The sequence below is a fragment of the Gossypium arboreum genome, chromosome 7 (genome assembly GCF_025698485.1).
Source record: "Gossypium arboreum isolate Shixiya-1 chromosome 7, ASM2569848v2, whole genome shotgun sequence".
In the NCBI taxonomy this organism is placed as follows: Eukaryota; Viridiplantae; Streptophyta; class Magnoliopsida; order Malvales; family Malvaceae; genus Gossypium; species Gossypium arboreum.
The window spans coordinates 4,092,806-4,164,894 of NC_069076.1; the positions used below are offsets into that span (position 1 = coordinate 4,092,806).

Here is a 72,089-nt window from a genome sequence, read left to right on the forward strand (position 1 = left end):
AAAGCAAGGCCAGCAGGCCCCAATCTTTGGTGACCGCTCTCAGATCCTTCAGGTGATTTTTGATACTCTATAAAATTCCAATGAAGGAGAAAAAATCATTGAAGTAAAGCGCTAATTTCTAGAAGGTAAATATATACAAGAAGAAATCATACGTATCATGTCTGATAAGCTTAAAAGTAAATAACTTAGTAAATATGTACCAAGTTTCTTTCAATTCCTTCTTTTGCATCAGGTACATTACTCAACCCTTTATTCTTGTAAATGGCCAGAGTTTTTTTTCTTTTGTTTGTAACTATCGAAAGAGAAGCTAATAAAAGAAATTAAAAGATAAAGAAACCAAAGGACACTGAAGTTGGGCATGCTTTTTGGTCACCTATTGCCTTGAATGAAAGATGTGCCTAGGCACAAAAGATAAGCAACTAAGGTGCTCTGCATGATTTGCACTGTACCTTATCACTTTGAGATCACCCAACTAAGTGGTATCAATCATGCTCTTGCATGACTTAAATATTCAAAACTTAAAAAATAGGAATATTAATTGAATGAGTACATACCATTACTACCAAAGGCACAGTGGATCTCCAAGATTAAGTAATGGACAATATCAACAAGTTTCTCCATGACCTGCAACCAAAAATTATAGTCTGAACAAGTAGCAACATCACATTTTGCTCGACAGTTAACATTTCAGTAAACTAACTCATTAGGCAATTGTGTTTTTGTTGACAGCTCATCAATTCCAGATTTCTAGGAGTTTGTTTAGGGATATGATTTTATTTTTATTTTACTTGATTACTTAGGATCATTTCCTGATTTCCTGCTACCTGATTTAGCAATTTGTCATATTCTAAGCATTAAAATAGGATAGTTTCTTTTATACGAGTGGCCTAGAATTCCTCAATAAGTGAATTTCTTTCTGTTCTCTTTTACAGAAATTCTTTCTATCCTCTGTTTTCAGTGTTCTGCTTTTCCAATAGGAAGAAGTATTAGTTATAAGAGAGGATATATGGAAAAAGTACCATCAAAGAAAATAAAGGTCAAATTGAAAAAGTAAACTGCATCTACCTCTTCCAAACTTCTGGACCAAAGTGACTTTTTCTTTAAATTTCTTACTTGCTTTCTCTGGCTTTTCAGATCAGCCTTCAAGATAGCAAGGCTGTCACCTGCATATCACAGAAAAATTATACAAGCTGAATACTTAGTAGTTAGCAGAGAAACAGTTCCAATCCTATACAAGCTTCTCCCGAGTTCTACACAACTTCTCCCAAGCTGAATATTATTGTTACTACAAAAAATTCCAAATCCAAATTTTAATATATTCCTACAAACAAGTTAGAGGTTAACTACTTCATCTCTCTTTCTCAACTTCTCTTCATCTTTATTATATCAGTTCTCACTTTTGAGAAGTCCCAACAACAAAGGAAGCTAGTTTTCAGGGAAAAAAGAAAGAGCAAAGAAAACCATGATTTTGCAACATCAGTAAGGGAACTCCTTTATTTTGAAAGTCCTATCTAAAAGAATAAAACATCATTCTCTTATCTTGTTCTCAGTTAACGAGTGACTATCTTCTTAATTGCCTCTCCTCATCATTTTAAGCTAGTTTTAAGATATGAGAAGGCCCAACAACAAAGGAAGCTAGCTTTGAGTGGAATAAAAGAAAGAGCGAAGGAAACCATGGTTGACCCACCTTCTACTTGTATTGACATGTAGCTTTTTCAATCATGTCCAAGATTGTGCCGCATCAATAAGGAAACTCCTTTGTTTTTGAAAAGTACTATCTAGAAGACTAAAATATCATCCTCTTAGCTTGTTCTTAATTTATGAATGACTATCTTTTAATTGCCTTTTCTTCTATGACCACAAACTCATTTCAACATATTTATTCCAGCAGCATTCATCTCATGGCATACCACCTTCCATGATCATTTTACAAAAATCTCCAACATGGAAGCTCTTATCAATACTATCCCTGTAACACATCTTATTTTATCCATATTTTCTAATCCTTTGAATAACTCAATTCTGAGGCCTTCCTTGCAAATAATTGAACCAAAATAGAAAGCACAATACTTCTTGATCTTCAATTGCTTAGGTTACAACTAAAGCAACATCTCAAATCAAGTGCAACTTAAAGAAATTATATATATGCAACCGAAGGAGATGTAGAAGTCACCTTTCTGAGTGCCAGCAGAATTATCTTCCTCTTGACGCTTACGCAAGTAATCTTGCTCAAATTTGTCCAGAATCTGTAATTCCTGGTATAGTTCCTGCAACACAAAAAGCAGTTCTTTTCAACCTCCTTATCGTTTTCAATCTACTATACTGAAGTCCCAAAAGATAATACATTGCAAAGATCACCAAACGAAAAGCAACTATGATATGTTGGCTCCTAATACATCAAGGTTTACAGCTAAACATGTGATGCAGATCATAATTAAGGAAATAAAAGATTGAATACAACAGGGGCACCTAAAATAAGGACATTATCTAATGTAGGGTTTATTAGTATATTATAGGGATCATCATCAAATCTCTTAAATTTTCAAACTGCTAGTGAGCTAGGAAATGGATCATTTTACTTGTTTGAGTCTTGTATTTTTGGCAAATTCCAAATTTGCTGTAACAGAATCATTTGAAGATGTTTCAATGCCTGTGATATTAGGTTTTAGATTTATTTCTTGCAGTTGTTTGATAGTCAATTTTGAAGTTCCCAACCTAGACACTCAAGTCCTTACAAGAATATGATGGTTTGAAGTCTTTGAATATAAAAGAAAACCAAGAGAACTCAATAGAAATACAAATTTTTGCACAATATATTAGTACTCGGTGAGATGTGAAGCATAAAACTTACAGCGGTATATTGAACTGAAATCATCAATTGCTCCACCAGTAGTTCTGCTTCTTCCTTCAGTTGTTTCTGAGGAGAAAGTTCTCTGCTGATTCTGGAAAATGAAAATAATGCATCACTTAAACGAAGCACATTAGCACATTGGAAACAATATTCACTGAACTACCATATAACATGCATTACTTCTCAAAATAACGTTCCAAGCTATGCCATTGACGATCCTTTGAACGGTTTCCAAAACGAACTACTTCTCCTGAAAAAATTTTCAATTCTTCCCTGCAAATATTGAGGTAAACAGATTCTTAAGAAAAAATTTGAGCATGAGTTGGTAGGTTTTTAAGAAGACCATGCAGCTAAATACTAAAAGGAGAGCCACCAAAAGGCAAAACACGATTAGTTGAAAGTAGTGTCATGGGTAGTTGATACCATATTTACCTTTTGTCAACTGCGACAATTCTTAAGAGTTCATCCATATCTTTAGATATTAAATTTTGAACACCATTAGTGGCAAGTACTACTTCTTTTAAATGCCTTACGTTTCTTCTAGAAAGGGATTGCATGAGATTTGAACCCTTCACAATCGTGTTTGCTACCTCAAAGGCTAATATTGTGAGTTCATTGCCTTTAGTTGCCACTCCAGAAGCAAACCCAGCGTTAGGATTTAAACTTGTCATGCTACTTCCTAGAGTATCCAATACCTCCACTGCTTTTCCAAGTCCAACTGAACCAGCTTTGCCTAAACGTGAACCCACCTCTGAAACCTGCAATGTTAAGAGTAGGATCGTTGATAAAGTCGCTAATGAAAATACCACCTAAGGAAGTAACATTCAAGTCTTGTGACTGGTGTAGTTTAAAACGAAAGCAAAAGGAGGAAGTGTTAAAAAAAAGGGGGGGCTGAATTTGAAGATTACCTTAGCAACAGCAGCCTGGGTGGACCTAACTGATCTAGATTTCTGAGACATGCCCCTTGTAAAACGGGGAATTCCATCGTAGAAATCATCGGTGGGTTCTTCGATTCTCTTCTCCATGATTTCCGTCACTTGAGGTGGATTCATCAAGCTATTTTCAGGAACAGCCTTGGTCTGATAATTATTGTTGAAATCACCACCCCCATAGGCATTTCCAACTCCATCATCTCTGATACCGCTCCTCGAACAAATCCCGCCCATTCTTCAGCTTCTCCTGATTATAATTATTCAACTCCAACATTCAAAATGTAAAACTATAAATTACAAAAAAAAAAAATGAAAATTTTATCTTACCAGCATATGCCCAACCGAAGAAGTAAATGGAGAAGTTGTGAAAGCGTAGAATTTCAAAGAAAGAGGTACTGAAAGTCCACCCAATTGCCATCCCCCGCCGAGTAAGAACGTACTTTTTTTTATAATTTTAAAATTATAAATAAAAAAAAAAGTTGTAGTATTTGTCCAATCAATGTCTGTCGAGTGACGCAAGTTGGACTTGAGAAACATGGAGAACGTAAATTGGGCGAATTGGTCAAAATCTCAAACTGTTCTACGCTGACTCTTCCTTACTTACGCTATGTTATTTTCTTTGGTATAATCATTAATTTTATTCTCAACATTTACATTTTTTTCAATTTGGTTCTTATATTTTTAAGTTAAATTTAGTCCTATTTTTTTTAAATAATCGAATTTATTTTTAACAAAAATATTGACTAAATTTTTTTTTTAACATGGTAGCCCACATGACAATCTGACTACACGTCATGGTTCGTTTTTTATATTTTTTAAATTATTTATTGACGTGACTAATGTTTTTGAAATTTTATTGGTGGTCAAATCAATCAGACTACTGATTTTCAGTCCAACTGACTCAATAGGTCTGGGTGATTCAAAGAAAACAAATTATTAAAAATTTAAAAAGCGTGAAAAAATTATAATAGATATAAACTAGATCAATTGATTCAGACGCCGATTTAATTGGTTTTTCTAGCTTAGTTCAATCGATTTGTACCAGCTTGTGGGTCAACCAATTTTTAACCTCTCAATAAACTAATACCCTAGTCAGTTTTTGATTCGTTCAGTTGATTCAGTCCAGTTTAAACAACACTGAATATGATAAATAATATCATGATAGAATGAAATACACATAAACTGATACACGGACTGCCACGCTAATCTCGTTAAAAATTTAATATTTTAGTCAAAATTAACGATTAAATTTAATTTAAAAAAACTAAAGATGAAATTGATAAAAATATAAATATTGAATACTATATTTGTCATTATATTTTTGTTTGTTTTATGATGGCTGGCTCGGAGACTTATTCAACTCCCAAATTATTCATTCAATTTGATTAGTTAGATTCGTTTGGGTTGAGTTTAAATTATTATTTATTAAAATTAAAATTTTATTTATATTTTAATTTAATTATAATAAATATATATTAATAAAAATTTATTTTAATATTAATTTAATAATGAATTCAAACTTTTGAGTCATTTCGGATAATTGTTTTTATTTTATTTTCAACAATTATATAAAAATAAAATCATGATTATTAAATATTTTAAAATTTCAATTACGAATATATTATTAGTGCAGTGATCGATTAGAGACCAGATATTATTTTTTAAGTCCATTTATCAAGTTAAATAAATGAATATGAATTTTTATATATTTAATTAATAGAAAATCGTTTATATAAACATATGATATATTTATATTTTCATGAGATACCGATTTTGACTTTTAACTGGAAACCTATTATAGGATTATATTATTTTACTAAACATTTTAAAAATAGTTATATTTTTATAAAAAATAATTTTAGATACAAAACTTACGTCTTTACACAGTGGCGTATCTAGGAGGTTGGCGAGAGCCTCGGCCCTCGTAAAATGAAAAATTATTCATTTAGGCTCTTTAGAAATTTTAAAATTTAAATTGGTAAAGGTAAAATTACACTTTGACCCACTTAAAATTATAAAATTAAATTTAATCTTTTAAAATTATAAAGATATAAACTATTAAAAGTTAAAAATTAATTTCAGCTCCTAAAATTTTTCTAGCTTCGCCCTTCTTTACAATGCAATTATTTGATTATTAATTATAATTTACTAGATTTTTCTAGATAATAATATATTATTAACCGTAACAAGTTCACTTATTTTCATTTAAAGCTTATTCAATAAATAATTTAAATTTTTATAATTAATAATAATATTTTTAGGTGTTTATTATATTTATTTATAATATAATTATTAATATTTATATTTATTATCTTATATCTAAAAGAATAATAAATATGTTTATTTATGGTTTACTTGTTTATTATTTATGAATGGATGAACATGTTCATAAACATATTCGTTTAATGTTTATAAATAAGTTCATTTAGTTTTAATAAGTGGCAAAAGTTAGAATTTTTTTTTCTAAATTGAATTACAAATTTTGAGAAATTATAATGTAATTTTACCTTCATATTAACTTGAAATTTATATTTTTTGGAAGCCAAACCATAAATTTACCCTTTTTTGAGAGGCAAGGACCATACTTTCTATAGTGCTGCCCCTAAATTAAATGAACAAACAAAATCACGTCTAATTTTAAATAAACAAATATAAGTACAATAAGACCTGATCATTAGTCGAGTCACTCATTTAGATTCAAAGGCTCACCTAAAAAGTGAGAGAGTTTGGATAAAAATATAGGCCTGAAAAAATGAGTTTGAACAAAAAATAAAGCTCATTTTCTAAACGGGTCGAGTCTCAAGTAGGATTTTTTGACTTGGGCATGACCGGACTTGAATCAATCTAAATTTTCTTTCTTTTTTTTTTTATTTTGTTGCCATTTCGCTATTATTTTGCTATTACTTTGTTATTATTGTTTGGATATTGTATAACTCTTGTTTTATTGTTATTTTTGTTACTATTTTAGAGGCATTTATTTGCTAAGTTACAATTATCTTAGTGTTATTTAAGTATAAATATTTTTTAATGTATTTTCAATTTGTTGAGAAACATTTATTTTAATATTTTAATGTATTTGATGTATTATATATTTTTAATTTTGTTTTAATATAAAAAATAATTTTAGAAAAAGTTAATAAGGGCACACCGGATCAGATTCAGATTTAGCATTTTTTATCTAAGTTGATTGAGCTTGGACAGAATTTTAAGCCTATTTCTTTTGCTCAGGCCAAAAGTTGTGCATCAACCCAAACCCGACCCGGTCCATGATCATGCCTGAGCATAATCTTAAGTTCTCAACAAACATGAACAGAATACGAGCAAGCTTAAAAAAAGGCATAATGACTTATTTTACCCTCCAATTATATAAAAAAAAAAAAACCATTCTAGCCCTCTATTTATTTTTTCACCCCTTTTAGCCATTGAACTTGCGTTATCTATCAAATCACCTTAAGATAGATAAAAAATTAATATTTATTAACTACATTAATCACGCGTATACTACATTAATAATTAATCAATTTTTTAAAAAAATTAAAAAATATTCATATTGGACCCAAGGCAATCTTCAAGTCAGCTTGTGGGTCTCTCAAACAAACTGATGGGCCCAGCAGCTAGAGTTTCACTTTTTCTTTTTCTGTTTTTAACTGTTTTCTTGTCTTCAAGTATAGACTGCTTTACAACTACGGTTTATTATTACTTTTAAATTTTACGTTTAATTATTTATTATATGTTATTTTTATATATATATGATAAAATTTTTAGTATTAATAAAATTAATTCGTATATTCGCGCGATGCACGAGCTTGATTATATGTATTGATTAGAAAATATGCTATGTTTATTTGTTATAAAATAGCAAGGTTTCAAAATCTTGTGATTAAGAAAATAAAACAAAATAGTATAATTATTTTACTTTTAAAATCCTAATAGTTTGTATTATAATAAATAAAATTTTAATAGAATTGCATTTATGTAAAATAAATTTTCAACATATAGGGCATAAAATTTAATTATCAATAAAATTTCAATACAATATTATATTTATATTTAAATATGAATTTAAAATTTAAGGTTTTTATATTTAAATTCATATTAAAAATAAATTATTAATAAAATATGTTTTGCATTTACATTTTAAAATTTTTAACACTTATATATAAAACCATAAATCTATATATGTTTGTCGCATAAGATATTAAACGAAATCTATTAACAATAATAATGGAGAAAGAAAAAAGAGTTACAAGGAAGAAGCCCTATTAAATAGAGAATTTTTCTTTCGACCATATTTCAATTGTTAATATGATATATAAGGACCGCTACTACAAGCAGTACTACACCTTTGATTGTGAAATATCAATTGTTTATTGAATCTGTTATTGATACACGGTATCAACAGAAGTCAAGATCAGAGGTCAAGATCAGAGATGGATGGTGTTTTGGTCCAGACCAATAGAGAAGTTGCCCCCTCTTTAGTATGTTTGTAGCCCTTTATTATATTGAGTCGGACCCCGAGTCAGATTTCAAGTCGAGTTGTTTTTATTATAACCATATAACACCTGTGAATTGTGTGAAAGTAGGATACTCCAAATTCAAGAGTCCAAGAATGTTATTGGTGAAAAAAATGTGAATGAAAGTTCTCACTGAATTGAATTGGGTTTATAAATCTAAGATGGTGAATATTTTAATGCAATTTGAAATTAAAACTTTATTTATTGTTTAAAACAATTAATAAAAAATTCTTAATTAACTATTTTTTAATAAATATGTGTAGAAAATTTTAATAAATATGAATAATTGGTTTTTTATTTGATTTCAACATTTATTATTAAAATCTTAAGCAAAAACTATTTCTGTATATAATTGATTACTAAGACGTGGAATTTTTTAAAATTTTTTGAAAGGCATGGAAAGTTATTAATAAATTTTATGAAATAAATATTATTAAATAAAACAATGTATACAAAATGACCATTATATAATTAATTAAAATATTATTGAATTAAATAACTCATGATTGTTGACAAATTATTATGATGCAAATGAGCAATCACATAATTAAATTAAAAAAAAATTATGCTCAAAATAAATTGTTCTGACAAATTTATTATGAGTTCAGATTTTTTTTGACACCTAGAACTACTCATTAACCTTTTCAATTCATAAATAAAAGGATAATACACTTCAGCGCATTCGAACTCATGTCATTCTTCAATGGTAATAATACCTATACAAATTGAGTTAAAACTCAATCACTCAAAATAAAATTACATATAATAAATATTTTTAATATTAAAATAATTGAAACAAAGATAATGTAAAACTTTGAAAATAAATATTCAATTGTTAAAAAAGTAATTCATTCATCTCTTTCTTCCGCTTAAGTTTTTTTCTCGATGAGCCAAATTGATGAACTTGTCATGACATGTCTTCGAGATATTTTTGGGTACCTCCTTTTATATATATCTATATATCCACATATATACACTGTACAAATATGGAAGCATACATGGTACAAATTTTAATGTAAATTAAAGGGATTAAAAAGTGCTTTCTCACTCTAGTAAGTCTCACTGTAGAGGAAGAAGATGCTCTAGCTAAGAGTAATAAGTGTATTAAAAGCCCCTTTCCTAAAATTATAGGCATAAATTATGGTTTAAACGTTAAAGTGTAGTGGAAAAGATTGAATATAAATATCGTCGGTCATTGTTCGAATCAAATGTCAAAATCTAGATGTTGTAGCGCTATTAGCGAGCGCGTTAAACAACCGACTAGGATGTCGAATTTAGCTATACAAAAACACGAAAATTGCTAAAGTCTTCTAAGCAATTCAGTAAACCTCACTAGATGGAATTGTTTTTTTTTTAATTTTTGGTGCTTAGGGGCATTATGCAAGTAGGTATTTATAATGGTGGTTCCTCTTAAAAAACCACCAATCACATGCCCACTATCACACAAACAACATGGAAGTGGAAGGCAACAAAAATGGGAAACATGGAATAACCCCACGAACCAATAACTGCAACTTAGCAGTTCCAACATTCTCCCACTTAGTTCGTATTGCCCATAAACACTTAAATTTGAAACATAATGCATGAATCATGGTGATATTTTCTCTTAGAATTTGAATAGTATCTTCCATGTATCACAATATGTTATGTCTCAATGCTTTAGCCCAAATTTCTTAATGAAAAAACCTAATGTTTTTTCCAAGTTCAAACTTTAGTGATATTTCTCGAAATAATCAAATTAATGTTCGCACAAAATATGAGAAACATCAAACTTAACAAAGTCCTTTTATAATCTCTGGTAAGTCTCACTACAAAGGAAGAATATGCTCTAGCTAAGAGTAATAAGTGTATTAAAAAGCCCTCTCCTAAAACTACTCTCTCTTATAAAGATTCCCTTCATTCTCAACAACCTCTTAATGATATTTTTAATCAAGAGATGGCCATTGATGATGAAGAATTTTATGAGGATCTACTTCTAAAGGACTCCCTTGATGACTCTCAATAATCAAATTCTGAGAACATAAAATCACTTTCTCTAAGGATGAAAAAATCAGAATAAGAAATAAATGATCAAGACCTCTTATCATTAAATTCTTTGGCAAATTAATGGGATATCATTTTGTCTCAAGCTGCCTAAACTCTTTATGGCAACCGACAGGTAAAATTGTTTTTACTGATTTAGGCTTGGATTACTTCATTGTCTCCTTAAGTGAGAAAAGTGATTATGAACATGTAGTAAGAACGGACCATGGCTTATCGAAGGTCATTTCCTCATAGTTTCTAAATGGAAACCAAATCTTCGAGCTTCTACTACTACAAATTCCTATGTTGTTGTGTGGCTACATCTCCTAGATCTTCCTGTTGAATATTTTTGTCTTCGATATTCTTAGGAAAATCGACAGAGGTATTGGCCCTCTTTTGCACATTGATAATCATATGATCGTAGGTAAAAGAGGGTATTACGCTTATTTATGTATTCAACTTAATCTCAACAAGCCCCTTCCTTGTTTTGTGACTGTTAAGGGATACAAACAATCTATTGTGTGTAAAGGTCTCAATTCTCTTTGTTTTACTTGCGGAAGGATTGATCAATTTTCCAACAAATGTGCTATTAAACTAACTCCAGATCCAGTTTCTTGCTCGATTCCTAAAAATTCTTCTCAGATTAATTCACATATTACAAGCTCCACTACTTTAGACAACTATAGTTAATGGCTTCTTGTGCAAAGGAAAAAAAATCTTAGCCTAAGGCTAGTGTGCCAAAACCATAAGAAAAGTCATCATTGGAGAATAATAGTCAACTTTCTAAGGGCAAAGAGAAATTGGTTTATAAGTTAAAGGACTTACCGGGTCGAACATAAAAAAGGATATCACTGAATTTGTATCGAGGTGCCTAACTTGTCAGCAAGTAAAGGTAGAACATCAAGTGCCTTGGGATTGTTGCAACCTATAACAACTCTTGAATGGAAATGTGAGTGTATCACTATGGACTTTGTGGTTGGATTATTGCTCACCTCAAAGAAGAAAGATTCAATTCAGGTAATTGTAGATAGATTGACCAAGTTGACTACTCCTTAGAGAGGCTTGTTAATCTTTATTTTAAAAAATAATGAGACTTTATGGTACCCATTTCCATTATTTCTAACAGATACCCGAGGTCCACATTTAGATTTTAAGAAATGTTGCATAAAGTTTTAGGCATTAGAGTGAATTTCAACACCGCTTTCCACTAGTAAATTGATGGGAAATCTAAGCAAGTGAACTAGATTTTATAGGATATGTTGAGGAGGTATGTGATCAAGTTCGAAGGTAGTTGGGAGAAGTTTCTACCTCTAGTCGAGTTTTCTTATAAAAATAGCTATCAATCGAGCATCAAGAAGGCGTCTTTTGAGGCTTTATATGGTAGGAAGTGTAGGACTCTTCTATGTTAGATAGAGTTGAGTAAGAACAAACTGGTTGAACTTGATTTAATCAAATGATTGAGGAAAAAGTGAAGGTTGTCAAGGATTGTTTGAAGCTTGCTTATGATAGACGAAAGTCTTATGTTGATCTAAAAAGAAAAGAGATTGAGTACAATGCGAGGTCTTTTTAAAGTTGTCCCTTTGTAAAAATAATTATTCAATTTGAGAGGAAAGGAAAATTTAGTCCAAAATTCATTGAACCATATGAGGGTACTTTCCCTTTTTAACACTTTAACCATGGTTTCAAGTTTTCAACACATATTTTTCACTTTAACTATTTATTCCCTTAATTAATCACAACTCATTATTATATTATTGAAGGAAAAGTTCGAAAATCCAAGGGTATTTATGTTGGATCTGGTACTCTAAGTGTAGTATTTTCGTCTAAGTACAGTTGTAATTTTTCGAATAGATTGGTTAATAAAATTATTTATGAATTACATTAATACTTTGTTTATTGTCCTCATATGGTTTTTGCATGTAAAGCAAAAGGAAAGCAAATGTTGTTCACTAGTTGTCTAATGTTTAACTAATACTAAGCAGTATTATGTGGTAGGATCGTAATACAGAAAGACAACTTATATTAGTAAACAAACCTAAACATGTCCTTAGTCTAATCGAAAAGGAGCAAACCAATTGAAAGACTAATATGTCGTCTATCAAGTCCAATTGGGTAGACACTTTGTTTTGGGCATCAGAGTAGATGATTCCTAGAAGATAGAGACATAGATGTGACTGACTAGACTGGCAGTATATCAGACTGGACTAACAATACGTAAAACTAGACCCAAGAAGAATAGATCTTGGATTTGTTTATGGATTTATTCACTTGTGATGCTCAAAGTACGACATACCTAAATCCTGAATGGATGGCGGTCTATATATGCGTGACTCATACACTTTGATATAAGTAAAAGCCTGAGTTCGAATAGATAAGGAACCAAAAGCTGGTGCGTTGGGTGTACAACTTCTGTAGTATGTAGCGTCATTCACAATAGTGGAATTCATAGTCTAAGACATGGGTAAATGATATCCTCTCATTGGTATTACATGGTTGATGAAAAGTAAACGTGGCCATGAATCTTTCGTCTTTGTGATGAATGATTTGATTACTATTTGATAGTAATTGACTTTTCATGAAAGAAGATGTAATGGTTACCATGATATAAAATAAGATTATATTAGGAGAACAAATATTATCCCACAAAGATTAAGGATATCCTATGAGGGTAACACACTTATGACAAAAGCATTGGACGAGTACTAATCGAGTTGCTTTCGTAATAGTATGTCGTTAGGGAGAGCTCAATCACAATACTATAGTGAAATGACTTCATGACTAAATGAGTTTATAATTAATAGGCGAAAAGCTAGAACTTAATTATAAATCATTTGAGCCTCAATTACATATGTCCAATTAGTCCCTTCGCTAACTTATTGAACCAGAAATGAATTGTGTGTTTGAATAAAAAAGAACAGAATGAATAGAAATGAAGAAATGTAAAACATTTAGAAATGGTTGAGGTTTTCCAAAATGGAGAAATAGAATCATTTGGAAATGAATGTGGTTTTCTCAAAATGGAAATGGAAATGAGAAATTATTCATTTGCAAATAAACATGAATTTCTAAAATATGATTGGAAGAATGAGTTTATATTTTTGAGCTATTTTAAAGCCCAAAAATGAAAATAAACCATTTGATCATAGTGAACAAGTTGAACTGTTAAATATTAAATATATTTTTCTAAAAATTTATTAGGGATAAAATCTTCATAATTTTATCAAAGGTAAAATTGGGATGAGAAAATTGTTTAATATAAATATTGAAGTTTATTTTATGGAAATAGAAAAACAAATATTGGGTTGGATCAAATTATAAAGTATTGAGTTAAAAACCAGGAAAGTATTGGTAATTGGACCCAATATAGAATATGCCCTAAAGTCCTTTATGTTAATAGGGTGGATGACTAACCCTAGTTAATGTTAATTAGGGCTACCGCCACCTATATTCCTAATTAGATAATGAGTTCATTTTTCTAGTTGAAATAAGCTTCTAGAATTCAATAAGGGTTTTACCTTCTTTTCCTATAAATAGATGATACTAATGAAGCTATAAACACAACTTTAAGATATTGTTATTCTTCTGAAAAATAGAGAGAATTTATTCTTAACTATTAAATCTATTTTTTTGGAATAACAATTCTACTGGTTTCTATTTAAGAAAACAATTTTTGTTTTCACCTCAAAAGAAAAGAAAACTATTTCTAGTTCTGTGTTTTCATTCAATTGGTTTGAGCCTACACTCAAAGCAGTTCATGGTACAAAAATGTCGGAGAAGATTGTTTGGTTGAAAGTCACGAATGAAAGAGCTCCAGCTATCCAAAACACAAGTTGATTTCGGTCTAAGGTTTATTGCTATAAATATCACAAACCAAGTCATTTTTAAAATTTTAATTTTTCGCTATGTAATAAAACAGTTTTCAAACCGGGTTATTTCCAACAATTTACTTTTTAGATGACCTAAGGCTCAAAATAGTACTTCTCTAATCTTTTTCAACACTTGAATCTCCTTAGTCCTTTTCTTGGAATCCTTTTCTCCACCAAATCATCTTTACTTAACAAACACACACAATATACATATATATATATATCAATACACATACTCAAGCAACTTTCTCATATAAAAAACCTCAAATAACTAAGGTGAAGATGATGAAAACATGAATTCTTACTTTGATTGAAGTTTTCTCTTACTAGATAAGCTTTCTCTCACTACCCATTTTAAACCCTAGGTTAAATGGGAAAGATGACGATGGAAACAAGTTCGAATGTGGATTTCCAAGTTGATTTTAGTGAAAATCAAGGTGAACAGGTGAAATTTTGGCTTGAATTTGGATAGAGAAAGAAACAAAATAACAAAAGAGAGATTTTACCCTCTTTTCCCATAATGTTTGACTAAGTAGAGGGAAGAGATGAGAAAAATCTGTTATTTCCCCCCTTTTTAGTTCCCTTAAAATCTTGGTCAAAGTCAATGGTCAAAGTCTATCTAAAAATGTGGTCCACATTTAATCTTTGATTTTTTATTCTCATTCAATTGTCATAATTGATCCCAAGTATTTAATAACTCTACATTAATATATCCACAACATAATTTCATGTAAAATTATCAAAATACCCATTTTATAGAAAAATTACTCTTTAGCCCCTTAATCACTTAGTATAATTATTAATGTTTCATGCAAAAATTGCTTTTATGTCTTTTTTGGCAAAATGGAAAATTTACAATTTAGTCATTATACTTTTCACTTTTATTCGATTCGGTACAATCATGACTTCCTTCATAAAAATAATATTCCATATCATCTTCATACCAAATATTCATTATTAACCCACCTTTTCTTATCTGGAAAATTTTCATGTAACACCCCGGAATTTGGGATAGAAGTATTAATGTAACGCCCCCACGCCCGAGACCGTCGCCGGAGTCAAGCACGAGGCATTACTAAACTTATTTGAGCACTTAAACAAAATCGGACAAGCTGTCCAACTACGTCATAGTTACTTAAAAATTCATATCTCGAGTTCCGAAACTCAAAATCTAATTCCGTAAATTTTTCCTTAAACTAGACTCATATATCTATCTACTAAATTTTTTCTAGAATTTTTGGTCAGGCCAATTAGTACAGTTTATTAGTTAAAATCTCCCCTGTTTCAGGGTTCGATTGATCTGACCTCTGTGTATTACAAATCATATATCTCCCTGTACAGAGTTTCAATAACTATTCCGTTTATTTCTCCTGAAACTAGACTCAATAAGGATTCTAAGAATATAAAATACACCACCTAATTATTTTGTTATAATTTATGGTGAATTTTTAAAGTCAGAACAGGGGATCCATAAATCACTCTGGCCCTGTTTCACAAAAATTCAAATATCTCATAAAATATAATTCATATACCTGTTTTGTTCAATCCATATGAAAATAGACTCATCAAGATTAAATTTCATAACTTACTCATCATTTAATTCCATTTCTACCATTTTTAGTGATTTTTCAAATTTACATCACTGCTGCTGTCAGATTCTGTTTTATGGCAGATTTCCCTTTACTAAGGATTTTCATGGACTAAATAGCATTTTAAACATACATAACATCAAATATGACTTAGATTGGCCATTCCAATGGCTAATCATTTACAAACCCTTTTCTTTCCAAACCATAGCCATATCATAAGATCATTTACACAAAGTGAGTATTTTGCCATACATGCCACATTCAAAACACACAAGCCATTTTACCAATTTAGGCCTTCTGGATAGTGTGAGCGAGTCTTGACCTATCCCAATTCTCAAGCCGCTTGTTAAAAACTACAATGAACGAAAAGGAGGAGTAAGCATAAATGCTTAGTAAGTTCATATGCAAATAACAAATAACATAACCATACAATTATACCAAACAACCTTAGCATGGTATCACCAAAACATATATCACATTTTAAACATCATTCATCATCTTACCACCTTATCGTTGTTGTATCTATTTTCAACCCGAGGGTTAAGTACATACCTGTCCAAAGTGTCCATTTCACAATACTTACCAATACGTCACCTGCATCTTAAGTGTTCTTCCATTTCACTAGAAATTTTACCCGTTGAACACATCGGAATATAATTCGGATACATGGATAATTTGCACATAAGTGCCACATTTGTAGCCAAGCTACCCTGTAACCCGTCCATAAGTGAACTCGGACTCAACTCAACGAGCTCAAGCGTTCGCATCCATAAGTGAACTCGGACTCAACTCAACGAGTTCGGATGTTCAACCATCCTAGTGACATGTCACTTGTATCCTAATCTATTCCTAAGGTTCAAACGGGATTTTCCTCGAACACATCTCCTTGCCATCTTCCGTAAAATACCGAAACCAATACTCGGTAGTACTTTATATTTAACAAATAATACACTTAATTTGCATTTTATTCGAAAATAACCACAAAGCATATATTTCATGATAAAATCAGCATATCATATATTTAACATCAATAACTTAAAAATAACAATTATGCTACCTTATTTACACATGAACTTACCTCGGTACAAAATTTTTAACAATCGAGCCTATTCCTCGTAAACTTTGTTTTTCCCAGATCACGACTTGAATCTCGTTTCTCTTGATCTATAATACCAAATTAATCTTATTTAATACATACATTCATTAAAACAGTCCTTAATACGAACTTTGGCAAAATTACCATTTTGCCCTAAACTTTGCATAATTACACTTTTGCCCCTAGGCTCGGGAATTAAGCTTCATCCCTTATTATTATGTTTTATGACATTCTGATCATTTTTCCCTTCTATGGCAACATCAAATTCTCACTCTAACATGTATTTATGACTACTAAATATTTTTACCGATTAAACATTTTTACTCGTTTTTACTCAAAACCGAGTAGCACAAGTTGTCTAACAAAATTTAAAATGTCATATTCTATCATAAAACACCAAAATACACAAATTTCACCTATGGGTATTTTTCCAAATATGAACCATAGGTTGAATTATTGTTAACATAAGCTAAATCGAGCTACCGGGATTTCAAAAACATAAAAATCATTAAAAACGGGGCTTGAAATCACTTACTATGAAGTTTGAAAGTTGAAGAAACCCCAGCTATGGAGGAGAGCAAAAATCGGCAGAACAATATGGAGAAGATGATCATTTTGGGTTATTTTTCCTATTTTTATTTCATTTAATATCCAAATGACCAAAATGCCCTTACTACTAAACTTTCCAAAAATTCCTTCCATGTCCTAATTTTGTCCATGAACTTAAAATTGGTCAAATTACCATTTAAGACCTCCTAACTAATATTTCAAAGCAATTTCATACTAAAAACTTCTAGAATGCAAGTTTTGCAACTTATTCGATTTAGTCCCTAATCTCAACTTAAGCACTTTATGCATAGAATTTCATCACGAAATTTTCACACAATCATGCAATCATATCATAAACCTCAAAATAATTTTAAAATAATTATTTTTATCTTGGATTTGTGGTCACGAAACCACTATTCCGATTAGGCCTTAATTCGGGATATTACAATTAAGGCTTATAGGATGAGTCAGTGGTTTCAGTTAGATTTTTATGTTTTTCTTTGCGATTTAGAAATAGAATGAGTTTGCTGGTTTGGTGGTAAGGTGTGTGTTAGCTTACCCTTAAGTGTCATGTTCAAGTCTTCGTGTATGCTTGAAGGAGTTAATTTTTTTATTTCAAATTTGGGAAATCTTATAGGTTAGAATTTCATTAAATTTTATTTTATTTATTTTATTTTAATTTTTGAATCAGGAAAATTTCCCAAAAGTTTCTCATGTTTTCCACTATGTCTCTCACGTCAATCCATTTTTCTCTCCCAAAATTTCAGAGTTTTCAGATTGGTAGCATAAAGGCGATCCGGTCATTCGTGGGTGCTTGGGAATCACTTCTAAGGTGTGTTTACTTGAACATATGTAATTGGAGGTTGGTTTTGAGATTTTATTCTTGTTTTACAGTAGATTTTGGGGTGGTTTATGAACCACATGGGTGTGTTACTTACACGGGCGGTTCACACGATCGTGTGCTGCTTAAGAAATTAGGTAAATTTTTTATTCACATTGTATGGGGTGAGTCACACGGGCTGGCCACACGATTGTGTGACCCCTGTTGGGAAAATTGTCGGTCACACATGGACTGTCTCTCAGTCACATGGGCATCTCCCTCAGCCACACGGTCGTGTCTTCCCTGCTTCATAAATGTGTAAATTTGTCACACGGGCATAAAAAGTTACACGGTCTAGACACACAACCGTGTAACCCAGTCACATGGGCATGTCCCTCAGCCGTACGGACTTGTACCCATGTCTCACGTCTGGACCTTCTTACGCGACTTAGCCACACAACCGTGTGGTCCAGTTTTTGCAATTTTATTTATATTTCATTAATTGTTTTGTTTTGTCTCCTGAGTAATCCCTTACTTGTTTAGAGCTCTTTAGAAATGTTTTAGACATGAATGTTGATTGTTGGTTGACTAAGGAAAGCGTTGTACTGATGGATACGTTATGAATTTGTATATATATGTATATGCGTCCCCATGATCAAATTCTGTGGTATCTTAATCTGGAATACGGAAATGGTTGAATATGATAATGAAAAAGGTCAAACTATCATATCCGTTACTTTGTAATTGAATACTAGTTTGTCAGATTCTAATTCCGCTAGTCTAAACCATTTGTTTGTGTGATTATTGGTTATGGAATTTGAAGATGAGCATATAAGATTCTACAAATCTGTGTGCATAATACTTGCATTGCATTATGGTTGGGATATAAATATGAAGAGTAGGAAGTTCGATTTGACAATTAAACTACACTACTATTATGTTATAGCGGTAGAACCGCATTTACATTAACAGCTTGACTGCATAACAAACATGTGGCATATGACCACTTTATGGTGTGATTTGGTTGGATGGGTCCACCATAACCCCAAAACTGGTGTGTAGAGTTTGGAAAGGGTCAAGTATACCCTTATTTGGTGTGTGACGGATGGTTGAAGACAGTGTGTAGAGGCTGGTTAAATGGGGTTTGATGACATTTTGCATTTGAATATGATTTGCATATATGTTTAGAGATAATTTAAATTAATGTGTTAAATTCGATGTGAAATTTGAATATGGTTATATTTAACTTTTATATGAGGGTTCAATTATTTGTCATTGAACTGTTTGATTGTTTTGATATCGTTTAGTTATGTATGTTTAAGCCTCACACTGAGTTTTCGTAGCTCATCCTTTAGTTTTTCTCCTTTTTAGGTAACCCTTAAGATTAGAAGTTGGATTCGACAAATCAAACGTCTCAGAATGTCTCAATTCGGTTTGGTTTTTAATAAATTTTTTTTGTAAATCTTGATAAACTGTCTTCATCCAGACTGTAAATAAATTTTTGTGGACTGTGGTATATGTTTTATTTGGACTTTGGATGTTGGTAAAAACTCTGGGATTTTGGTTTGACTTATTTTGCAAATTCTGTGCATGATCATAAACTTCGAGATTGAAACTTTTCCTTTGCAATTGGTCAGGTTTTTAACAATAAGTTTACGATTTTCGATCAAGGTATGTAAAGTATTTTGTTATGTTACAAATTTTGAACTAAAGTTTCAGTTAATGATTTTTTTTCAAGTTCGTTTTGGTTGCAAACATGTTTAATCCATTGCGAGTTTGGTTCCAAATAAGTTTTAAATGAAAAATAAGTTCAATGTTTGCAAAACATTTTGGTAAAGTTCATTTTCAGTTTCAGTAAGTTGTGAGTAAAAATGTTTTTCGAAACGAATTTTATTATTTAAATCAATGTTTTGTTTTGAGCCATTTCGGTGACCAATGTGACCTCCAAAATCTGATCGAAACTTTTAAGCCGGGTTTTGGGGTGTTACATTTCACATTAATCCTTTCACTTTTTCAGCTCTTTCAATTTAATCCTATTCCAATATTTCAAGTTCCCGCTCATACTCGCTAATTTTTCTTCTATAAATATCAAATTAACTCAATAGGGATATACATTTGATAACCTATTTTAATTTTTCTTTAGATTTTCACTATGCGCACTCTCGAAACAATAAAGTTCACTATACCGAAAATTTAGAATGTTACATGTTACTTCAAATGGATCAGTCTTCAAATATGGGTTATCACATGTCTAAAATATTATCAAGGATTACAGTCTCCATATTTTGCTTCAAAAGATTGTAAACACTAAATAAGAGAAGTCATGTGACTTACATAGTGCCAAAAGCAGGGACACTATTATCACAAGCATTGCTCACATAACTCTCTCAACATAGAGAACCAATGTATGTGCATTACTTGATTTTAACAACTCCATTTATTCTCATCGAGGGATTTGATTCTCAAAATACTTCACAATATGATATTTCATTTTATTATTACTTTGACTATACCATGTGATTTCGATTGTAAGTTAACCTTATTTTGAAAATATTGTTTTGAAAAATAAGTCGATGATATCGAGTGAATGAAAATATTTATAAATATCTCGACACTTATAAATGTAAATACCATTTAATATTTAAAAAGCATTTTAAAAATTAATTAAGATACATAATTTTTGAAAAAATATTAAAAACAATACAAAAATAAATACAACTCACTAAAACAATTGCTTTTTCTTTTTCATTTGTTGGGTGTGAGCCATGTGGCCTTTTTTCGAATTATATTATTAAGTGCAAAGGCACATAAGTGAGCAAAATTGGTGGGTCCAAGGCGGCTCTAAGATGGCATGTCTAGCTGTTCCTGTTGGGGTGTAAACATGCTGGAATAGTGTCATTTTTAGTGGTCGGGACTGGGGAATGTTGTTGTTATGGATAACATGACCACACTCAACTCAACACCACAATATATATGCCAATGGAAACTTTTCTAGTACACTTACCAAATTTATATTTGGCAAATTAAGAAGATAAAATTATTTTGGATGCCCTTATATTAAGAGTTAGATTGTATTTTATTCTTTTTAGTTAAAAAATTAGATTGTATTTTGTCTTTTTACTTAAAAAATAGACATATTAGTCAATGTACGTTAGATTAAAAACTAAATTGGTCTTTTGTTAAAAATTCCATCCATTTCTTCTATTAAAAACCGGTTATTGTATGTCGGCATAAGGTAGTAGTTATTCTGTCAGCTACGCCAGTTTTTAACAATACAATTTGCTCTTTAATCTAATGTATAAAGACTAATTTACCCATTTTCTTAGTAGATAAGACAAAATGGAATCTGAATCTTAATATACTTTTACCCACATATTCTCAACATATTAAAATAGATATATATATGTGAATGAGAAATTGACAATCTTGACAAAAGCTGAAACTTCTGTTCAGGCTCAAATATTATCATTTGGATTTTCTTCATATATATTCTAATGTTAATTTAATTTTGTCGTGTAATATTTTATTTTGATTATGGTTTATTCAAGTATGTATTATTCGTAATAATGATGATAATAAAATTATTTTTAAAAATTATAAATATATTATATATATTTTTGAATAATCTTATTATAAGTTCTAATTATATATGTTCTTTTTAAGACTATATCTAGAATTACTCATAAATAGAAGGATAATGTCTTGTTGCACTAGAACACACATCCTTCTACATTGTCAAGAATGCTTATGCCAATCGAGTTAAAATTCAATCGAAATAAATATATTATACATTAAATACCACTTAAGCACATAAAAATATATAAAAATATAAACGTAATAAAAATACACAAATCTATCAAAATTCATGAAATATGATTTCCAGCACATGCCTACACCCTTTTAATAAAGATCAAAGAAAGGGACAATACATTCTCTTTCCAAAGTTTTGTAGTTACTAATCTTTAGGAAGAGAAATTATTTTGAGTAGTCAAACTTTTAATATGTTAAAAGTTTAAAATATATAAATAAATTAAGCAAAAGAAAAATAATAGTATCAATGAGTGTTCGATGTAATGGTAAGGTACATTGTAAGTAAAAAATATCATAGAAGTCCATGTACTAAGAGTTAAATTGCATTTTGCCCCCTTCACTATTCAAAATTGATTTTTTTTATTAAAAATTGATATACCAAATGTGCCTTTTGATCTAATATATAAGAACTAATTTACTTATTTTTTTAATAAATAGAATAAAATATAATCTAGCTCTTAATATAATAATCTTTATAGTACTTTTACCGCATATTGCACACTAAGAAAAGAGACATACATTTGAATATTGAGAGAGATAACACAAACCTGAAGATTAAAAATGGGAAAAAAAATATTATAGAGGTAATGTTAATGGAAGAAGGTGGAAAAGGGAGACATCCATAAATTAGTGGGATTCTAATTCTAATTCTAATTCTCAATCCACCTTCCAAATTGAAATCCAATTCCCAAACCAAAACATGAAATCAATGCTTATTATTAATTATAATATTCTATTCTGAAACAGTGTGTGTCATTCAACAAATATATTCTATTCCACATATATTATTCAGCTCTTGTCAGTTGTCAGAATTTCTTTAGCTTTTGCTTTGTTTTAATTGTTTAATGAAATAAGTGCTTTATGGGGGCCGACCTTGCACTAAAAACATAACCCCATTTTCACATGATCTTCATCATTGTTACTACCCATCAACATTATGTCTTGAATTATATCTATTATCCATCTCCTCGGCTTCTTCTTCTTGTCATCTTCTGCACTTTTTTTTTTGTTTGTTTCGGTTTCCCATGGTTTCCTGGTTTTGCTGCAACTTCATCCATGGCAGCCTTGCCAAATCAGGTATGTTTTTATATACATACATACATACGTACATACATATTACTTCTTCTTCTTCTTCTCTCCTTCTTCTTCATGTTAATATATATACGAAAACTGATATTATGTGTGATGTATTTTGCTGTTTTATTCCTACTGTTATATTGGAAAAAAAAATATATATATTGGCATTTAAACAAGCAGTCGGTGTGCTTCTAATCTTAATTAGCAATTTTACCGAATGCAAGAATTCCAAGGGAAGTCAACCAATAAATAAAAACATCAATTTTAACTGATTTGATTGCAATGGATTTTATTCAATTAAAAGATAAATTAAATAAGTACTAAATATAGTAATTACTTAATAAAATTATACATCTCTCCTAATGAGGTGATGTTTAACATATGATTAAGATATTAATGGTTTAAATCTTATTACTTGAAAAATAATTTTAATACTCTATAAAAGAATAAATTTAATAAAAATACCCAAAACCCAACTTGTAATTATTTAATCTGATTTTAACCCTTTTTTGTTGATTAGATCGGATTGATAATCGATTTTCGATTGAATTAATTCATCGATTAATTTATTATATTTTTTTACATCTTTAAAAAAATAATTAAAGGTTAATTGAGTAAATACTCTTTAAAAGTTTGGTTAAAAAGTTAAATTGACAAAAAAAGTGACAAAGTGTTTACCATAGCAAAAATGCAGTAAATTGAGAAGTCTAATAAAATATTACATTTAAAAGTGAATTTCTAATTTTTTTAGGGTTTTTTTTGTTGCCAAATAGGCTAACAATTGTGTAGATAGATTGATTTTTTAGTGCATTACAATAATAAGATAAAGCTCGAATATAAAATACAACTAACGTGAATCAAACCCAAAATGAGTTAATATCCGTTTATTCAGTTGCTTATGTGGGATTAAGCTATTTTTTAACTTAAATTATATAATATAAATAGGTCATCAAACAGAGCTGAAATCTAAATAAAATTCCAAAAAAATATTGTTCATCACCCATTAAATCCTTTTTACCCTTCTCTTTCTAAACCTCAATTAATTCACAAATAACAATTTTTAGTCTAGCAATAGCCCTATGAACAACAATCTCCTTCTTGTTGATTATAGACTCAAACCTTCCTTTCCAAATATTTCATGCAATCATAACCACTTTAATTCTCTTGTCCTCCACAATCTTATTATCACAAGAAATACTCAACAATTAACAATTCACCCTTTTAAATTATTGTTATCCACTCATAGCCTACACCTTTCATACCAAACCCTACTAGTCCAATCAAATGTCAAATACATTTTCAACACTCTCCTCTTCTTTACCACCAATCTGACATGGAAGAAGGAGTACCATTTTCCTTCTCACCAAATTCACATTAACAACAACAATATTATATATCCTCCACAAAAAATGCTTCACTTTACTCATAACTTTCAAGCTCTAAATACACTTCCATAACTTCTAATTTATAACCACAAATGTTGATGGAACTATGTAATCTTACTGAAGTGTAGCCCTCAAGACATCATATCCTAAACATTCAGTAAACATCCTATCAACAACATAAGGTTAGATAAAAAAATCTCTTCCTCTAACCTTATTCATTGGGATCTTCTTAGTGAATTCTTTATCAATTTACATTATGTAAATTGTTTACTAAAAATTATATTTTATAAAGTAATTTGAGTGTGTTGGGCTAGGCAAATTTATTTGGGTCGGGTTTGAGTAGAAAAGTATACCTATATTTCAAGTCAAGCCTAGTCAGAGAATATATGTAAATACCTAGTTAAAGCCCGATACGAATCTGGTCATATGTGTAAAAATATCTTGAAAAATGACAATATATATTATCATGAATTTGCCTTCCTCCCATAAATGCACTATAATTTTATATAATCAACCCCCTAAAAATGGTTTAACCCTATTCACAATTTCCCTTAAGATCACTTTATAAAAAAATACAAAGATTGACGTGTCTATATTACATCACATGTTCAGGGGAATTAGTAACACAATATCAATGTTATTTATTTCCCTTGACATTTTTCCACTATAAAAAACTATCTATTGTTTTAAACACATAATCCTTTACAACCTCCCAATAATTCTAATAAATGAATCCATTAAACTCATTAGCCCCAAGTGCCTTATAAGCTTCTAACTGAACTAATCCATAGTTACTCTCCTAATCAGCTTATCATTCAAACCATCATCCACCAATTAGGAACATATGACATTCCCTTTGCCCATTTGATTTATATAAATCCTGAAAATACCTTCTAAACTCTTGAAATATCTCTAGCTCCTTATCAATCCAATCATCATTCTCAAGATCTTATTAAATTGTCTTCTCTGTCTAGTAACTTGATGAAAAAAATAGAATTCCTATCCCCAAAGTTCAACCACTTAACCCTTGACCTTTAAAACCAATACTTCCTCCTTATTCCACAATTCCCTAATTTCCATCTTTAGCCCCTTTAACTCCTCCAAGCTTGTGTCCATATTCTTGCAATTCTATTAGACACATCTTTAATCTTCTTTTTATTATTACCTACATTTCTAACACTCCACAATTTTAATAAGATTATGCACTTTTTTTTTTTTAATTTCTATGTCAACCTATAAGCAAAAGAACCCTTATAGTCTCCACTCCAATTTCCCAATTATTCTCTCACACCTCGCAACCTCAGCCCAAAGAATCTCAACTTCAAACCTTCTAAGAGCTTTCCTATCCTTACAATTAGTATAAACAAAAACTGATGAATGATAAAAACCTACTATTGCCAAATTAAAAATATTGTGTATCAAGGAACATATCCACCCAATCCTTATTCACAGAAGCTCTATCTAAACTCTCTTTTATTACTTTTCACTCCCAACAACAAAACTAAGTAAACATTTGTCTCTTAAAAGGTAAATCAATGAACGTGCAATCACTTATTAACCCAAGAAAAGCTTTAATATTTCTCCCAACCTTAACATTCCCTTGTCATTCTATTCCATTTCTTTAATGTTATTATAATCACCTACACTCATCCAAGGTCCCCTCATAACCCTGACAATATCTTTCAAACCCTTCCAAACTTTTAGTCTTTGTTTGGTAGAGTGGAAAAAAAGTTGGAAAGATGGACATTTGAAGGGATAGAAAAATAGAAAGATGGAAAATATAATATTTCTTTCCATGAGTATGCCTGGTAGGAAAGATGGAAAGATTGAAAGAAAAAATAATTTTCTTTCTATCCATTGCTTGGTAGAGTTGAAAAATGAAAGAAAATAAAATAAAACATTTAACAAATACATAATTTTGAAGCAACATACACATCTCTCTTATTTTCTCTGCTCTCGTCATTTCAATTTGAAAGGATTGATTTTTATGCATTAGGACGAAAAATAATCATCTCTCCTATTTTCTTTCCTCTCACTTATCTTCCCTACCAAGCACATTCAAAAATATATGTTCTTCCCACTTTTTCACTCTCTCCTTTTATCCCTCCACTTTTTCACCTAACCAAGGACACCATTAATCTTTCTTCCAGTGTTAGAGCCTCATAAATTCAACAAACACCTTTATCCTCATCTTTAATATCAATATCGACAATATTCGTCTCAACACTCCTAATCCTTACCTTACACTCTTTCTTCCACTAAAGTGACAAACGGTTACTCATTCCTTAAGGATCAACATGAATCCCCTTATCAAATAGTAATTTTAAAAAAAAAAATCCTCAACCTTTTCCTTGCCATTCCTAGTCTCCATAAAAAAATAACATCAAAGATCAAACTTTTTACGAAGCTCACTTAACAATTAACTACAAGGCTGAGCCAATACCTTCTTAGTTCCAAGATATGCACTTCATGACTCCTTGATGGCAGTTACAAGCCAACCATCAATTTGCCTATCCTAATGTCCCCAATATCCTCTTCATTTCTCTTACTCTCCCCTTTATTCAGATAATTATCTCCCTTATTAGTTGTTGTGCCTTGAAGAGTTCTCAAACCACTTTAGCCTTGCCATGGTAGTCAGTGGTGTTAGGCTGGCAAGTGGGCTCATCAAAAAGGGTAGGGTCATGAAAATAGTTGGTCGTCATTGTTGTTGGATTCCCTCTTCTTAACTAGGATTCAAATGTTGATGATGCCACCGTTGAAATCTTCATGTTGCAAATAAAAAAAATAAAAAACAAAGTGTTTTGGACTATTTATTGAGAGGTCCTTAACTTTAATCAAAAGGAAAAAAAACTCACGTAGGCAATCCGACAATGACCAATTCGAGCAGTTGTCTAAATGAGAATGACTAAATTGATAAAAAAAATTAGAGTGACCAAAATAGGAACAATGCTATTTTAGAGTGACGTGCGGTATAGTTTACCCTCTAATAAATTCAAATTTAATTCTTACAATTATACCTCATAAATAAATAAAAAACTATTGCAACTGTTAGTTCATGAGATATATAATAATTAAAATTTAATTTCTACTATTATAATTTTGTCTAAATTTAGTGGGTAGCTAAGTTTGTCAATGAAATGAAATCCAATTTTATTGACAAAATTTAACTAATGAGACTTGATGTTGTTGGTTAAGGTGGAAATCTTGAATATATAAGAATCCAAGTTTGAGTCTTACCATTTACAATTATGATGCATGAGTTTTCGGTCCCTACATACGCGTCTGTGGATGGGTTTTAAAATGTTTTAATGATTGAGGATCGGATAACTTACTTTTAAGGGTTTCTTTTTTATGAATGAGCAAATTTACTCTATTTCTATTTTAATTAGGTTTAATTATGTTTTCTTTATTGTTCTACATTTAGTCTATTGTACTATATTTGACATAATTTGATATTATTATTTATTTATATTAATATTTAAATATTTGATTGAGTTGGTATCATTCATTACTTAAGTTCCAATTTAGTTGTGAAATTATAAAAATAATTTCATTTTTTATATAACTTGATTTGAACATAAAACAATATCTCAACTTTATTATTTTAACTAAAGTCTCATTTAGTTTTTGCATTAATTTTTTATAAATATATTTGTTACACAAAATTTTCACCAATATCATAGGTGTGTCATAATCTAATATACTCCTCCATCTTACTAAATTTGTCACGTTTTGACTTTTAAAGGTAAAAAATTTCGATTTTAACCTTTTATTTTTAAAATTTATTATGAATAAAAATTTAAAATATAAAAATTATTAAATATATTTTATAATATTTTATTAGTTAAACTATTTAAAATAATTGAAGTTTAAAAATTTAACTGACATTTTATTGTGACACAACCTTAATGATAGTAAAAATCCTTTAACCATAAATTTAATTTCTGAAAAAAAAACGTATTTGATAACTAATTTAACAATTTCAAGTCACCAACATAATTTCTTAATTTATGGCGTAACTTGATAAAATGTCTGCTGTCTCCATATTTCTGTCTTTTAACCACAACTAATTTTTAAAGAATCTTACTACATTTAATCTCACCTTAATTTAAGTGAGTTGGAAAGTCTTTATTATGCACCCAACCTTTATAACAACTCTTAAGATCTCACCTTAATTTAAGTGAGTTGGAAAACATTTATTACACACGCAACTTCTCTGTAACAATCATATTTGCCTGTTAGAATTTTGGATATTATAAAGAGGTGACTACTATACACCTATTAGAATATTCAAGATACCTATAATAATAACATTTGAGATTTACGTCATATTTAAAATTTTAAAATTTTAAATTTAAAACTATAATATATTAATAACACTAATTTGTGAAACTTAAATTATATTTTAATAAAATTTATAAATATAATTTCATTTATTAAAAATTTGGCACGTGACAAGAAAAAAAAAAAAGTAAGTATCTGTGGAGAGAAAAATTATACATAGACCCTTCATCTTTTTATATAATTTTAACGGTCTTCTGCAAGTTATATTTTCATAATAAATCCTTTCAATTATCTTATATAATAAGTTGTCGTAAATTTTAAAATTATTTAAAAAACATTTTCCAATTTATTATTATTTTTACAATGTAAATACACAATTAAAATTAAAATAGATATTTAAACTTTTAAATAATATTACAATAAATTATTTAGTGGTTACAACATTTAAATATAATTAACAATCAACCTCCACTAATTAATAATTAAAATTAAATTAAAATTATATATAAAATATAATTTCATACAATGTAGTCTTATAATATTTATATTTTAAATTCAGTATTTTTAAAATTAAACTTATATATTATTATATTTTAATTTCATAAGTAAATCATTAATGAAGCATTACAAAATTCATAAAAAATTTTTAAAAATAATTAAATTTACAATCAATCAGTCTTACTTTTCTTTTTTTCTTTTTTTTTTTTCCCAGTTTGTGTAGCAAAAAGTAGGCTAATTTTCTCTGTGATTTGGTGTAAAGTACATAATGTTCCATTTTTTGGGTGCAGTTTTCAAAGGTTTTGAGAGATTGTTGGGTCCATCTTCATCGGAGAATAAAGCAAAAAGCAGTAATAATGAAGCTTTTCCCAAATGCCAGCCTCTAAAGCATATCACAATCTGGCTCCTACTGCTTTTCGTTGCAACCAGTTACTCATCCAAGGAACCTGATATTGAGGGTATGGTAACACTAACCATAGCCCTTTTTTCTTTTTTTAATTTCAATTAAATTTAATGTTTATTATACAACTATAAAAATATATAATAACCCGACCCGAAATTACCATAGTTTAAGTAACCTAACGTACTTCATTTGAGGTGAGTTTTTTCTCTATTTTCCGGACCAGAACAACATCTTCTCTATTTTAACCTCTATTGATATCGTGTATAAACAATATTAAAAATATGTTAGTATAAATTTAGGCTTAAAAAAAAACTAGTATTTATGTTTGAGCCACATAAAAACAAATAGATATCTTGGTTCGTTACAATGTTACTTTTTTAGTTACATTGCTATTAAGTGAAGATTTTTTTTTTATTTTGAAATGTCACAGTAACAAATTTAACCAAAAAAATATTAATAATTGGACAGGAATTTTGAAATATGAACAACAGAGATACTAAATTTTTAAAAATAAAAATATAAAGACTAAATTCTAAATTTATGAAGATTACATGAATCTATGATATATTTTTACCTATTTAAATCTATAACACATGAAATTGCCAACAAGACCACTGTTGCAGTAATTAGAGCTGCTGTAAGTTGGCATGAAGATAGGGTTCAAGCCTTATGTAACCCATCTCCCCTCCCCCAAATTTATTTTAAGGGGTGCAATTTTATTAAATATATGAATGCATAAATATATATATATATATAAACTTGTTATGATACTCACTATTACTGGCTCACTACTCAATTATCCGATTAAGTTTTGATTTGTACCCTATATGGTTCGTATGTGAGGTATTCATGTCTTCCTATGAGACCGAGCGATATGGATTCGCACTACCATATAGGCGAACTCACGTCTAGAAAACATGTATTAATTCTAGAATAGGGTACGTACTGGCATACATGAGGAACAATAATCATATCATATAAATACATAATTTAGTCCATCTAAAGAGGACAGAAACCTTTAGAGGTTCCGCCTCAAGTTATACATAGAGATTGAAACTTGGACCGTATGACAATAAAACTTGAACCCCAACGAGCTTTATCAGCTTGTTGGCAAAAAGAACTGATAGCTTTGTCTGCAAATGTTCAGGAAATGCTTTGATCGAGTTTCTCAAGGTTCTCAATAATTCCAATGGTCGAATAACTGATTGGAATGATAATCTTGTCAGTCCCTGCTTTAGCTGGTCTCATGTTACCTGTAGGAATGGGAATGTCATATCCTTGTAAGTCCACCATTTTGAATCATGATTATTATCAATTGACATAGCTTACAATGTAAATCCAATTACTTATGGTAGAGGTAAGATCCTTGGGCACACCCTACTTTACATAACCATCTTAAGTTTTTTACTAACTACAAAGTAACATGTGAATGTATCAATTGGCAGGAACTTGGCTTCAAATGGATTTACAGGAACTCTTTCGCCTTCAATTAAGAAATTAAAGTTTCTTGTTAACTTGTAAGTGACAATGATGTTGTATACATGTTGCATCTTGGCATTAGAAAGAGAAAAAGGCATATTAGTATATGGTAACACACAAACACACATGAACATAAACATATGATTGTATAATATGAACATGTGGGTTGCATGTTAATGACCTTTAAGTGATTGGTAATTTCTTTTGCAGGGAATTACAGAACAACAATCTATCTGGTTTGTTGCCAGATTTCATTGGTGAGATGGCGCACTTAGAAATTCTGAATCTTGCAAATAATAAATTCAGTGGTTCTATTCCGGAAAATTGGGGTCAATTATCCAAGTTAAAAAACCTGTAAGACTCTGCTTTTTCCTAAATCAGACTTTTTGTGAGCGCGATTTGATAATATTATATTACTTGAACGTTTTATTTTTCTTAAAGTACTAGTATAGAATACATATATTCAAACATGAGTATAAAATGTAATCTTCCTCATATATGGAAAAAGATTGAGTAGACTTGTGTCAGACACGTACTCATATCTGACACAGACTAAATCCGATTAAAATATAAGTTTTGGTATTTAGCAGGAAACATCCATTTATGTGTTCTTATTCCAATCATAAAATTCTTGTTTGATAAATAGTATCAAACTTGCATATAGGTCTTGTATTGTTGGTCTATATTTCTCTCCTTTACCCTCTTTTTGGGTCTTTGCTTATATGCTAAATTGACTTCACAAATACTCACAAATCATTTTTACTTGGCAGGGATCTTTCATCCAACAACTTAACTGGAAGAGTTCCAAGGAATTTATTCTTAGTTCCAAGAATCAAGTAAACTTTATAAGAGATTCTATCTCCTTTAAATTCTAGTATATTATTGCTTAAGATTAGACAAACTTCCATTTGCTATTCCATTTGACAGTGTTATTTTGTCAGCTTGAATGGAACACACCTTGCTTGTGGCTCTAGCTTGGAACAAGCTTGTGTTTCAACTTCTACATTCCCTGGTTTGCTCTCTACACCAACTTTTTTACTATATCCATTTCGTATGTTTTATATATGAGATTAAATGTTGTGCTGTTTTGGCAGTTTCAACCAGTAGGTCCAAAATTAGAATTGTCGTAACCTCTGCAAGTTGTGGTGCTCTCATACTTCTATCACTTGGGGCTCTCTTCGTGTCCTGGTATTACCAAGCACACAAATCCATGCGTGATGTTTTTGTTGATGTCATAGGTAATTCTCTTTACTCATCCATGATCAAAGACAAAGTTAAAGGGGAAGATATTACATTCCAATGTTATGCATTTTATTGCTCATCATGATCATTACAGAATTCCTGCTGAAAGTCTATTTGATTTCTTTAGTTTGTAGAAATTAACACTTGATAATTTTTAAACTTCAGGTGAAGATGACCTCAAAATTTCCTTTGGCCAGATAAGGCGATTTTCATGGCGTGAAATCCAACTTGCCACTGATAATTTCAATGAGGGCAACATAATTGGTCAAGGAGGGTTTGGAAGAGTTTATAAAGGTGTCCTCTCTGATAACACAAAGGTTGCTGTGAAACGCCTCGCAGATTATTATAGTCCTGGTGGTGAAGATGCATTCCAGAGGGAAGTCCAGCTCATTAGTGTTGCTGTTCATAAGAATCTTCTACGCCTAATTGGGTTCTGCACAACCTCTTCCGAAAGAATCCTTGTTTATCCTTTCATGCAAAATTTAAGTGTGGCATATCAACTAAGAGGTACTTGTCCTTTCTGCATTGCCTTTTGATGCATTGCAATGCAGGCATATTTACTGTATTCTGAATTTATATCTGAAATTTTCTATAGATTTAAAACCTGGAGACAAGGGCTTGGACTGGCCAATGAGGAAACGTATAGCTTTCGGAGCAGCCCACGGTTTGGAGTATCTACATGAGCATTGCAATCCTAAGATAATACACCGTGATTTAAAAGCTGCAAACATCCTTTTAGATGACAATTTTGAGGCTGTTCTTGGAGATTTCGGGTTAGCAAAGCTTGTTGATACCAAGTTGACTCATGTTACCACTCAAGTACGAGGTACCATGGGTCATATTGCTCCAGAATATTTGTCCACAGGAAAATCTTCTGAAAAGACAGACGTCTTTGGGTATGGTATAATGCTTCTGGAACTTGTTACCGGCCAGCGTGCCATAGATTTTGCTCGTTTAGAAGAGGAAGAGGATGTTCTTCTACTTGACCATGTAAGGTTTTTATATTGATGCACCCTCTCCTAAATCTCTTATGAATATATAGAGTATTGAACCTGTAGCATTTGTGAGGATTGTTTATGAACAGATTAAAAAGCTGCTGAGAGAAAACAGGGTTGATGACATCGTTGACGGGAACTTAAAGATTTACGATGCAAAAGAAGTTGAGACGATCGTACGAGTCGCACTGCTTTGCACTCAGAGCTCACCCGAAGACCGACCGACGATGGCAGAAGTGGTGAAAATGCTTGATGGAGTGGGTTTGGCAGTGAGATGGGCAGAATGGGAGGAGCTTGAACAAGTGAGGAACCAAGAATTCATGCTGTTCTCACACCAGTTCACTTGGGGTGAGGATTCAACTGTGGACCAAGAAGCTATACAATTGTCCAGAGCCAGGTAATCCCATACATAAATCAAGTTTTCAGCTTAACTTTGAAGGGGCAATCACAGATTTTGTACATTTGATGTCACAAACCTTAGCACCTTCTAAAACTCTATGCTTGTCTAATTACATTGCTACATTTACTGCCTGTAAAGTGGTATGGTATGGTATGGTATGGTATGGTATGGTATGGTATGTAAAATGCAAGTAACTAACTACTCTACTTCAGAGTAAAAATAGGCTTCTTCAACTGTAATTTACTTTAGTTTTTTTCCTTAAAAAAAAACAGAAATTATATTTTGGGAATTAGGTCATCAATCAATTTGGTAATTGAATTTATATTCATTTAGTAGTTATTAAAATCAGACTGGCAATACTCAGATTGGCTTGATTTGATATTTTAATTTAATTAATTTAATCAACTTTAATATAAAATAATTAAACTGATCAACTAAAATATTAATTGATTTAATATCGGTCAATTGAATTAGTTAATCAATTTAATTGATGTTTTTATAGATTTCTTTTTGCATTTTGAGTTTAGGTACTTTAAATAATATATTATAAATATATTTAAAATAATCAAAAATAATAAATATAAGTTGATTAAGTCGGTCGATTTTGTTATGGATTTTAATAACCAATAACTATTTATCTAAATTAATTTAACCAAATTCAAAATCGACTTGACAAACAAACTTGATTTAATTGAAGTATTGGGTAAGTCAATTAAATCAGTTATAATCGAATAATGCTCTCCTTAACTCAAATCTTAACCCCATAAAACTTATGCAAATATATATATATATATATATATATATATATATATTTATAAAAATTATATTAAAATTAAATGAGACTTAGATTGCAATAGTTAAATTAAAGTTTTATGCGTCTTAAGTTTAGATCTCGTTATAGTAATATTTTATTAAAAGAATATAAAAGATAAAATTACTCTTATATTATTATTTGTTATTTGGTAAAAATAGGGGCTTTTAATCATTTTTCAAATGTGACCTTAAATAATAGAATAGATATAATTAAGGAACCTAAATTTATATAGGGTAAACTATAAAAATAGTCACCTAACTATTAGTGTATTTTTATTTTGGTCACTTAAGTTTAAAATTTTCTATTTTAGTCACTAACGTTATCAAATTTAATATTTTGGTCATACATATGTTAATCACTAATGAAGCCTTTTCTTATTGGCGAATAACAATTAGCCCTCCAATATTTATAGATTTTATTAATTTGGTCATAATTCTAAAATGTTCAACAAATTTAATCACTAACTTTACAAATTCGCCAATTGAGTCTTGATTCTTAAAAATAAAATAAAAAAGTTAAAAATTAAAAATTAAAAACTTTAAAAGTAATATATATTTAAAAGTTCATTTTTTGATAAAAAAAACACAAGATGTTATAAAAAAACATACAAAATTATAAATAACAGAATATGTAAAGTTGAGGATTAAATTTGTTAAATTTTTAAAATTAGGACCAAATTGATAAAATCTATAAACATTGGAGGACTAACTTTATTATTATGCCAATAAAAAACTTCCGTTAGTGATTTAGTGGAGCAATTAAAAAGATTTAATTTAAAATTAAGTGAGTTGAAGGTTTATTTTATTTTATTTTATAGAAACTTAGATACCAATTACTAGGTCACACTTCACTCTAAAATAATTTGGATGTTATGATGGGCTTCTAGATTCCGCTTTTGAATCTTAGATGCGTTTGGTCTTAATGGAGTAACCTTGAGCCTATTACCATTTTATTGAGTACCTAATGTGTCACACACACAATGAGATGAGGATTAAACTTGAGATTCAATTAAGTTTACTTGATTGAATGAAAGGTATAATTCAAGGCTAGATTAAATGATTCAAACTTTGAATTTGATTTGAATATATCTAGACTTGAATAAGGTGGATGAAAATTATCTTGAATAGAGATATGATCTTTATTAGGATAATGTCTTGTTCTCAAGTATGGAATACGATTTGGAATCACATTTAGTTTTCTTAAATTGATTGGAGAGAGATTATGAAGAATAGTTGCTAGCTTTCCTATACCCATGACCAATGTCGAAACTATTTTTTTAAAAGAAAAGGTCGACTTTATTTTAAAATGAAAATGGGAAAAAATGGGAGTCGACACCGATCTTTTTTTTATGAGGTGTGATCGGGTCACCTTGTGATTGATCGTTTTAATAAAACGTTTTGATTTACTAAAATAACAATTTTAGTCTACGAAATTCAAGAAAATGAGTTCGGGAGCCGGTTGCGCACGAAGAAGGATTCGCACCATTGTAACACCCAAAATTGGTATCTAATTAATTAATTAAGGTCTTAACGTAGAAAGTTGAAAAGTCAAAAAGAATTTAAAATACGATCTTTTTTTTTAAATGCTTAAATAAATTGAAACAAGCATTAAAGGCCAACTCGTCTCGAGATAACAATATATCACATCCCGTAAGTTAGGATGCGACATTTGAGCTCTCGAGAATGAGTTTGTCTTTAATTTTTATTTAAGACTTAGGTATTTTAAATTTAGAAGGATGTTAAGTCGTTTAGATTAATCGAGAAAATAGAAACCCCGTAAGTTAGGGTATGACTTCTCGAATTTCCAAAAAAAGGGAACATTACCTCATTTTTAAATTTTTGAATAATCGCGATTACAAAACCGAAACGATACATGCTATTTAGTTGAAATATAATAAAATGGCATGTCATGGATAAAAGAAAAAGAATTAAACGCGACCTTTGAAGTGGTTTTAATGAAATACGATGGAATGATAATATACAACATGGAGTAAGAATTACGAATAAAATGTTACAATAATGAATCACAATGACATGAGAATACAAATAAATGAATTATTATACACATAATGGCAATAATCACAACATACATTATTTTAATATTAATATTAATTGACAATCAAATAAAACAAAACAAAATAATATATAAAACAATTCAAAGTAAATAATAGATAAAAGGTTGAAATAAATAATACATGAAAAATAAAAATATAAAAAATGGTTCAAAATAAACAATATAAAAATTAACATAAATAAAATACAAAACCGTTTAAAATAAATAATCTAAAGCAATTTAAAATAAATAATATATACAGCATTTTTAAAAGAAATAATATGTAATAAAAAATCTAAAATAAATACTATAGAACAGTTTTAAAATAAAATAATATATAAAGCAGTTCAAAATAAATAATATATATGAAACAATTTAAAATAAATAATATCTAAAACAATTTAAAATGAATAATATAAAGCAGTTTAATATAAATAGTGTATAAAGAATTTAAAATAAATAAAATAGTTTAAAATGAATAATATATAAAACTATTAAAATGAATAAATAAATAACAAATTTAAAAAGGTTGAAATTTAACAGATTAGGGATTGAATTAGAATAGAAATGAAATTAAAAGTAAAACCATAATAAAGCAAACAAATTAAATAATAAAATAAAGCAAATGATTAAAATCAAATGCACAAAAACATACGGGGACTAAATAAAAATTAACCCATTTTCTAGGACACGTGTCCTTTTTCAAAACATCAGTGGGTCAGGGACCCGATTGAAAACTAAACAAAATTAAAAGGTAAGATCTATAAAAAGACGAAAATCTCCAAAATGACCTTATTGAAAAGTGCCACAAGAGCCTAGGGATCAGGGCTTAATGGAAACACGCAGATCCCTACTGTAGCGGGTCGGGTTTTGGGTTGGTGGTTTTAAACGGCGCGACTTTGAGGCCACTGAGATAGACCCTAAACGACGTCATTTAATTGTCCTATAAAAAGCAAATTTTTTTATAAAAATAATTATGTTACCCTTTTTTAAAAAAAAATTAAAACACTCTCAAAAGCTCTCAAATCCCCCATTGTCCGAACCTAGACTCCGGCGAATAGCCACCGTGGCAGCTGCCGGTCATTGACAACAACGCCGCCATCCACGGTGCCCGAAAGAGCAAAAGACCCCCTCTTCTTTTGCTTTTCAACCCTCCTAGTCCGAAAACGTCACCTTTCCTCAAAGGTGACAGCCTCGACTGCCCACAGCGGCATAAGACGAACCGACAGGTGAGATTTTCACTCCCTTTTCCCTCTTTTTTATTTTCTTCCTTCTAATCAATAAATAAGGAAAATAACATTAAATAAACGAAAGATAAAGGCACCACCTTTTAGAAATTTTCGTTTTTTTTATTGCTCTGTGTATTTTTCTCTGTATTTCGTGTGTTCGTCTGTAAAAAAAATACAAAATGCCTAGTGATTCTTTTATATGCAGATTACAAATTTTTTTGTTTCTTTGTTACTGTCATGTTCTATTCTCTTTAGTTTGTAGGTACGGAGGTACGGAGGCGACGTGGCAGGGGCAGCTAGAGGCCGTACATGAGAGCAGTAGTGCTAGAAGAAACCTAGGTTTTTTGCTTTTGTTGTTGGGCTTGGGTTTCGGGTCTTAATTTAGAGTTTTGGGCCGTGTTGGGCCTTGTAAATTAACATTGGACTGTCAATTTATTGGTTTTTTATTTTTGTTTATTTGTTTTTGTACGAGCCCGGGCAGATTTGGGCCTGTACAACCGAGATTCCTAATCCGATTAGAATTCTCTTCGAGGTGGTACATTAGAAGTTTTCAATTACTTGGAATGTACTTTTGATCAACCTATCAAAATTTGAGATCATTCATTCCTTCAATGAAATTGTTAAGCATGTAGAAACCAAGAATACTAGGCATGCGTTGCTGTACCCTTCACTCATCTATCAATTCCACTTAAAGCAAAATGGCATTGTATCCAAGGATGAGGTGAAGTATTCTTGGAAGTGGAAGAGAGCAAGCATGCTGCTGCAAATATTCATGTTGGAGTGAATTTAGAAGATGATAGAGAATCCTAAATCAGTTGTTGCTTCAGTTGCAACTACTTTAACATCTAAAAAGCTATCTAGTATTAGTAAGGCCAAACATATGAAGCATCTCCATGAAGACTTCACCTATAATGATGAAAATTAAAATGATCTTTGCCATTCAATCAAAATAAATGATTCTAAGCTTTAAATTTTCAATTTATCTTACCTTATTAAAATAAAATCAACAACACCTGATCTTTTCTTCTTCTTTTTTCTTTTCACTCTATAATGAAAGTCATAGGGTGAAAATTTTTTGGATAATCTTTACTTTCAATTTTTTTTTCTGTTTGAGGAAAAAATTGAAATGAAAAGTAAGAGATTACGGTTATTATAAGATAAATCAGTTTTGGTATTAGGTATTTGTTTTTCTTGATTGAAAAAATTGATCGACCATTTCATTCTAAAAAAATTAAAATTTTTTTCTTGACTGATTTCGAGTACTCACTTTTTACTCATCCAATGAAAAAATCTCATTTTTTTTTAGAATGAAGTGAAAAATCCCTTTTTTTAGTATCTTGCTTTCCATTCAAATTTTTTTTTTTAATTTAAATCTAAAAATAAAGACTAACCAATTTTTTTGATATGAAAGAAGAAAAAAAGTTGGTGCCCGTTGGTTATATTTTAATAAGGTAAAATAAATACAAAATCTAAGGCTTGAAATCATTTATTTTGATTTAGTGGCTGAGATTATTTATATTCTCACTATAGGTGCCGCTCTTATAATTGTTAAAATCTATTCCATATTGAAGACTTTATCGAGTTGAACTCAAAAAGATGAAGATTCACATTGATTGTAAATTTGCAAGCCATTATAAGATTATTTAAGAGAAAGCTTGCTATGGTTTCGTATATAAGATTACACGCACTTATCTTGTTCATTATAAGGAAATTATTTTAGTGCAAATTATATTAAGCTTTTAAAGGAAAAGTCTTACTAAGGGGAGTGATTTAATTTATGTACTAGAATTAGGTTACAGTTTAGTAAGCAAATTGAACTTAAATCACGTCTTATGCAAACATTAGATAAGACCTTACAGGCTTAGAGTGGATTTAGATGGGCAATGAGATGCGATGCATAACGTTTAATTTACTTTTTGTCTCACACTATAGTATCACTACAATATCTAATCTCACCGCCACCCTTGTTTTTACAATAACCGCAGGTAAACGCACCGCCTACCTCAACCCACCCTTAATAAGTTTTCGAATTAGAACTTAGGTGTGGGTGTCTTATTTTTATACTATTAGTAAAGACAATTGCAATTAACTCTCATATTTATCCTGGTCCAAGTAATTAAAAAAGGCAATTATTGGTAAAGCAAAAGGTAAATCATTTCCTTTTGCCATTACAAAGTAAGGTTCCTTCATTGATGGAAAATCATAGAGAATAATCTTTTAAGAATAACAAAGCCAAGTGCTTATATTGCTTAAGCAGAATTTAATGACACATACACACGTTAAAAAAAAAAAAAAAAGGAAAATCAAAATATACACTCATATGTCCAAACAAAGAATATCAGCTAGAAATACCTCACTTTCTCACAACAAATCTTTGGCAGAGTTAATAAGGAGATTTAACCTGTATTGCTACTATCTAATGGTGAAAACATGATTCACAAATTTACTAGTCTAAACTTAACTTGAAGAAGGGCATGCACTTGGCTTGATGAATATTCATTTTGGCAACAGTTGATGGTTACTTAGCTTTCATTTTTCTTAAGGATTTATATGAGTCAAGGGCAGTTGGCGTTTCGACCCGGACCACCGTAGTAAAAGTAGCTGCCCCAGTTGCCACCTTTTCCAGTTTGTACATCATAGCAGTTTGATTGCTCAGTGAAAGTTGCAATGTCTTTAGGAACCCTGAGATTGTTGGAGCCATCAACAATTTGAATATTCTTGAAGTAACTAGATTTGCCAAACCCTTCTTTGGGGAAATGGCCACTCCCCATTTGTGTGGATGTATGCTGTCCATCTGATTCTGAGTTTACAACCTCACCTCCCCACTCAATCATGGAGGCACTGTCTGATAGGTAGGAAAATAGGAAAGCTGGCCAGTAACCCAACACATAGCTATTACCAAATTGTAGCCACCAGTTCCCCTCCTTGGGATCCTGCCACACTCAAATTTATGGATATATATAAATTTGATGTTTATGAAATGGTAGCTTGCTTATTATGAATAGTTTCTTACTCATTACCTTCCACACAAGTAAGCTTATATCATATTGGGAATCATGATAGCTAGAAACAGGGTAGATGCTTGCACCCATTGCTATTTCATTGTTGATTTGAATGAAGCCTGAGCAAAGTAGATTATAGCAACCAGTGGCTTGATATGCATCACTCTGGTTTTAGTAATAAAGAAAACAAGAGTTAAAAAATAGAAATGCATCAAAGGACAAAAGGATAGTGACATGGGGAGTCTAGTCTTACAGTCCAATAAGTGAAGAGTCTAGTGTGGTTGTCTCCATATAAATCTGGGCTAACCTATAGAAGACAGAGGCCAATGAGTTAAATATGGATGGAATCTAAAATAATAATGTAAAATTGTTGTTGGATAAGAAGGTACCTGCCAGCCTGCTTCAATGCTATTGAGATCTTCACCAAAAGAACCACCCAAGATCCAGATTTGGGACAAGCTGAATTCATTAGGCTGTTGTATTTTGGGTTCCCAAACGTTAATGGTTGCCTTAGCTCCATAGTACTTGTCTCCATCCACATAAGCTATTGCATGCTACATCAAAGCTCCAAAGTCCAAACACCCAAGAAATGGAACATATGTAACCACATATATCAGTTCAATATACACCAAAACCAGTTTCATGTAAAAAGAAATGAGGCAGTAGCAGTATGTACTACCTGATGGCCACTTTGAGTGATGAGGTCAGGATCTGCTGACTTTGGTTGAGGGATGGTTTTGTGCCTTTTTTTACCAAAGGCTTTGATAGAGCTTGCTCTTAACAAATCATCTTTTCTAGTTCTCCTAATGGGAATAGTTCCTTCTGGACACCTTCCATTCAAGTGCCACATCTGGGTAACATTCCTTGATGAACCTGGTTTCATCTTTGAAGCAACTTTGTTTTCACCAAAAACACCTTCCGGGTGAAAGTTTGAGGTCATCTAGTTTATCATAAAAGGAAACACACAACCCTTAGAACACCATGGATGCAAGAAGTCCAAACCAAAAACACATTCATGGTGCTTAAAAGAAGAGGAATGGACCTGGATTTTATGGTTTTTGAGCATTGGATGGTCAAAAGCCGGTTGATGTGAAAGTTTGATGCAGTCAATTATATCTCCATCTGGACTCTGTTCATGGCAAAACGCATATGCAGTGGATAACAAAAAATAAGTCTAAATTTACAGCTTTTTGACAATTTGAAGAGGGAGCAAATGAGTAAATTCTGACTGACCTTAATAGATTTAACAGCGGGCTTGTTCAAGAGCTTCAACTGGTTTTGAACCTCAAGAATTTGGGTAGAAAAGCTGTTTCTGCTAGCAGTAGTGGGTGCTGCCATCTCTATAAACAAAACCAACAAGATAACCAAGAACCCCATCATCTTCCCCCCGCTCTGCATCTCCATAGCCATTAAACACACCCCCAAAACTAAATGGAAAAAGAAAAAAAAAAGGGTTCAAGCTAGTGCCCTAGAGGTTAAGGCAATGAAAAAGAAGAAAAGGAGATGAACTTGACATTGATTTTCAATCCTGCAAAAAACCTCCACCAACCTTCCACTGTTATTATAACACACAACAATATTGTAAAGACAAAAACATAAAGGTCCCCTTTAGCTATATTTTTTTTCCCACAAGAATCCAAGCCTACTGCCGACGCTTCTCTAACTTTTCCATCAACCACTTGTCTTTGCTAAAACAAATGTGGTGAAATGAAGAAGAAGAAGATAGATAAAATTAACAGGAAGATGCTATTATTATTTATTTATTTTTTGATTGTTAGAAAGAAAAGGAAGAGAGACACACATGATCCATTTAAATTTATCTTTATTTTGAACTATTGTCTCATTGTGGGTCTTCCACTAGTAATAGTTTGAAGTGAGGATGGGTGATTTGTACTGATTCGAAAACCCAGACAAACTTTTCAAGCAAAGGGGACACCATTTTTTTGTCCACTTATTCACGTGAATCTACATATATATTCCTCTCTCTTTCTAAAATGAATATCTTACTAAATTCTCAAATAACTATGTAATTTGGATTCACATTCATGACAAAAGATATCACGCTTTAGCAAGCATAGTATGAAAATGTGACATAAGAAAAAAAATTAATTTATCATAAAGATGATGTGTAATTACAATTTTATACAATTCACTCTTTATCAAATTTTAAGCCCTCTTTTATTACAGAAGAAGGATAATACGAAACATAAATATTATCTTCTTTCAATAATTTAATATCACATAAGTAATTCTATCTTGAATTTTAAAATTTTTATTTAAATTTGATTTTGTTCACTATGAAAATGTTAAAATTCAAGAGAAAAATATTGATATGACTTTAAACTATTGAAAAGGAGATAGAAATGACGTGGCGTGACTATTCATACAATCATTTTCCACTTTATTACATTATTATTGCTCATTGGATTATTTAGAAGCATGCTCACAAATATCATCTTCGTACGCCTTTTTATTAGAATTAAGTTATGGTTAAATTTTTCTATTAGTCCTTGTACTTAGCAAAATTTGTTAAATTCATTAAATAAAGTTTTGTTATTTCCAAAGTCTGATGTGCCAAACATATTATCATATGTGTAATATCATGTCGGCTTATTATTTCTACGTACTACTCACTGAAAGTCTAATTAATGGATTATTGATTGTTATTTGCATTAAGACTATAATTTCACAATTCGAAAAGTATAGAGACTTAGAATGAAATAATTGGAGAAAATGGATTAAATCTATAACTATACGCATAGTACATGACTAGTAATTGAATTTAGCCAAACAGATTTAACTGCTATTATTTGGGTCAGAACTAAAATTTCAAAATCTAAAAGGTGTAGGGACTAAAATTTACCAATTTGAAAAGTATAAAGACTAAAATTAATTAAATAAAAGTACAGAGACTAAATTCACAATTTTTACAAAGTATAAGGACTAATAGTAAAATTTAACCATTAAGTTATGCATATGATGTGAGTATCTGAATTTATGATATACATATCTATTTTCTGTTTTACAGCATTGTCTTATTTCAAAATCATGGAAACAAAGCCAATTGAGTCTTAGCTTGATTGGCATGGGCATTGTTGCCAATACAGGAGGACGTGGGTTCAAGTGCACTAAAGCGCATTATCCTCCTATTTATGGGTTGGGGAAGGGCTATGGGTAATTCTGAGTATTATGTCAAAAAAGAGTATATATATGATTAGAACCCATAATGAGATTATTAAAAAAATTTGAATTTCACTCTATGTAATTATGATGCATGGGTCTCTAATTTCAATATGGACATATGTTATAGATAAGTTTTCTTGTGTTATTTTTTGTCCTTTATCTATTATATTTTGTACTGATTTAATTTTACATTGTAATTTCTTGTATTTGTATTGTACTTGCCAATGTACTGGATTTGTAAGAGTAAAACTAAAACAACTATATAATAAGATTAATTAAGTAAAAAGTAAGATTGAATTAAGCACTTGTCCATTTAAATCAATGGTGGGATGTGAGTTTAAGGGTTTCTTTGTTTCACTGAAAATGACTTTTGAAAAATGACTTATTTTCTTGAAAAAGTTAATATTTTTTGATGTTTGGATGAATCAGATAAAATATTTTCTATTATTTGATGATTTCTTAAAAATATTTTATAAAAGCTGTTTTCAATGAAACAAACAAATATTTGAGATTTTCTTATCTTTTTATTGTTTAATTGAGTTTATTTTATATTTATAAACTTATATTTTACATTTTTTTGTATATATTAAAAATATTTTATTAAATTCAAGTTCATCACAACGTTATTTTTTAATTATATGACTACCAAATGAGTATTTTTTATTTAAAATGTGATATCAACAAAATTGATAAAAAAATTTAACAATGTCAACAATTGGACTTGATTTTCAAATCTGAAAAGTAAAAGGAATAAATTCTTAAAATAAATGTACAAAGACTAAATTAAAATTTGTGAAGAGTAAATATAAATAATTAAATATGTATGTTTAATAATATTGAAAAATATAATATTTTATATTAATATATTAATATTTTTAAATATTTTTAAAAATAAAATAAAATTTATTATCAATATAATAATTTGAAGCTTGATTTAAGTTAAATTTTTACATAAAAATTTTGCAAATTTTAAAAATAATTTAATTTTTAACTTCATTGTATAATAAAATATATGTTTATTACTCAATTATATAATGAAAATTTTTATTTGTATTATTAATTTTTTCATTTTAGATAAAATAATTGTTCTAACAATTAAGTTAACAAAGTATTTGGATAGACTATGGTGGTGGTTCACTCTATGTATGGTATGGAAAGTAATTACGGATAAAGGCTTAAGATGATGTTTCAAGCAAATTGATGGGTACTTGAACTATCAATATGTGTTTTACTATGTTCAATGTGGTACTTGAACTATCAATACGTGTCTTACTATGGTACTTGATGTTATCACCATTAGTGAATTGCTAAACTAGCCTATAAAAATTCGACATATAAATTTTTTCCCGAATCATCAATTTCACATAAATAATATAACATTATATGAAAAACTAAATAAAATAAAAACAAATTTAAATTTAAAAATAACTAAAAGTAGGGTTAATAAAAAAGAAATAAATACTAAATTAACTTTCATGGATAATAAAAATAGTATTTAAAATAAATTAAAATAATATTTTAAATGGAAAGCTCTTTGAAAAAGATGAACATTTTTTGTTAAATTTAGTATTTACTTATTTTTATTAATCATATGTTTAGTTATTTTTAATTTAATTTAATTCTTTTGTTTTATTTAGTTTTTACATAATGTTATATTATCGATATGGACTTGATGATTTAGAAAAAAAATTACATGTTGAATTTTTATTGGTTAGTTTAACAAGTCATTAACAATATTAATACAAGGTACCATAATAAAACAAATATTGATAATTGGGCACCACATTAGATATTTTGTGAAAATATAAATACCATAATAAAATACATATTGATAACTCAGGTACCGTATTAAACATTTTATGAAAGTAAAGATATCAATTATTAAAATTGTAATTCAGGAAAGACCAATTTGAATAAAAAAATCTTATCCAAATCCTTGGGCATTCAGACAGGTATGGTCTAATATTGGTAACCAATAAATTATACAACAAAAAGTAGGTGTTTTTCAAGGGTTGAATACAGAAGCAAGTAGAAAGCCACTTCAATTATAATATAATCACTAAGTGGAGCCCTAATTGTGCAAAGCTAAGCTGGCACTAATTTTGCAGTGCACCACTAACTTCCATACCTTTTCATCTTAACCACTTTATTATTACTAGGCCACTTTAAACATCATTTCATGGATTTTTATTTTTATCATATGTGCCAATTTAATTACTAATTTTTTCAGTCGTTTGAGTTTCAGTTTGATTGACATTGATATTGTTGCCAGTACAGGAAGATATAGATTCGAGTGCGCTGAAGTGCATTATTCTCCTATTTAAAGGTTGAAGAGGGACGATTGGTAGTTTTAAGCATTGTATCAAAAAGAGCAGATATGATATAATTCAGATTTTATAAAAAGATTCACTCACTTTTGAAAAATATTTATTTATTCAATATTTTTAATTAAAAACAATAAATATCTAATTAATTTTCTAATATAAGCACATGCTAAACATAATGTTCAATTAATATATGTAAGTTTAGTTTTAAAAATTGCCATGAATGATAATTAATTTTCTTTTTGTCATTGCTGGTTGAGTCTTAACTCAATTGGTATGGGTATTGTTGTTCATATAGGATGACGTAGGTTCGAGTGTGTTGAAGTACATTATCCTCCTATTTATGGGTTGGAGAGGGATTATGAGTAGTTCTAGACATTGTGTCAAAAAGAATAATTATGATCAGAACTTAAAATGGAATTTTAAAAAAAATCCTTTTGTCCTATATTTCACTTTTTATTTTTTTATGTAAATTCATGTTAAATATTTTAAACTTAATTTTAATTCAATTATATATTTTAACTTTGACATGAATTCATTTTTTTCTATTTTTGTTGTTATCTTTTAATTAATTTTCCATTAAAATCTTCTAAATAATTATAATTAATTTTAAATAAAAATAATGAATTCATGGAATGTTAATATATAATTGAATTAAATATGATTTTAAAATACTTAATTTTACTCAAAGTCATAGAATTTAATTCTATTGTACTTAAATATTATTTTAAAGTAATTAAATTTTTTTATTTTGTAATAAAAAGTGAATGAAATAAATAGAAAATACATAAATATATTATAAGAAGGTTATAATGAATTTTTATGTATAAACTTTTATCCCAATTTAGTACCTAAAGTATTGATCAGTTATAGTTTTTGGTCCAATTTCTAACCAATGGGTTCTATGACTTTGATGATTTGAGGTTAAATTTCGTTTTGCGTATTTGAGGTGAGTTGTGTTCAATTGTTTGGGTTCAATCATTCAAGTGTTCCAAACGTATTCATTCATTTAGTTCTTCTGTTTCAATTGTTTTCAAACTCAGATTTCAATTATTCTATTTTGATTTTGATGTTGGTTTGAGATTCAACCATGATTCGCAGCAGCAAAGATGGAGGGTTAAAAAAGGAATTTAATCAAAAAACTAATTAAGAAATACATGTTAAAATAATATAATTTTTTTTTCATTTGGAAAAGATTTTAGTTTTTGAAAATATAAAAAAGTCACATGGCATTATTTGATTGGCTGTCATTTTTTTAAACGTTTGTTGAAAACATATAATACACTTTAAGTTCTGAATTGAGACAAAAAAAGTTTTAAGTACTAAAGTGGGAAAACAGATACACTTTAGGGGCTAAATCATGAATTAATCTATTTTTAAATTATAAGATGAATGCATTTGAGATAGGTGTCTATTACATTGATTTTTTTAAATTAATGCTAGAAAGATATTTATGTGAATGATGTAATTTAATCCAAATTGGTGAAGAAAAAGTGGAAAAAGTTAGGGGTAAAGGCATTTATTTAAAATTGTCATAATGCTACATCCGCAAAAAAAGGGGCATTTTCCTAATTCCCTCCTTCTGTGGTTCTTCATTCCCTATTTAGATTCTAACTCATTATCCATTTACGATCTTTTTTACACAAAACAACAAGGGGCCAACTCACGCTTCTCTCTTTTTTTGGCATAATAATTTATTGGCTTGAAACTGTGAAAATTCCTCAATTTTTTTTTAAAAAATAATTAAGTCTCTATTTTTTTATTTAATTAGGTTTTTAAACCGTCAAAATATACCAAAAAGACCCTTAATTTTTTTCGAAAAAGCAATTATATCATTGTTTCTTTTTTCACTTAATTGGGTATTTTAATAGTTGACCATTAAAGATAATTGCCCTAATTTTTTTAGTTAAAGCCATCATGTGTCACAACCATAGCATGACATGTGGCACAAAATTATAAAAATAAAAATCGATAAAGTTATAAAATTTATTAAATTTTAATAAAAATATTAAAATTAGAAAAATTAGAATTTTTTATAAAAATCGTAAAAAATAAAATATATAGAAATATATAAAAATTATAAAATTTTATAAAGTCGTAAGAAAATTATAAAAATATAAAGAAATATAAAATTTATAAAAAATTATAAAAATTATCATACCAAAAGAATCATTTTATAATTTTTCTATAACTTTATTGATTTTTATTTTATCATTTTTAAATCATATGTCACGTTGTGTTGCGACACGTGATGACTTTAATTAAAAACAACTGGGGTCGTTAACTTTAACAATCAACGACTAAAGTTATTGGTTAAAGGGTCTTTTATGCTTTTTATAATTTTTTTATGATTTTTATAAAATTTTATATTTTTTATTTATATATATTTATAGTTTTTAATAAAATTTAAACATTTTATTAGAACTTAATAATTTTTATAACCTTATTGATTTCTATTTTTTAAATTTTTTTCGCATGTCACTCTATGGTTGTGATATGGGGTGGCTTTAACTGAAAACAATTAGGAGTAGTTAACTTTAACGGTCAACTGTTAAAGTACCCAATTGAGTGCAAAAAAAGAAAAAGAGATTAATTGCTTTTTTTGAAAAACCTTGAGGGCCTTTTAGATGTATTTTGGTAGTTTAAATACCCAATTGAATGCAAAAAAAAAAAAAAGCAGGGACTTAATTTTTTTTATTAAGTTTAATAGCCTTTTTGATGTATTTTGAAAGTTCAAGTACCCAATTGAGTGTAAAAAAAAATAAGGGCTTAATTGCTTTTTTTGAAGAAGTTTGAGAGCTTTTTACACCCTTAATCCTAATTTATTTGTTCCTTCAACTTTACAATAAAAAATATTTTGGTTATCCATTTAATTTTTTACCTCTTTTTAACACTCGAATTTGCGCTTTTTGTTAAATCACACCAAAATAAATGAAAAAAAATTGACAAACGTTAACTTTGTTGACGTGGCATCCAATTAATTAATTTTTCAATTAAAAATTTAAAAACTATGAAATTTTATTTTATTTTTTTAAAATTAAATATATTATAATTTTAAAAATAAAAAATTTATATATATTTTTCAAATTATTATTATTTATTTCGTTTGGTAATTCAATGAAATTTTGAGGAAACTTGAAAGACGATTATGATGTAAGTAAAAAATATATATTATGTAAACATAAACTCTTTGTATTTTTATTTTTAAAAATATTTAAAAATATTTTTAAAATTAAATTGATGCTGGATTAATTCATAAAATAAATTTATATTAATATTTAAAAGTATTTAAAATAAATTTTCTAATCACAGTAGAAAAAGTGATAATATAAAAGTAAAAAGAAAAAAAAAGGAAGGAAGAAAGGAAACAACAATTTTTTCATGTTTATCTTTTTAATTTTATAGTATTAAAATTAGGCATAATGATAAATTTAACCCTTCACATTTATATTTTTATCAATTCAGTCATTATATTTTTAGCTAAATTTGATCCTTAAGCTTTCAAATATTTTTGTTAACGAAAATGATGATTAAAATATTAATTTTTTATGTTGTTGGCGTGACAGCTCGCACGACAGTTTATATGCACATTATGTTAGCTTAACATCATTTGTCTTATATGTCATACCAATAATTAAAAATCAAAATTAAAAAATATAAAAAGTTCATAAAAATTAGCATGAAGTACACGTGGATTGTTTTGTAGGCTGTTGTGTTTAAAAATTAATCGTTTAGTTAGTATCCTCGTTAAAAAAAATTATTTTGACTCTTTTTTGAAATGTTGATGGTCAAATTTATCTTTCTTTTTTAAATATATATTCAACATACTCAAACTCACGTTTTTTTACACTGACAATAATACTAATACCAATTAAACTAAGACTCAATAATTTATTAAATATGGAATGAAAACAAAACAGAACGTAGAATTGAGTTGGTCCGGAGTTAATGAAGGGAAACCAAGTGAATATGATTGGTTTAAGCTAGCACGAAGAAGACCCTACTTATTTGGAATCTTAGACAACAACCCTATGCCCCCACCTTGCCTCCTCCCTCAACCAATCCTGCATTATCATTAGCGTTGATTTCTCTGCTAAACTGGCGTCATGTGTGTGGGGTTTGCAGCCAATCTCATAAAAATCTATCACCATTTATTCCATCATATTATGTGCTGAAGGCTGGTTGCATGCATCATGAATGAAGATAGCAGCTAGCAAGCAAGGTAGGCAATTTTTTTTTTAACATTTAATATTATTGTCGTTTACAATTGTACAATTAAATTGTCTAAATTGCTTTTATAAATGGAGTAATTTGTTCTTTTAACCCTGAAAAATGCAATGATATTTTGGAAATTATCCAACTTTATGGGGGAGGTTTAGGTCAGCATCATATGTTGATAAATGGCAAGGTTGTGAGTGACTAAAACATTGGAGAAAGATTGTTATTTGGATTGTCCATAATGATTAGTACATTATTATGGGAAAAATAAGATTGGTACGTTAATAATAATGTGACCTATATACATATGATAAACCAAGTAAATTAAAATGATTATCTAAGTGATAATATCATAATTAACTAGAAATTATAAGTTGATTGAGTTTTAGTTCAATTGGCATGAGTACTGTTGTCAATGTTAGAGGATGTGGGTTCAAGTGTACTAAAGAACATTATTCTTTTATTTATGGGTTGGGGAGAGACTTTGGATAGTTCTAAATATTGTGTTAAAAAGAACAAATATGATCTTTGAAATCTAGAGCACCAACAAAAGAGGAAATTTCAATTTGGGTGTACATGGGGTGATTTGGGCAAAGAAGGCCCATAGCTATGGCAGTGTTCCTTTTTCAGCTTTCTCGAACTGCATTTTGATTAATATTTGATAATACTTTTTAGGTTTTTCTTTTTTTTTATAAATATTTTATCGTTTAAGTAGTTATAACATAAAATCAAATCAGTATAAACACTATAGATTAATGAAAAAATCGGATAAAACTCATATATGACATATATATAATGAGACTAGAGATTCACACATTGTAATTGTGAATGGTAAGTCTCGAATCTAAATGCTTAAAACAAAAAGGTAAAGTTTAGTCAACAAAATTTTGGCATCCACTCTATTCTACTTCATCAATTTAAAGCTAGCTATTGAATAGTTGGATGCAATACATATTATCATCCATCTCAAAGTTAACAATAGTTGGAGAGTGGCCTTGTTAGCTTATCTTGTTATGGTAATGCAGAAAGGTCATTTTCCATCTGTTTAGCTTTTTGATGACTTGAAGTGAATCCCCTCCAACCAAGTGTTATCCCGTGTAGGCGCCATTATTTGCAGCAAAATCCTATGCATGTGCTGCTGCTGCCGCCCTGCAACACTATCTCCACCTTTTATCACACCACATCCCTCAACAAAATCCTCACGCCTCCTAACGACTAAACTATATTAAAAAAATGTCATCTTCTAACGGCTAATTAAAGTGGTAACTTGTTAGGTAAGATGATGGTGTAGTTCCATGCTCCAACGATTATGTATCCCAATCTTATAGCAGAGTCTTGGTCCAAGTGCTAGCGATTCTCTTGTTATTTTCATTTCAATGAAACCATATATGACTGTGAGAGTTGTTAAGTTAATATCCAACCAATATATTTAGATTCGAATATGGGGGCTTGTTTGTAACCCCAACCTTATTTCCCAAAATCTTGAAAAGGGCCCATTTTAACAGTAACAACTTTACAAGATCCTATTGGGCCAGACTGGTATACTGGCTAATGTTTTATCTAGAATGGTTAATAGTGCAATTGAGCCTAGACATGTTAAGGGAATTAAAATTAGTGAAAACTGTCCTGTGTTGTCACACTTGTTTTTTTTGCAAATGATTCACTCTTCTTTTTGCCTGCTGACCCTAACAATGCTAGTGTTTTGAAGTCCATTATTGACAGATATTGTGGAGGTTCTGGACAGAGTGTGAATTTGGCTAAATCAAGTGTTATATTCAATGCAAATACTTCTGAATTGAATAGGAATGGGATGGTAGAAGGAATTGTTGAAGCAAAGAATGCTGGGTCATACTTAGGGGTTCCAAGTTTTTGGGGGAAATAATAAGGGTATGGCAATGAGCTTTATTAAGAAGAGAATTAACAAACTAAAACCATGGAAGAAGAACCTGTTGTCACAAGGAGGAAGGTATGTTTTGATTATAGTTGTTGCTTGCGCATGCCTTAATTACTGATGCTATGTTTTAAACTACCAAAGAAGCTTTGCAACTATATTAATGCTGCAATTGCTAGTTTTTGGTAGAGGTAGAAACATGATGAGCGAAAAATTCATTGTGTGAGTTAGCTCTGTTTAACCAAGTTGAAAGGTGTAGGGGGTATGGGTTTTAGAGATCTTGGATTGATGAATGTTGCTTTACTAGCTAAAAAAAATCGGAGGATTTTGATAAATCCAAAGGCCGTATGGGCTAGGTATTTTCCTAAAGGATCTAGCATGGATGCAAGGAAAGGGGGGAAGGCCTTTTTGGGCATGGGCAAGTATTTTAGAGGGAAGGAATTTTATTAAAGATAAGGTGCAATGGCAAGTCATTGATTGTTCTAAAGTTAGATTATGGGATGATAATTGGGTTAATGGAGAGAGGTGTTATAGAAGGGGCGACGAGGAGCAACAAGTACATCTGTTCATAGGTCGGGTCATTTGAAAAGTGAAAAAGTTTAGGTAAAAATATAAACTTGAAAAAATGAGATTAGGTAAAAAGATAAGGTCTGTTTAGAAAACAGGCTAAGCCTCGAGTAAAGCTCTTTTTGTCAGATCATAGCCCAACCTGAATTTGCTGTTTTTTTTTAATGTTTTGTTGCTATTTTCTTGTTGTTTTTTTACTATTATGTTACTACTATTTTGTTGTTATTATTTGAATTTTGTATAACTCTTTTTTTATTGTTAATTTTGTTACTATTTTAGAAGCATTTGTTTATTAAGTTGCACTTATCTTACTACTATTTAAGTATACATAATTTTTTAAATTTTTTTCAATTTATTGGGAAACATTTATTTTAATATTTTTGTATTTTGGATGTATTATATTTTTCAAAAAAATTATATATGAAAAATTAATCTGAGTGGACCGGGTTCAAATTTTAGCATTTTTATCCGGATCAAACTTGAGCAAAATTTTAGATATATTTTTTATCCAAACCTTAATAAACGAACTTAAGATTTTGATTTAACCCGATTCGGTCCATGAATACCTCTTACAGCAAGTCACAATGATGTTTCTTAGATATGGGATAAACATAATCTTAGGTGGAAGATTCAACCCTAATTAAGATTACGAGAATTTAGGGACATTAACAAGGCTGAGAATTGAAAAAAAGTTTAATACTCCATACATACATAATTGCTTCACTCAAGAAATTAAAACGTTGAATATCAACAAAAAAAAAAAAACTTTACATTTTCAACCCAAGAACTTCAATTCTATAAATTTTAAGCTTGATCAAGTCCATACAATTTTTTTAGAAAAATTTATGGCACAGACGATCCTAGACGAAGATGTAAATCAAGACCTAATCCATTATCAATCTTAGGTCCACCATCATCTCCAGTGAACCGCCTCACTACCGAAAAAACTCCGGCATGATCCCCGATATCATCTGACATGGCGGCTGCCATGCTCTCCCTTCCTTCTCCTGTATATAAACGCCGTCCATGCCCAGAACCAGTCCCACAATGGTGCGTGCTACCTTGCAACATATACGATGGGGCTGGTCCTCCTCCTCCTCCTCCATGTGACATGTAAAAAGCAGAATGATACAGTGGCGGTGGTGCAGCGGCTGGTAACACCGCCGCAGCAAGGAGGTGTGGCGGAGGTGTAAAAGGCGATATCATGGAGTTCCGAGTGGCAGCAGCCTGCATTTGAGCACGCTTTAGTAACTGCCTTTCCTTCTTGTGAGCATTTTGGTGACCTCCTAGGGCTTGAGAGTTTGCGAACTCCCTGCAACAGTATTGACACTCGTATTTACGGTCAAGTTCCGGCGATCCTCCAGCTGGTGGTGCTTTGTTTGATCCTTTGCCAGTTCTTTCCCCGATATTGAACCCAAACAACTTCAAGGGTTTTGAGTGAAAATCAATATCAGCCATGGCAGATTGTAGAATAGCAAATCAAGAAATTGCTATCTGTGTTTCATGAGCTAATAATATTGTTATATAAGGTAATTTACTTGAGAGTGAGTGAAGACAGGCAAGAAAAAGGAGAGTTGGTTGCGAAAATGATCCTTAAGAAATAACAAATAAGCAAGTTTTGGCCATGAAAAATGCCCTCAGAGCAAGAAAACTATTCTTATAATTTATTAAACCCCCCCCCCCCCCACCCCCCTTCCATGCAATCTCCTTAAAAAAGAGTGTGTTTTAAGCTTAAAAAGTAGAGTATAGAAGGGAAGTTTTGGGCTTTGAGTATTGAAATTCGAGATTTTTAGTGGTGATTGTATATCGGTTTTAGTTCAATTAATTAAGGTAATTAATTTTAGTTTAGATTGTATTAATTCATTTGTATTGTCGTAATAGTCAGTACTATAATAGTTTAGCGGAGTATTGTTTTATATATATATTTTAACTATTCACATGATCGGTAAAGAAATAGAAAATATTTTTACTTATTTAGAATACATCTTTTTTTTTTACAAATTTTACTCATCCTTTTAATTTCAAGTTTAAATTTACGCTAATTAAATTTTTATTTTATATTTAATTATTTTAAAACATATAAATTTTCATTATATTATTAACACTTTCAAAACATTAAAAAAAGTCCCATCTTAATACATCCATGAATAATTTCTTGAGAAAGAATTATATTATTATAATTATTACTTCCCACATGGAAAACTCCATGATGCACTTGAAATCACTATGTTCTTCGACCTTAATTTCTTAATCTAACATCACAATCAATATCATACATACTTTAAATGTGTTAGGTTAGAATTAATGATAATAGTGAAATAAATGAATAAAATTAGCTATTATTTTTAAAAGATAAATTAAAAAATAGATGATATTTAACATTTATTTTATTATTAAAGATATATATGTTCATCACGTTCTACTCATTACATATTATCTTTAAAAGGAATAATATATCACTATGTATGATATTTAATTACCGCTAATATATCACGTCAATAAACTGTATCTTATAAATATAAAAATAGGCCGAAGAGACGTAATTAAATAGAAAAATGAAGATCAATGTATGTAGAGTGAGGGCAGGGACATGGTGACGCACAATGTTGGCTTATAATTAAGATGTTAGCGTGATTGACGTAGAAATCCAAGGTTATTTTAATGAAGGCAAGATCTTTACGAATCTTACTAACCACCACAATTTGGGGAAGTTTAAACTAAAGCCTTCTTTCTCTTTCCAAATCCATCATCACCTTAATTTCCACCACTTTAAGTCATCAACGCCTTAAATTATTGGACTTGTCTCATCTTCACCATCTTAATTTTCATACTTATTTTTTGGTGTATATAATTATTTTTATTTTGTTCACTTATTTGTCTCACTTATTGTTACTATATATATTCATCTTCACAAGTAAATAAATAAATTTATAACTGAATTATTAATAGTTAGTGTTCATCTCATAACTCACGTTATCGGTTCAAATCGTAAGAATTATTTATAGTTTGTGAGTTGTATTGAGAAAAATATTGTCGAAGTCCTTTTTTTTAGGTTTAAAAATGGGGGTCGACTTTAAAACGAGGTATGGAGTCGCCACCGATCCTTTTTTGAGGTGTAATCGGATCACCTTGAGATTGATCATTTTAATAAAACATTTAATTTATTAAAACAATAATTCTAGGTCTACGAAAATTGAGAAAACAGGTTCGGAAGTCGGTTACGCACGAGGAAGGGTTAGCACCCTCGTAACGCCCAAAATTGGTACAATTAATTATTTAATGTCCTATCGTTGAAATTTGAAGGAAAAATATTAAAATACGATCCCCTTAAAAATGAGTAAACAACTCGATTTTGATTTTAAGATTCACTCGTTCCAAAGGAATAAAATACCACATCCAGTACATTAGGACACGATATTTTAAGCCTCCAAAAACTGAGATCACTTCAAGATTTCCAAAATACGCGACAAATACGATCCCCTTAAAAAATGTGTGCACAACTTGAGTCGGATTTCAAGATTCACTCGTCCCAAAGGAATAAAATACCACATCCAGCACGTTAAGACACGATATTTTAAGCCTTCGAAAACTGAAATCATCTCAAGATTCCCAAAATATGCAACAAAATTTAAAAAAGGGCATTCGGTTATTTGGTCAAACAGTAAATCGAAACCCAGCACGTTAGGGCACGATCTTTCGAATTTCCAAGCGCGAAACATGCCTTGTTTTGAGAAAATTCAAATAAATATTTATAAAAACCGAGTCAAAATATACTTTTTTGGTTTGTTTGGAGATAAAAACAATTGGTGTTGGGCGAAAAGTTGGAATTTCAAAATCATGATGCAATAACGAGCATACAAGCTTAGTATTGAACATGAAATAAAAATTCGGGGCAATAATATTACATGAATAAGTAATGAAAAACACAAAGGAATGAGTTAAGGTACATGCAGTGGCAGGATATTATATGCTATATAAATACAAACACTAATAATCGAAAGCTAATAAATTAGAAGCCGACTTAGAGGAAATTCCATGCAAATTACACTAAAGAAATATCAAGTTTCAAAATAAAATTAAATGAACAATTGGGCAGAAAGAAAATATAAGAACATTACTATACAAACAACATAAAGATTTTAAAACAAGTCATATATACAAGGATTTTAAAAGAGAAGAAAAATATAAATAAATAAAATATATTTAATAAAATACAATTGAACTTTAAAATAAATAATATAAATTAAATAATATACAAAATAATACACATATTAATTTACATAAAAAGACTTGATATAAATAATTGGTGTATAGGAATACAAATATATAAAAAGTAATTGAATTAATAAAAGTGACAGAATAAAGTTTATATAAAAAAAAGCTTTGTAGAAGGGAAAATATATCTATATAAAATAATATAACGTCAATAATATATATATATATATATATATATATAACTAAATGATGTGTAAATATAAAAAAAATGTATGGGGATATTTAATTTTAGCACATTGAAATAAAAGAAACACATATTGAAATAGTAGGTAGATTCAATTGAAATAAACCAAACTTAAAGAGATAATTTATGAATAAATAGAACATCAAATTAAAACTAAGGACCACAATTCAATGTGTACAAACTTACAAGGACTGAAAGCATAAATGATTCAGATCTCCAAAAAGAGTATCTAGGCCGAGCTAAATTGCAACAACACGAAATTTCAGGAAAATTTGAAAAACAAATAATATGCAAATAAGGCCAATTGAGAGCTAGTGCGAAAGTTGGGGACTACTTGTGCAAATCACCCATTTAAAGAGAAATGCGGACTTCCAAACCCTCATCTTGCTTTACTTTTTCCAAACCCCGTCTTTGTTTTACTTTACTATTTAAAACACCTTTAAAATTTGTGTTTTAAAGAAAACTTTTTAACTTTTATTTAAAAAAAACCCAAATGCCTTGGACATTATCTCATCTCCCTCACTCTCCCTTTCTTCTCCAGCCGAAAGGCTCATTTCAAGCCCCCAACCATTTCCAAAATCTGATCATGACCAACGGAGCAAGGCCCACCGACGGCGTGAACGCGATATAACTCTAGTAAGCCTCTCATTCTCTTTTATATTTTATACTTGTAGATTCAAATAAAAATAAAAAAAATTAAAAAAAAAACAAAACAAAGTAGAAACAACGATAAATAACCTTTGAAACTATTCTATTGCTTTTGTTGATTTCTGTATATTTGTTTGATTACCTCAATCTGTGTTCTATTTCTCTCAAAAAAAGAAAGAACCCCTCACCCCAAACAATGAAAAATTCAAAGGCTTTATAGCCAAGTACAAAACCATTTCCTGCTGTTTTCTTGTTCAACTTGCAGGTCATGAAGACGTGAAGGAGGGCAACATGGTACGTGGGTGAGAACGTGGAGCAGGGCGCGCGCGTATGGCGGAGGCGATCGTGGCTGCGGCGCAAAGAAGGCTTCTAGTGCTTAGGGTTTGCTAAAAAGTGTTTTGGGTTTAGGGTATTTTGGGGCTGTTTGGGTTAATTGTTTTTGTGATTTTGGATTTTTTTATGTGGATTATTTGGGTTTTATTTATTGGGCTGGAATTAGGTAGCCCGGGCTAAAATTGGGTATTACAACTGCCCCTTTTTGCTCATTGTTATGTAACGAGAATGGAGCAAAGACTATAAAATGACCAATTTTGCCTAGGCCTGCTGAGTCCCGACTTCTTGATGCTTCACTTCCTCAGGTAGCCCTGCTTTAACCCACTGCATCTTTAGGGGTATAGGAATTTTCGTTTTTATCTGCTCCATTACTGCTTGAGGAGATATGATCTGTAATCTTCAGCCTGCTCCACTACTGCTTAGGGAGATAAGGCTTACCGTCTGCGATCTGTTCCGCTACTGCTTAGGGAGATAAGATCTGTAATTCCCAGCCTATTTCCCTACTTCTTAGAGGGATAAGGCTCACCGTCTTCGATCTGCTCCACTACTACTAAAGGAGATAAGATCTGTAACTTTCAGCCTGTTTTCCTACTGCTTAGGGGAATAAGGCTCACCGTCTTGCTCCACTACTGTTTAGGGAGATAAAATCTGTAATTTCTAGCCTGTTACCCTACTGCTTAAGGGGTTAAGGCTTGCTATCTTTGATCTACTTTGTTACTGCTTAGGGAGATAAGATCTGTAATTTCTAGCTTGTTACCCTACTGCTTAGGGGGTTAAGGCTTGCTGTCTTTGATCTGCTCTGCTATTGCTTAGGGAGATAAAATCTGTAATTTTTAGCCTGTTACCCTACTGCTTAGGGGGTTAAGGCTCGTATCTTCAACCTGCTCTCTTGCTACCTCAGAGAGGTAAGGTCGATGGCTAAAATCTACTCCATAGCCGATACATGGAGATAAGACTCGCCATTTTTTATCTGCTCCATAGCCTATACATGGAGATAAGATCTGTAATTTTCAGCCTATTACCCTACTACTTAGGGGGTTAAAACTTGTGGCTAAAATCTGTTCCATAACCGATACATGGAGATAAGACTCACCATTTTCGATCTACTCTATAGCCGATGCATGGAGATAAGATCTGTAATTTCACCGATGTCGCTATATTGCCCTCTGAGGAACATGTCCTGTAGACTCGGTTTCATGTCTATGTTTATGCCAAATGATTAGAATGCTATGACCGAAATGAATCAGATGCTCCTAACCAAATGTGTTATGAGTGATATGAATGTAGAAATGTCATGAAAATGATTCTTTTTTAAATGCTTAAAGTGTCATCACTTGTTATTCATCAGAGTTTTATCATTGTCGTATTATGCTGCCTTCTTGCTCGACTAGCATTTTTGATGAAAACCCATAGAAACAACCCATTTTGCTCAACTGGCTTGCCCCACTGTAGTTTCAAAGTCTCTTCCACTGTACCTTTTGAGACATAAAGTTTATACTTTCCACTACAACTTCAGGGGAATAATCATTTAATTTCTTCTATCCATCCTACTGCAACTCAGAGGTATAGGATTTGCATCATCTTCTATCAATTTGATCTGTTACTCATTTCCCTGGGTGTAATGAACAGATGTATATGCCTAATATCTGCACAAATACATAATACCATTTTACTTCTCTCGAGAATAATCCCATTACTCGTTCTTTGCCGAGATTGTAACACCAATGTAATTTTCTTTTTGCCCAACCACTATCTTTAACAGAAAACCTAAGGAGATAATTTCAATTTGGGCTTAAATATTTCTAACCCTTTAAGCTTGGTGAGTTTTAAACAATAGTCCTGTTTCAGGCTCCTATATTATTTAAAAGCTTCTAGAGTAATATGTGAAACTCATTTTATGAAAGTATTATTAGTCCACCAATCATTATTTTAATGCAAAATGCTCAAAAAGGATTATAATAATGGACCAGAAGGAAATTAGGAGTATAGCTCGAAGCAAGTAAGCAAATGAAACTTAAGAAGGAAATTTATTAAAACGTATCTTGAAAAGAGTAAGCTAATCAAATATAGCAAATACAAAAGTAGGTAAAATGGAAAAACTAGGTGCCCCAGATATCGCAGCTTGAGCTTCTCTGTACAACTTCTTGAGGACCATTTTGAGCTCAATCTGTGCTTAAGGGACCTGGAGTACTTTGTCAATGCCCCAGGACGTAGCATATTTCTTCATTGTTAATTCCAGCATAGCAAGACTACTGTATGCCCCATTTTGATCCAAATTTGAGCCGCCCTTTTCGGGTTTTCAACTCAAAACCCCTTTGGTCTCAAGGCGTCCTTTGCGGGTTTTCGCCTTGGCCTCTCGTTTTTCTTTTCCTTTTATTTTTTGTGTTTTTTTTAAACTATTAACTGTGACTGAATCTGAGTTCACCGAGTTGGGCAGGTCCTTGCCATCCATTTCAGTCAATATCAATGCTCCTCCAGAATAGGCCTTCTTTACTACATAAGGTCCCTCTCAATTTGGCATATTTCTTCCTTTGAAATCCTTCTATATAGGACGGATCTTTTACAATATCAAGTTCCCCTCGTGAAATTCTCTAGGATAAACCTCTCTATCATAAGCCCGCATCGTCTGACTGTGACGGACATCCTTTAAATTCGACTGAACATATCGGGATTGGATTCATTCTGCCTTATCTCATTTTAATTCTAACAAGACTCGGAGAAAAGGAATCTTGTTTTCAAAACCATTTTTATCCCATAAACCAATGAGCCATGTGTTGCCCCGGCGAAGATCCTAGTTAACATTTAATAAGCATAGAGGATAAATGGTGACTTTTTTATGCCAATCCTTACAAGTCTCGGTCACCTTCCACAATCTCTTTTTGTTGTTTTTATTTTTATTTTTTTCTTTCCCTTTTTTGTTTCTTTCTTTTTGGCTGCCTTTGCTGTATTAGGATATGACGTCTGATCTTTGAACAAACTGTAAAATTTTGATATTGTGCAGTTGTATTAGACATGATCTTTTTTTACATTACTTTTCCGCACCTTTATTAAAATTTGACGACTACCGACCTTGTAATATTGGCATATGAAGTGACCTTACCCTCTTCATGAAGTCATCAAAGCCACCAAGATAAATCGATGTATATTAGACAAAAATGACCTAATAACATCCATGCCCCATATAGAGAAAGTCTATTAAGAAATGAATAAGGTACATGAATCCTGTCTCAATAGTACCCAAACCTCATAATTAGTGTGGCTACCATGAAACCATTAACATATGTCTTTCTAACACATATCTCACCTCAAAAGGGAGTCAGTTACTGTAACACCCCTCGCCTACATCTGACACCGGGACGGGGTTTGAGGTGCTACCTGACTTTTACTAACACTTTCATACTAAACAGGGCCATGAAATCTCAAATAATTAAAAATTTTATTTTCACATACAATCATCCCATATCACAGACTTACGAGGCCCAAAACATACATCCGGAGTGGTTCGGGACCCAACCGAGAACTCATGAAAAACTTAGAAAATCTCTTGCATCAAGGCTTCATATGCCCATGTGGGTATAGAGCACACGCCCGTGTCCCAAACCCGTGTCCAAAAACCTGGACAAATACAAGGCTATTTTCCAAGCCATTTTGTCACACTCACAATAGATACACGCATACTTATACAATAACATACAACATGGCAAAATTAGGTACTTAAACATTCCTAACATGTCATGATTATGGCAATTTCACATGCAATAGATATCATAGATTTTACTCACATCTTTACCACATTCATACTATAATCATTATAAACTCATCACATAATACCATAGCACATGCATGCATAATTAAAATAGATTTACAACTCCATAATCAAAATAGGCCAACACATATGGTTAAAGCCATATCACATACTCTAATATTTAAACTTCTATACATGCCATAGGCTCAAAGTACTTGAAATCACTACACCAATAGCGTTAGCTTGACAGTGTGATAATATCTCTGACGGCCTCCAACCCGAGCTAACCTGGAAACCCTAGAAAACATGGGAAAGAAGAAGGGGGGTAAGCTTTTTCTTAGTAAGTTCATATGAAAACAATAAGCACCCATTAACTTGTTTTATTAATGTTTACAACATATTCTCAAGTTCACTACAAGTTGTCTTTCTGAGCAACGGTCACTAAATTATTTATATCTAGAGCTACGAAACTCCGAATTAAGTTCCATTAATATTACCTGAAACTAGACTTATTTTTATTTCTTCCATAAAATTTTCAGAATTTTTGGTTAAGCCAAATAGTACAGTTTATTCTTTAAAGTTACCCCTGATTCACTGTCTGACAGTTCCGACCCTTCTGTACTAAAGTTCAATTATCTCATAGTACAAGACTCAAATAATGTTCTTGTCTATTTATCTTGAAACTAGACTCATATGTATACTTACTAATTTTTTTCTAGAATTTTTGGTTGGGCCAATTAGTACAGTTTATTAGTTAAAGTCTCCCCTGTTTCAGGGTATGACCACTCTGACCCCTGTACACTACAAACCGAATTTATCCCTGTACAAAATTCCAACGACCATGGAATTTATTTCCCCTAAAAATACACTCAATAAGGAATCCATGCATGTAAGGTATGACTCTTAATAATTTTTGTACAATTTTTGGTGAATTTCTATATTCAGAACAGGGGATCTCGAATTTATTCATACCCTATTTCACAAGAATTCAAATATCACACAATATGGAATTCTTTTTCTTCCCCTGTTTCTTTCATGTGAAAATAGACTCATTAAGCTTTAATCCTATATTTTATTCTGCCTCTAACTCATTTTCCACTATGTTTAGTGTATTTTCAAAGTTACACTACTGCAGTAACTCAAATCTATCAAGGCTAAATTACTCATTCATGATCATTGTTCACAAAATTAATACAACATCGTTTGTATAATCATCACCGAGACATTCATATCACAGTTTCATTTATCATCTTACCATATTGTTGTTATGTCGAGTTTTCAACCCGACGGTTAAGTACATACCTGTTCAAAGTATCCATTTCACAACATTTACCAATACGTCCCTTTCATCTCGAGTATTCCTCCATTTGAGTAGAATTTTACCCGTTGAACACATCGGAATAAAATTCGGATACATGGAAAGTTTGCACATAAGTGCCACATATGTAGCCAAGCTACCATGTAACCCGCCCATAAGTGAACTCGGACTCAACTCAACGAGCTCGGGCGTTCGCATCCATAAGTGAACTCGGACTCAACTCAACGAGCTCAGATGCCTAGTTACATCTCATGAACTCGGACTCAACTCAACGAGTTCAAACATTCGCATCCATAAGTGAACTCGGACTCAACTCAACGAGTTCGGATGCTCAACCATCCTAGTGACATGTCACTTGTATCCTAATCTATTCCTAAGGTTCAAACAGGATTTTTCTCGAACACATCTCCTTGCCATCTTCCGTAAAATACCGAAACCAATACTTGGTAGCACTTTATATTTAACAGATAATACACATAACTTGCATTTTATTCGAAAATAACCACAAAGCATATATTTCATGATAAAAATCAGCATATCATATATTTAACATCAATAACTTAAAAATAACAATTATGCTACATTATTTACACATGAACTTACCTCGATACCACAAAGGTGAAAAAAAAAGACGTAATTATCCCTTAATCGATTTCTTTCCGTTCTAGGTCAAAATCTCGATTTTCATCATCTAAAATATCACATTCAACTTATTAAAACAATGTACTGATCAAATTAGTCCATTGACACACTTGGACAATTTTTACAATTTTGCTCCTATATTTTGCCAAAATTACCAAATTACCCCTAGGCTCGTAAAATAATTTTTATCACATTTCTTTACTCCTTGAGTCTAGATGAACCATTTTCATAACTATAGCAACTCATAATTTCAACTATTTCACACAGTTACAACTCATTTTACAACTTAGCAATCTAGCCCTTTTTAAGGTGTTTTCATGCAATTTCTTTCACAAAAGTTGTTTATTAGACAACTAGGACTCATAATCTTCCATAAAAACACAGAAAACAACACATTTACTCTCATGGCAAAACCCTAGACTCTTCATCATTTTGCAAAATAGACCCCTCATATGAAAGCTCATGCTTTAGGGGTTCCAAAAATGTAAAAATCATCAAGCAAAAACATTAAAATCACTTACAAGCAAGGGAAATATGTTGCTGAAATTTTCCAGCTTCAAAGCCCTTTCTTTTCTGCATATTTCGGTGAAGGAGTAGAGAAAAATGATAGCTTTTTCTTTTTGATTTGTTAATAACAAAACTAGTCAAAATTGGTGACCAAATTTCACCTAATTTTGACTTTTCAACAATTTTGTCTCCCATGGCCGGCCATCACACTTTCAATGGCCTAATTTCACTTTAAATACCCCCAATTTAAGATACAAGGCAATTTAACACCTTTAGGTATTAAAACACAACTTTTACCTTTTACGCGATTTAGTCCTTTTTCGAAATTTGAGTAGAAATTGCTAAAATTAACTTACCAAAATTTACATGCACTTATAAAATTATATTATAACACATAAAATAATACTAAAATAATTTTCTCTGGCCTCGAAATAGTGGTCCCGAAACTATTGTTCCGACTAGGCCCAAAATCGGGCTGTTACATTTCTTCCCCCCTTTAGGGATTTTCGTCCCCGAAAATCTTACCAGAAAAAGTTGCTCTCTACTTTCACGAGTCACTTATATCTTTTTCTCAAAACTTACAAAACAACTCAGCTGAAGATGATACTTAGGATTTCTGTAACCTTTCCACAATTACCATAAAATTCTCGGCTCAATTCGAAATACTGAAAACTGACATTCTAAGAACTATAAGCTTAGTAACACAACTCGTCCCAATCCGTCTAACAATACCTCTGTATATACCAAAATAGTCATGCGGACTACTATCATCAATCTATCACAATCCATTATGGTATCTCTTATTTCCGGAGAAAAGAGACATCCCGATACAAAATTCATACTAATCATTTCTCAATTTTCTCTTTCAATGTCAGCACTGACAATTATAATCTTGAATATATCTGATAATCGGCTTTACCCGGTAGTCAATTTAACATCCTTTGGAAGAATAAACAAAAGACTGCTGTGAACTCTGTACACAATTCTCTGCATAGCCTGAAGTTTCTCAGTACCCTAATCTTACTCTGAAATAATAGTAACAGAAACCAGAAATCAAATCTTCCTTGCAATTCAAAATTAAAAGTCGAATCATGCTATACTTGTTTAATTTACCACTTATAGCCACATTTCTATACTCTGATCATCAACTGTTTAGAAACTTTACTAACATGAATCAAATGATTCCAACTTCATAGATGTGGTCTCTTTATTAATTAGGATAACTATACTTATAACATCTCTCGAACAAGAGAAATCCAACTAATATGTTTCCATAACATACTTTCAAGAATAAAACCCCATCATTTCTAACTGTACGACTACTTACCAAAGAACACGTAACAAAGATTCTCGAACCGGAGAATAAACTTAAATGCACATAACTCAGTTTACTTTTGCGAATAACCATTCTTTACCCCAGAATTTTAAAGAAATCTAAACCTTTGAAATCCCCACATTTTTATGGTCGAGCGTAAGCTTAATCATAACAGATTCTAATATCGCAAGTCAAAGATTACTCGTAAAGATAAACCAAGCTTGATAATTCTCGAAACAAGAACGAGAGAAAAACCAATATAAGAAATTCCAAGATATAAAGACTATACCAAAAATCCGAGAATATAATCCAGAAGAAAATAATGAAGATGATCCAAAAAACCCCTTAGAGAAAACCAGAAGGAAACTACTGTCTGTACACTCTAGAATTTCTCGTAACAGAGATAATATAATTCTCGCATATATAAACCATAATCAATAGAACATCAGAATAATCTTACATAGATTTTTACTGTCAACTTCATTCCAATATATCAGAATAGAAATCTGAAGAGATGGGGAAATGTAGATCATAACTAACTGGACCAATAGAACTTTTCATCTAATATCATAGTCTCCAGTATCCTCACACAATAGAATTCCCACTCGAAAGGGATAACCATACGTATTCCCCAGAATAGAGGAAAACATAGAATACTCAGAAGAGAAAGATAGCCATCACTTTTGTTTAATTGAATTCGTCATACCCAGACATCTGTGCAAGTCCGACATTATTCCTCTAACTAATTATGTCTTCGCTAATCTCATACTATTCCATTTTTGTACTCTTCAGTTTCACTTTTGCAAGCTTATGCAACATATCTCTCGAGAATCTCATCGTATAACTCTATTATGGTAAGGGGGCGAAGATTGTAAAGCCTCTAATGTAAAGCCTCTAAACTTTTGACTCTCAAGCAAATACATATTCAACAACAACATAGCTTTACGCATATTGATTCAAACATTTCAAATTTCCAACTTGTTACAAACACATTTTCACATATCTCAGTAATACATGTAACTTTATTTCATGCGAATATTAGCTAAACATAAGTTAATTTATCATAACTCTAACTTTCATTTCTTTTTTCTCAAATTACCCTTAATGTCTTATCAAATTCCCATATTTAGTCTTAATCACTTGCCAATATTTATCAAATTGGAGGACGTCTTATGGTTTTGAGTACATCGTTTACTTGATGCCATAGTTCAACTATGGTCTTGTACTAGCTCTCATCCATCTGTGTCGATGCCGTGTCCCGCATGTGTCTTACATCGACTCATGTAACGATCTTGACGCATGTCCTAGACATGTCTTACACTAGCACATCTCGTAGCTGACGCATGTCCCAGACATGTTTGACACTGGCAACATCTCGAGGCCGATGCATGTCCCAGACATGTCTTACACTGGCTTTCATACTGTGGCTGATGCATGTCCCAGACATGTCTTACACTAGCCCTCGTCTCAATGCCGATGCCATGTCTCATACATGGTCTTACACTGGCACACAAATCTCATGTATTATCATGGTCCAACCATAGTCTTTTCCGTCAATTCATTAGTGAACGATCGTACTCATTCCCTGCGTTCCACCCAATTTGATCTTTCATTACAACTTTCATGCTATTGTGACATTTATGATTCTGTAAGTAAGATTATAAGGCAAACATTTCAACATCTTGACTTCATTAATCTAGACATAAATGTCAACCTCATGTATATACTGATTACTAATCATGCAATAAAAGTATTCATACATACATTCTATCACTTCAAGCAAATTTTTTTCTTTTCATAAACACTTGGCCAAATCAAGTTGGACATTTAACATCGTATGAATACTAACATGCATAAAATAGTTTTTCACAACTTAACTGTGTTTTACTCCACTATTTCACATTCTTTAACTCAAGAGTATCACATAATGAATACTAGTTCATATGAAAATCATGAATATCTTTTCATACCTTTCCCATTTTCAGCATGTCACAAGCATGATTCAATAATCTCAACTTTACTCTTATCTTTATCAAGATTTGCTCGGTTCGAGTTCATTCCTGTCTTAACCAACAATTTTGTTAGGGCCGAGAGATATCACACTATCACGAGTAATACTATAGCATGTATAGCTAGACTCTCTTACGCTAGGTTAGTCCGAGAACCGACTAAACCATGTTCTGATACCACTAAATGTAACACCCCTCGCCCGCATCCGACGTCGGGACGGGGTTCGAGGTGCTACCTGACTTTTACTAACATTTTCATACTAAACAGGGCCATGAAATCTCAAATAATTAAAAACTTTTATTTTCACATACAATCTGTCCCATATACGGGCTTACGAGGCCCAAAACATACATCCGGAGTGGTTCGGGACCGAACCGAGAACTCATGAAAAACTTAGAAAATCTCTTGCATCAAGGCTTCATACGCCCGGTGTGGGTATAGAGCCCGTGTCCCAAACCCGTGTCCAAAAACTTGGACAAATACAAGGCTATTTTCTAAGCCATTTTGTCACACTCACAATAGATACACGTATACTTATACAATAACATACAACATGGCAAAATTAGGTACTTAAACATTCCTAACATGTCATGATTATGGCAATTTCACATGCAATAGATATCATAGATTTTACTCACATCTTTACCACATTCATACTATAATCATTATAAACTCATCACATAATACCATAACACATGTATGCATAATTAAAATAGATTTACAACCCCATAATCAAATAGGCCAACACATATGGTTAAAGCCATATCACATACTCTAATATTTAAACTCCTATACATGCCATAGGCTCAAAGTACTTGAGATCACTACACCAATAGCGTTAGCTTGACAGTGTGATAATATCTCTGACGGCCTCCAACCCAAGCTAACCTGGAAACTCTAGAAAACATGGGAAAGAAGAGGGGGGTAAGCTTTCGCTTAGTAAGTTCATATGAAAACAATAAGCACCCATTAACTTGTTTTATCAATGTTTACAACATATTCTCAAGTTCACTACAAGCAGTCTTTCTGAGCAACAGTCACTAAATTATTTATATCTGGAGCTACGAAACTCCGAACTAAGTTCCGTTAATTTTCCCTGAAACTAGACTTATTTTTATTTCTTCCATAAAATTTTCAGAATTTTTGGTTAAGCCAAATAGTACAGTTTATTCCTCAAAATTACCCCTGATTCACTGTCTGACAGTTCCGACCCTTCTATACTAAAGTTCAATTATCTCATAGTACAAGACTCGAATAATGTTCTTGTCTATTTATCTTGAAGCTAGACTCATATGTATACTTACTAATTTTTTTCTAGAATTTTGGTTGGGCCAATTAGTACAGTTTATTAGTTAAAGTCTCCCTGCTTTGAGGTATGACCACTCTGACCCCTGTGCACTACAAACCAAATTTTTCCCTGTACAAAATTCCAACGACCATGGCGTTTATTTCCCCTAAAAATAGACTCAATAAGGAATCCATGCATGTAAGGTATGACTATATAATAATTTTTGTACAATTTTTGGTAAATTTATAAAGTCAGAACAGGGCATCTCGAATTCATTCAGACCCTGTTTCACAAGAATTCAAATATCACACAATATGGAATTCTTTTTCTTCCCCTGTTTCTTTCATTTGAAAATAGGCTCATTAAGCTTTAATCTCATATTTTATTCTGCCTCTAACTCATTTTCCACTATGTTTAGTGTATTTTCAAAGTTACACTACTGCAGTAACTCAAATCTGTCAAGGCTAAATTACTCATTCATGATCATTGTTCACAAAATTAATACAACATCGTTTGTATAATCATCACCGAGACATTCATATCACATTTTCATTTATCATCTTACCATATTGTTGTTATGTCGAGTTTTCAACCCGAGGGTTAAGTACATACCTGTTCAAAGTATCCATTTTATAACATTTACCAATACGTCCCTTTCATCTCGAGTATTCCTCTATTTGAGTAGAATTTTACCCGTTGAACACATCAGAATATAATTCGGATACATGGAAAGTTTGCACATAAGTGCCACATATGTAGCCAAGCTACCATGTAACCCGCCCATAAGTGAACTCGGACTCAACTCAACGAGCTCGGGCGTTCGCATCCATAAGTGAACTCAGACTTAACTCAACGAGCTCGGATGCCTAGTTACATCTCATGAACTTGGACTCAACTCAACGAGTTCGAACATTCGCATCCATAAGTGAACTCGGACTCAACTCAACGAGTTCGGATGCTCAACCATCCTAGTGACATGTCACTTGTATCCTAATCTATTCCTAAGGTTCAAACGGGATTTTCCTCGAACACATCTCCTTGTCATCTTCCGTAAAATACCGAAACCAATACTCGGTAGCACTTTATATTTAACAGATAAGACACATAACTTGCATTTTATTCGAAAATAACCACAAAGCATATATTTAATGATAAAAATCAGCATATCATATATTTAACATCAATAACTTAAAAATAACAATTATGCTACATTATTTACACATGAACTTACCTCGATACCACAAAGGTGAAAAAAAAGACGTAATTATCCCTTAATCGATTTCTTTTCGTTCTAGGTCCAAATCTCGATTTTCATCATCTAAAATATCACATTCAACTTATTAAAACAATGTACTGATCAAATTAGTCCATTGACACACTTGGGCAATTTTTACAATTTTGCTCCTATATTTTGCCAAAATTACCAAATTACCCCTAGGCTCGTAAAATAATTTTTATCACATTTCTTTACTCCTTGAGTCTAGATGAACCATTTTCATAACTATAGCAACTCATAATTTCAGCTATTTCACACATTTACAACTCATTTTACAACTTAGCAATCTAGCCCTTTTTAAGGTGTTTTCATGCAATTTCTTTCACAAAAGTTGTTTATTAGACAACTAGGACTCATAATCTTCCATAAAAACACAGAAAATAACACATTTACTCTCATGGCAAAACCCTAGACTCTTCATCATTTTGCAAAATAGACCCCTCATATGAAAGCTCATGCTTTAGGGGTTCCAAAAATGTAAAAATCATCAAGCAAAGACATTAAAATCACTTACAAGCAAGGGAAATATGTTGCTGAAATTTTCCAGCTTCAAAGCCCTTTCTTTGCTGCATATTTCGGTGAAGGAGAAGAGAAAAATGATAGCTTTTTCTTTTTGATTTGTTAATAATAAAACTAGTCAAAATTGGTGACCAAATTTCACCTAATTTTGACTTTTCAACAATTTTGTCTCCCATGGCCGGCCATCAGAATTTCAATGGCCTAATTTCACTTTAAATACCCCCAATTTAAGATACAAGACAATTTAACACCTTTAGGTATTAAAACACAACTTTTACCTTTTACGCGATTTAGTCCTTTTTCGAAATTGGACTAGAAATTGCTAAAATTAACTTACCAAAATTTACATGCACTTATAAAATTATATTATAACACATAAAATAATACTAAAATAATTTTCTCTGGCCTCGAAATAGTGGTCCCGAAACCATTTATTCGACTAAGCCCAAAATCGGTCATTATTCGATTCTGACATTGCTCTATCGTTGATATCTGGGGACCTATTGTAGGTAAAAAGGCATATTTCCAAAGAATAAATGATTCTAAGGATGATTATTTGTATGGCATGATTATGAATGAAATGAGAGAATAAAAGAATATTTGCTCAGAATGAGACACAAAAGTGCATTTTTTTATTGCAAATAAAAATATGTTTGAACATGAGCCTATTTCATAAAAGATTCTTGTTGCTTCTAGGCTTAAAACAATAAGTGTGTTTTGAACATTACTCTGTATTAGCTCTAAAAACTATAGGAATTACTTCTACAGTCTAGTTGTTCAGAACACTCCAAAGCTTATAAGGGCGAATGCCTGATAAGTTTCCTTCCATCACCCCTTCTTCAGATATAGCATTGATACTCAAAATTTTCATCATATCTTCAGCTATCGCGTTCACCCCATTGTCAGTATGATTGAGTAATGGATTTCCTACACTAGG

General features: G+C 30.9%; 4 protein-coding genes and 3 long non-coding RNA genes across 8 annotated transcripts in view; 2 read left to right on the forward strand and 5 right to left on the reverse strand.

Annotated features, from left to right (window-relative positions):
• LOC108472722 (protein PSK SIMULATOR 3-like) overlaps window positions 1-4,349 on the reverse strand; it is a 6,788-nt gene extending 2,439 nt beyond the window's left edge. Inside the window, exons 1-9 of the mRNA XM_017774304.2 lie at window positions 4,111-4,349; window positions 3,760-4,030; window positions 3,284-3,609; window positions 3,032-3,124; window positions 2,852-2,942; window positions 2,174-2,267; window positions 1,066-1,163; window positions 555-624; window positions 1-67 (exon numbers count right to left, since the gene is read on the reverse strand). The exon at window positions 1-67 is cut by the window's left edge and continues 37 nt beyond it. Of these exons, the coding sequence (XP_017629793.1) occupies window positions 1-67; window positions 555-624; window positions 1,066-1,163; window positions 2,174-2,267; window positions 2,852-2,942; window positions 3,032-3,124; window positions 3,284-3,609; window positions 3,760-4,017 (1,097 nt within the window). The 5' untranslated portion in view covers window positions 4,018-4,030; window positions 4,111-4,349. The remainder of the gene's footprint in view (window positions 68-554; window positions 625-1,065; window positions 1,164-2,173; window positions 2,268-2,851; window positions 2,943-3,031; window positions 3,125-3,283; window positions 3,610-3,759; window positions 4,031-4,110) is intronic.
• Window positions 4,350-22,855: 18,506 nt separating this feature from the next.
• On the forward strand, window positions 22,856-34,101 carry LOC108471911 (probable LRR receptor-like serine/threonine-protein kinase At5g63710). 2 transcript variants are annotated; one of them, XM_053030307.1, is made up of 11 exons: window positions 22,856-23,126; window positions 29,584-29,751; window positions 30,844-30,976; window positions 31,142-31,213; window positions 31,386-31,529; window positions 31,946-32,011; window positions 32,117-32,187; window positions 32,270-32,413; window positions 32,583-32,924; window positions 33,013-33,407; window positions 33,528-33,576. In XM_053030307.1, exons 1-11 carry the CDS (start codon window positions 23,075-23,077, stop codon window positions 33,531-33,533), a joined length of 1,593 nt encoding a protein of 530 aa, XP_052886267.1. In that variant the 5' UTR covers window positions 22,856-23,074; the 3' UTR covers window positions 33,534-33,576. The 2 variants fall into 2 exon arrangements, with proteins under 2 accessions (XP_052886267.1, XP_017628948.1); XM_017773459.2 differs by having other exon boundaries at window positions 22,872-23,126; window positions 33,502-34,101.
• Window positions 34,102-40,122: 6,021 nt separating this feature from the next.
• LOC108457398 (uncharacterized) lies at window positions 40,123-42,869 on the reverse strand. The gene is made up of 7 exons (XM_017756438.2): window positions 42,143-42,869; window positions 41,952-42,038; window positions 41,589-41,849; window positions 41,299-41,463; window positions 41,163-41,216; window positions 40,928-41,074; window positions 40,123-40,840 (listed from the first exon to the last, which is right to left on the reverse strand). Exons 1-7 carry the CDS (start codon window positions 42,317-42,319, stop codon window positions 40,463-40,465), a joined length of 1,269 nt encoding a protein of 422 aa, XP_017611927.1. The 5' UTR covers window positions 42,320-42,869; the 3' UTR covers window positions 40,123-40,462.
• A 7,528-nt stretch (window positions 42,870-50,397) lies between these two features.
• Window positions 50,398-52,600, forward strand: LOC128295588 (uncharacterized). The gene is made up of 2 exons (XR_008286117.1): window positions 50,398-50,638; window positions 52,343-52,600. It is a non-coding gene; the product is annotated as an uncharacterized LOC128295588 (long non-coding RNA).
• Window positions 52,601-53,747: 1,147 nt separating this feature from the next.
• Window positions 53,748-54,805, reverse strand: LOC108480101 (zinc finger protein 6-like). Its single transcript, XM_017782956.2, has one exon. It carries the CDS (start codon window positions 54,548-54,550, stop codon window positions 53,936-53,938), a length of 615 nt encoding a protein of 204 aa, XP_017638445.1. The 5' UTR covers window positions 54,551-54,805; the 3' UTR covers window positions 53,748-53,935.
• A 7,499-nt stretch (window positions 54,806-62,304) lies between these two features.
• LOC128295554 (uncharacterized) lies at window positions 62,305-64,834 on the reverse strand. The gene is made up of 3 exons (XR_008286055.1): window positions 64,759-64,834; window positions 64,199-64,286; window positions 62,305-62,574 (listed from the first exon to the last, which is right to left on the reverse strand). It is a non-coding gene; the product is annotated as an uncharacterized LOC128295554 (long non-coding RNA).
• A 3,863-nt stretch (window positions 64,835-68,697) lies between these two features.
• On the reverse strand, window positions 68,698-71,272 carry LOC128295553 (uncharacterized). The gene is made up of 3 exons (XR_008286054.1): window positions 71,148-71,272; window positions 70,589-70,675; window positions 68,698-68,966 (listed from the first exon to the last, which is right to left on the reverse strand). It is a non-coding gene; the product is annotated as an uncharacterized LOC128295553 (long non-coding RNA).
• Between the last annotated feature and the right edge of the window lie 817 nt (window positions 71,273-72,089).

Coding starts and splice junctions, on each gene's coding strand:
- LOC108471911 (XM_017773459.2), top strand. CDS start 23,075: ATGGTTTCCTGGTTTTGCTGCAACTTCATCCATGGCAGCCTTGCCAAA. Junction 29,752..30,843: donor CAAGGAACCTGATATTGAGG/GTATGGTAACAC, acceptor GCAAATGTTCAG/GAAATGCTTTGATCGAGTTT. Junction 30,977..31,141: donor AATGGGAATGTCATATCCTT/GTAAGTCCACCA, acceptor ATCAATTGGCAG/GAACTTGGCTTCAAATGGAT.
- LOC108457398 (XM_017756438.2), bottom strand. CDS start 42,319: ATGGCTATGGAGATGCAGAGCGGGGGGAAGATGATGGGGTTCTTGGTT. Junction 41,850..41,951: donor TCAAAAACCATAAAATCCAG/GTCCATTCCTCT, acceptor ATGATAAACTAG/ATGACCTCAAACTTTCACCC. Junction 41,464..41,588: donor TCACTCAAAGTGGCCATCAG/GTAGTACATACT, acceptor GCTTTGATGTAG/CATGCAATAGCTTATGTGGA.
- LOC108480101 (XM_017782956.2), bottom strand. CDS start 54,550: ATGGCTGATATTGATTTTCACTCAAAACCCTTGAAGTTGTTTGGGTTC.